This window comes from Parasteatoda tepidariorum, chromosome 6, assembly GCF_982258835.1.
Source record: "Parasteatoda tepidariorum strain Cologne lab strain chromosome 6, Ptep-v5.0, whole genome shotgun sequence".
Classification (NCBI taxonomy): domain Eukaryota; kingdom Metazoa; phylum Arthropoda; class Arachnida; order Araneae; family Theridiidae; genus Parasteatoda; species Parasteatoda tepidariorum.
This window is the reverse complement of record NC_141760.1, coordinates 71,335,155-71,407,243: the sequence shown is the minus strand read 5'-3', so window position 1 is coordinate 71,407,243 and position 72,089 is coordinate 71,335,155. Positions and strand designations below refer to the sequence as shown.

At 28.6% G+C, this 72,089-nt stretch overlaps 1 protein-coding gene across 1 annotated transcript; it reads right to left on the bottom strand.

Annotated features, from left to right (window-relative positions):
* Positions 1–26,102: 26,102 nt before the first annotated feature.
* On the bottom strand, positions 26,103–71,832 carry LOC107454113 (doublesex- and mab-3-related transcription factor A2). The gene is made up of 2 exons (XM_016071184.4): positions 71,215–71,832; positions 26,103–27,388 (listed from the first exon to the last, which is right to left on the bottom strand). Exons 1-2 carry the CDS (start codon positions 71,714–71,716, stop codon positions 26,517–26,519), a joined length of 1,374 nt encoding a protein of 457 aa, XP_015926670.2. The 5' UTR covers positions 71,717–71,832; the 3' UTR covers positions 26,103–26,516.
* Between the last annotated feature and the right edge of the window lie 257 nt (positions 71,833–72,089).

Below are 72,089 nucleotides of genomic sequence, written 5' to 3'. Positions count from 1 at the left end.
TTGGCTGGCACGATTGAACAAAAAAAAAAATTTATAATATACTCATCTTGAATCATTCCCTCACTTCCGTGTCATTCCCTCACTTTATACACTAGTGAGGGAATGACGAATCCAATAAAATTTAAAAATAACAGTTAGGCCTAATTAATTTCTGAAGTCAATCACATACAATTATATTCATACAAGAAAGCAACATATAATTATCCACTTTCTCGATGAAGTTGTACTTTATTTTACTCTAAAAAATGACATGAGGGAATGACAAATGCAAAAAATTTTACCTGGTTTGATTCATTCAAATTTGTTCCACAGCAAAGCTTCTTTAAGTTGAAGATGGAAACATACTGCAATTTTGTTCTATGATGCCAGTTGTTAACTTCTGAAGTTTTTATTAAAATATTTTTATTCTAAGAAGATTGCAGGTGATAAGAACATTGTTGTGAGGGAATGACGCGAAACACTGGGGACAAAGTTTAAAATAGTGCTGTGTTAATATTTTTATCAGAAATTAAATATAAAATTGATTTTCTGAATTCTATATTTCAGTATTCTGAAATAAAAAACACGAATTTGTAAAAAAAAAGAAAAATTATTTCTGAAACAATTTTTTTCTTTTTTTAAATCAGCAGTGGGGACAAGTGAGGGAATGACATATTGGTATATTTTAATTACCTAAAATAAATAAAAAATAAAAATTGATAATTTTATTTTTATTCTTTTGTTAGCTTGCATTCCGAAGGACACTTTCCCTGAATTTTTTTTTGTTTTTTCGTAAGTTGTAAAACAAACATAAAATATACTGGGGACATGGAAATGACTGTTTTTGTGAGAATGACCCATATATAGTTTAAAATCATCGTATCGATTCAACTGTAATGCATTTAAATAATGCATTTTTTTTCTCTGGTGGCAGAGCTTCAAAAAAAAGCGTTAAAACTCAAATGTATCCAGATCTGAAAGGGAAATAATTGCTCACATTTGATACTGGTGAAAAACTATATAGAAATAGGAAGCAATCTAAATCATCACTTGGTTGATGTTACCACACATTATTTATCATTATTTACAATGGAATTTTCTAAATGTATCCTTATTGATAAAAAAATGTATTCTTGGGGTTGTGAAATGTATCCTTAAAGTTCATTATTTTCTAAATACATGGTGGTTGAAGGTTTTTTTGTGAAACAATGATAAATGACAAGCTACAATAATAAAAAGAGCCGCACATAAAGTAAAAAAAATTGTTGGAGATTGTACACAAAAGTTGTACAGTGCGTTGAGCCATAACTGCGAGGGTTGTCCATAAAATAAGGTTCCCAAGGAGCTGCGGACGCTAGGAACGCTGTTAAGCGGGATTTGTTGAGACTGGCGTGTAACTTGGCTCCCTTTTCTCCAGTTCCCGCCCCGGCGAGGTATCTACAACGTTAATTCTTGTCTTGGTATCCGTGAAAGATGGAGCTTCCATTTGTTTCTAACGCCAGGTGCGAATTACGCTCTGTGATTTGTTTTTGAGTGCAAAAAAACGTTCCTCCGGTGGACATTCATTCCCAACTGTGTGAGGCGTACGGGGAAGAGTGTATGAGTGTGCAGCATGTGCGCAAATGGTGCAGAGAATTCAAAGACGGACTTACAGACGTCCATGACGAACAACGTTCTGGCCGGCCATCGTTTTCGGACGAAGCGATTGCAAAAGTGGAAGAAGCAATGCTGAAAGATCGAAGGGTGACGGCTCGGGACCTCAGCGAGATGATCCCTGTTGCCAGTAAGTTCTGCATTCACAGCATTTTGAGAGACCGCTTAGGATATGCCAAGGTTTGGGCAAGGTGGGTCCCGAAAATGAGGACGGATGACTATGACAACAAACGGCAACGTGTGGAAGCCGCCTGCGAATTTCTTCAAGCCTACGAAACCGATGGCGAGGAATTTTTGGACTCTGTTGTCACTGGGGACGAGACCTGGGTCCACTACATGACACCGGAAACAAAAGAACAATCCCGTTAGTGGAAGCATCCAGGCTCGCCAAAGCCGAAGAAGTTTAAGCAAATTCTGTCTGTTTTAAGCTAGCTTCGTGGAGCGGCGGCAGAGTTCTACGACTCAGGCATAAAGAAGATGGTACACCGCATGTAAAAATGCATTGATCTAAACGGAGATTATGCCGAAAAAAAGAGGGAAGTCTAAGCTTTTCAAACATGTATTATTCAATGCCAATAAACATGTTTTTCAATGTGAAAATTCGTTGGGAACCTTATTTTATGGACAACCCTCGTATATAAGAAAATAGATTAATGAATCGTAGTTTTTAAATTTTTTTTTTTTAAATGAATATATCCATATCTAGAAAGAAAATCATTGTTCATATTTGATACTGATGAAAAACTATATAGAGAAATAGAAAACAATCCAAATTATCACTTAGTTATTATTACCATGCATTCCTCATCATTATTAACAATGGCATTTTTAAAAATGTATTCCTATTGATGAAAATTTTATTCCGGTTTATGTAAAATGTATCCTTAAAGTTCATTATCCCCTAAATACATGGTGGTTGAAGGTTTTTTTTTTGTAAAACAATGACAAATGATAAGCTATAATAATAAAAAAAAGCCACACATAAAGTAGGAAAATTGTTGCAGATTGTGCACAGAAGTTTTTTCGAGTTGAACCATAATTATATTAGTTGAACTATAATTATGTAAAAAGATTGATTCATGCATTGTAGTCTCTAAAATTTCTGTTTAAAAAGAGAATATATCCATATCTGGAAAGGAAATCATTGTTCATATCTGATATTAATGAAAAACTATATAGAAATAGGAAACAATCCAAATCATCATTTGGTTGATGTTACCTTGTATTCCTTATCATTATTAACAATGGCGTTTTAAAATGTGTTTTTATTGATAAAAAATTTTCAGCAACAATTTTTCTACTTTATTTGCGGCTTCTTTTTATCATAATTGCTGCTTGTCATTGTTTCACAAAACAAGAAAAAAAAAACTTTTCAGCTACGACATATTTAATATTTAGTAAATAATGAACAAAAAAGTGTCAAAAAAAAAATTGCTTCAAAGTACAGTCTCACGAGTTACATAATAAAAAAACTTTTCATGCGGGTGCTATAAAAAATATCAATAAAAAAAACACTAACCGTCAGAAAAAGGAAAATGTTTTTGAAAGGCTGCCTAGAGTTAATATTAATAGAGGCGTGGGGTCCGCCAGTTACAAGTCTCCTAGTCAGCTGGCCCCGCTACTTTTGCTGGCTCAGAGCTGACCTCGTAACAGCCAATATTGCTGCAACTGACAAGTCTCGCTTTCACCGTTGATATTTTCTTTTTTTATTTTATTCATCACCCATCCCGATATCATCAAGTGGTTGATGAAAGAAGAAACCTGATCACCAGATGACAATATTCTTCAATAACACTAATCACCGTCTCATTTTTACCATACATGTTAACAGCTTTCGGCGACATACTTTTTATTTTTGTACCCCTCTCTTCAACACTGTTTAGTTCGTTATTGTTTTTTTACTCCCTGACTGGCTGGGGGGTGAATTTTTTCCTCCCCCTTATGTCTTCTCCCTCGGTTATTATTGAGTGGCTCTTCCCTTAAAACTAGATACGCCTTATTTTTACTCGATATCGTTCCACTCCAATTCTAGTTCGGCAAGAAAAAATCGTCTGATCGAAGAAGAAAAAAAATGGCTTGAATGAGATTGAGGATGAAGGACGTTGAACAAGAACAATAGAGAAGGGGGACCATCCTTTCGCTGCGGTTTGCAGTTACACAAGAAAGATGAGATGCATCTATTGTTGTCTGTTTGCCATTACGTTTGCTTAGGTGGTGCCAGGCAGATGCAGCAACTGTATTATCAATCGATATTTTTTTTTTTTTTAACTCGCCTCTTCGGCGTTCTAAACACTAACGTTCTTAATTGGAATATTTTAGAAGAGTATCGCATTACGTTCGTTCGATTATTAAAAGGGAAGCTCAAGCAACAAGTCGGGGGAGGCTGGATAATAAAGCACTTGGTCACACTGGCAAATTCCACCCTCCGCATTCTTGGCGTGCTTGGCGAAGAGGATTTAATTAAATTTGACCGATGCCAAGTGATCTTCACTTCATTAAAGATACGGTATTCTCACTTGTCGATATACTCGCCGTCCTTTTTATTTGCTTAGAGCCAATGTTTACCACTGAAAATATTACTCTGCGAAGATTATCTGATATTAAGAGCCGCCTCGCGTTTTCTCTTTTTTCTTTTTTTTTTTTATTCTTTTATGTATTTTCTATCAATATAAAAGCGAAAAGGGGGATAAAAAAGGGGCGTGATAGAGAAAAAAATATTTTTTCATAAGTGCAGATCCCCGTTCGTTTTTGTATCTCGCGGAACGTTTTGGATAAAAATGAATCGTTGAAAATACATTTCCGAAACGAGAGAATAAGACAGACGGGTTTATGAAAGAAATGCATTTTCGCATATCAGTTTGGGGAGGGGGTTATGAAATCGGAGAGGGGGTCTATTGTGCTGCAGGGAAGTGGAGGGCCAATTATCGGGATAAAATTAGCCTTTCTCACGCCTTGCAGTCCACTATCGCCACATCTTCTTTGGAAAGTGGCGCAACCAAAAACTACTGGCCACTGGCAGAAAAGAATGGAGGGATTCAGCGAGGCGCAGGAAGCCGACGCTACCTCAGGGATTTGCCGCTACTGCCGATTACTTCCGAAAATTGAAAGTTTTTCACGGGCCGCCGCTTTTTCTGACGTGCCGTATATGGCAACTCCGATACACTCGCGGAATATGGATGGAAAAAAATTGTATCAGAGATCAGGAGGGGTGTTTGGCCCCGGGTTTTGGGTACTAATGGCTTTTACCTTTTTTCAACAGCTGGAATCGACGACTTCATTAATTCAACGTTACTGTTCTCTATCTATGTACACACATTTTTTGCGTAAAAAAATATTATGTTTTCGCTTTTTTTTTTCCTTCCATTTCTTCCGCTATTCCTTTCGTTTCTGTTTATCTTTGAAGACGAATATTACAAGTCGGGGGGGGGGGGGGGTGAGGCTATGGGTTGAGAGAAAATAACCAGGTGTAGTGTTTGCGAGCTATAAATTCAATTGTGGTTTGGTGCAAATTGCTTCTTCATATTACCTAGGGCTTTTTCCGATAATGCATCAGTTGGAATATTTGGTTATTTTTTATTTATTTTTATTCGGATATGAATATTAAAGAAAAATCAGTTTTCTTTCGATATTTCTGTAAATTAAAAATTAAAAATACGGTTGAAATTTTTTTGTTTGTTATTATTTAGTTTTGTGTTCAATAAATAAATGATATTTATTTCCATAATTCAATTATAGAAATTAACTATTTCCTGATTAATAAATTTTAAATTTGCAATGAATTAAAAATAAAGAAATTAATTTGACTACCTTTTTAAAAATGGTTGTTTTCAGCTGATTGAAAATGTGCTGTGTTTTTTTTTTGTTGTTGTTTTGTTGCTTGGTTTTTTTCTTTTTTGTTTTTTTTTTTTTGTGAATTTAAAAAAATTTATACACGGTAAAAAAAATTAGATAGCTCGTGGCACACAGATAACTCCTGGTGTTTCACTAAGGATAGTTCCAAGTGTATTGAAGCACCAAGCATGTTCTTTTATGCTACTTGGTTAAAATTAACTGTCACCATTTTTGGTATTCACTACATTCATAGACCGGGATTGCCTGGTTGGCAGGGCGTTGGGCCCATGTCCAAGAGGTCGTGAGTTCGATCCCTGCCGAAGACTCCCCGTGTAGTAAATGGTGACTGGCCGATGAATCTGTCGGGTCACAAAGTCCTCCAAGTTCCTATAACAAATCAATACCTCTGGGGGTACTGAATCGGAGATTGATCGTTCTCCGGTTCAGGTCAAAAACTACGATCTGTGGACGAATGAATGGATGAATGGGTCCGCTGTAAAACAAGAACAAGAGCACCCACTCTACCTTAATGGCCAACGGCAACAACCGCAACAACAACATTCATAATTACAGTAAGATAGGATACATATAAGAGTCAGTAAAGTTATTATTAAGCTACAATATCAACTAAGAATTATTAATTTAGGGCGCGTTTATACCTTAATTCTTAAATTAAAATTAATTTGTAAATCGAACATAGGTGAATTACAGAGAGAATATTAAGATAAATTAGAATTAGGTTAATCAGAAAACCAGCGAATAGAAATTATAATTTATAAAATTATTTAATGCAGTTCGCAGAGATTTAAAAATTGAAATATAATTAACCTTATTACAAGACTAAAAACTTACAGTCATATTATTTTTTCTATAGCGATATAGCAATAAGGCGGATAAACTCATGCCAATTCTTTTCCGATTGGAATCAATTTTCTGGTGATAATCAAAGAGCGCCAACATTGGAAGGTGAGTTTGGTATATGGTTTTCCTACTTTAAGTGCTTGTATTTAACAACATCTTTTAAATTGTAATATGAGAGTCGATTGGGTGTTAACTTGAACCAAAGTGTTCCTTCACAGAATTCTTTGGGTTGTTCACCATCGAATTCGGATAGATATTACATTTTTTACAATGTAAAACACAATTTATCTATGCGGAAGGAATAAAGAAATAAAAAGCATAAAATTAATAAACTGAAAAGAAATTAAGATGCATTTAGTTAAAAAAAAAAAAAAAAGTAGATTATGTATTTCCTATTTCATTTACCCATTTTTTTATATTTATTGATTTATTTTATTTATATTCAAGAAAAAAGAATCACTACAATAAAATTTTTCCAAGTTATATTTTTTCATGCATCAATTAAAGTTATAGATCATGTTTTCTAATAATTCAGAAAATCAAATGAATAAAGTTTCAACTATCTCTAATTTCGTCCCACTTACAACTTTTTCTTAAACTTTTGGTAAAATGGAATATTTTTGAATTATTAAAGCTTTATTACTTTCATTCAGTCGAATATTTTACGATTTTTCTGAGTACACATCCCACCCTCTGCTTGCTCCACTTACCAACCCCGTAATTATTTTCCATTTAATATTGTTTCTATTTTCATAAATGTTAATATTTTGCCCTAAGGTACAGAATCTTTTGCTTTTAAAAATACTAAATAATTATTGTAGCTTTATGTAAGAACATTTTCTAAAATATTCTTGCATAAATGAATAAGGAATCGCATACGTAAAAGTCCAATCTCAACTAAATAGACGATTACCTGAATTTTAGCAATTTACAATAGAAAACAAATTTTTTGTTGCAAGCGGCTTTTTTAACAGATCTTAGATACTTTCATATCACTGATTTAAAATCTACAATTGGTTTTGTCATGCAAAAATATGCATAACATATATTCTAACATTTTAAAACTAAATGATTATTATATTTAATCCTTTTCTCAATAAACAAAATTCATTAATATAATCGGTAATCTTCTTATACCACAACCTTGAATTGGGTGCAGAATGAAATCTATTTTCAGAAATTCTTTCTACATGAGCTTAACACATTAACATAGAATCCGAAACCGTTACATAGTAGCTAAATATTTTGATTTTATTAAAATTCGTTATTTTTTCTCACACTTTTCAACAATTTTCACTTTCAACAATTTTCACTTTCTCACACTTTTCAACAGCACTTTTCAATGTAAGGCTTAGAAAAGAAACCTTGGAGTAATTCACATGTACATTAAAAATTAAAAATAATTTTTAGCTTGATGGAGCTACATATTCTCAGAAATATTTTTTTTTGATTATTTATCATTTTCGATTCTTCATTAAAGTAGTTAATGATGTTTGTATTTAATTGCATGCCTGTATCAATCCTGAATAAAAATAATGATTAATTGTAAATGAATCAATCAACATCTTCAATCAACAAATCTTCTTCATTTGTTTCTCTCTCCAGGCTACAGTTTTTTCTTTTCTTTATGAAATAGAAATTTTTTCTATTTTTTATTTAAATGTGCAAGTTTAAAAACCATTATGTAACAATGTGTTGAATAAATGTTTCGACATACTTCGAGGGAACTTAGAGAGCTTACTATCAGAATTAAAATTGCATAAGAGCTCATACCTGGAGATGTAGTCATACGCCTCTGGCGGCACTTCCCTATTATGAATTATCACCTGTGCTTCTTAAAATATGCTTAATAACTATGAAACACTTTTTGAGTTTTATGTTATGTTTTACGCTGTCAGTCACCGATGACTGACGTCGCTTATTCCGTTGACTGGCGTGGCAACCAACACGTTTAAGACGTTTGCCCAGACTCAATGAAATAAACATGTACTTATAACTTAAGTAAGAGATTTGCATTTGACTTATTATCGGTAAAAATTTTGAAAAAGTATCGAATTTTTCCCAGATAATCTTTTTGTGTAAATTTTTTTTTTTTTTTTTTTTTGAATAGCACTGTGCGATTACACAATCGCTTACCTTGTAGTACTAGTATTTTTAAAAAAATTGACGCTTTTGATTTTCTTTCTTGCACTTAGTACAAAATATTTTTAAAAAAAATTCAGAGAAAAGATGCTCGTACATTTTTTGTAACTTCTTCAATGATACAATTATTAAGAATACTGATCTTACATTTAAAATGCAAGTATTATTTTGAGAAAAATAAATATTTTATTGAGAATTTTGCTTATGTGTGCGCTACAAGATAAAATAGTCCCCCTTCTGTTCTAAAAAAAAGTTGGTACGTCCCTGATAATCATATATATTTTTTAAAAGAATAAAAAAAAAAAATCGAGGAATTGTCGTTTTTTAGTTTTGCTGTAGCATTAGGAAAAAAAAAAAAAGTTCTCCCTCAAAACTACCAACTTCTTATTTAAAATAAAAAAGTAGATGGAAAGTAAAATACAAATCAACACTCATGTAAGATACTATTTTTCAGCATATATTATAAAATATAAAATGATTATTTCGTATTTTGTTGCATTTAGTAAATATTACAGAATATTTAAGCACACAATTACTTTTAAAAACTTACTTTCAAGAAATATCTGAAGAGGAAAAGATATGAAAATTCTTTCAAGTTTAAGAAATAATATAGGCTAAGTGGTTTGAAATATTTTATTGCAATAAAATTTAATATGAATCTCTTTTTTTTTTTTAATTTTTAAAAATATCTCTGTAATCGAGAAGTCCTATTGGATTATAATTTTTTTCACATCGTAAAAAGGCGAAATGAAAGTAATTAAATAATTTTTTTTAGGAAGTTATTTTTACGAAAGTTATTTTTACGAAGTTATATTACAAAATAATTTTTTTTTCTTTTTTACTTTAAGAACATTAAGAGTTAAACACAAAGAAAAAATTTATATAATTTTTTACTTGCTTATTTTAAATTGAATTAGTAAATACTAAAAAAATGTTCGTTAATAGAAGCAGTTAAATTGGAAAGAAGAACAAATAAATGTTCCTAAAAAAAATAATGTCAGCTGCGGCGCATAATTAAGCGAAAGAAGTTTATTGATACACATTCTCCATACAGAATCATTTTTCAATCCAGAACATTTCCAAAATAATTACAATATTTAAAAACAAAAAAATAAATCATTTACAGAAAATAAAAATTTAACAAAAAGTCTTCCCTTTTACTTCTTCTTTCAACAATTCTGTGTGACAAGTTATAACAAAAGAACAGTAACAAAACAAACGAAATAACACAACTGAAACTGATTGAATTTATTCCGCAATGACGTCTCGATCGTTTTCTTTCTTTACAATTCTTTTACTTCTCATCTTTATTCTTCTTTTTTTTTCTTCTCCTGATAAAAACAAAATCATAAAGGGAATAAAAATAAACTTCCGACAACATTTTTCCAGTTATATATTGTCGGAAGAAACTTTACGAGAGCTTGGAGGGCCAAAAACACGCCTTGAAAGTGTGGCGGCTCAAATTAATTAAAAGGTTGCCAATGAGCCGCACTTCCGAAATGGTTTCTGTTCCTCGCGCGATCCTGGTAACCGGCAACAAGGCTTTTGTGTGACATCCAGCTGGGATTGACGGGAACAAGTGGCAAATACAATGCGCACAGGAAACGAAATGTAGAAAATTCAATTCGATTCTATAACAGTCGAAAATAAGACGCCAAACATCTCGCCAATATTTCCGATCGGAAAATGGTTACAACGTATCCCGAAAATTTGATTTTTTCTGTTCCTTTAATAATACATTTAATTAGAAATAGAATTATATATCTATAGAATAAGATGCATCTCCATGTTTCAAAAATAAATATTATTTAAAAGGTGAATTAATTTTTTTAATTTGTAAAACATGACTATAATGATGACTATTTGTAACTATGTAACTATTTGTAAGCATAACTATTCGTAAAGCATGACTTAATAAGTACATGTTTATTATTTTAAATTTACGTAATTATAAATTTTTAGAATATGTGTCTCTAGAATTCATTGCTCCGATTTTTTTTCCTTCTTCCTTAAATGTTATTTTATATTATAAACTTATAGAGCAAGCATGATTATATATACTCAATAATGCATATTATTTATAAGTGAAATTGCCTAGTATTTTTGCAGATTTTAAATGTCATTTTATAGTAAACTAGCACTTATTTTTTTTTTATTGGAAGTTAAAATACATTGAAAGATTTTAATAAATTAGTAGTTCATGGTTGTATCTTTATTATATTTTTTTTATAAGTGCATAGAAGCCTATAGTGCCTGATGTATCTATTTTATTTCATGAGGATGCATCTGAAAATCTACGTTTAGTTCTCCTATAATCAAACCCATCCCTTCTTTTAGGTTTCTCTTTGCCATTTCCAGTTTTGATTTGAATCAAGGTACGACCTGAGTACGGGTATTCTAGTATTGAGAACGGTGCATTGAGTATGGTGAGTATTGAGCAAGGTAATTGTACTTAAGTACAAGCCAAACTTTATTCTACAAATCTGATAAATTAAAAATAGAAGTCACAAGGAGACTTAATCAATTTGCCATTGTAAGTACGCAAAAAATTTATGCATTGAACTGCTCATTCAAAAAGTAAATCTTCAGCACAATGTTTCAAAATATTGTTAAACACATTCAGATACGAAAATATGACTCCTAGTATTTTATAGCTAAAATTTTTATTATGCGTTATGTTTTAATTTGCAAAGATTTCAAAAATACTTCTACATATCATATAAAATTTCGACATTGCAAAAAAGTCATTAGTAGCTAACATAAAGTCAATGAAACATTTATTTGTCTTAATATCAATGTTTTGTTTTGAGATTTAGCGTAAAGACTTAATGAGGAACTATGCACTTAGTACGATAGCTAATTTAATAAAAAAATTTTAATGGAATTAGACAAGACATAAATGGATTTGGAAGTGCACTATTATTCAATAATACTAATTTTTTTTCAAGGTTTGCATTTACTTTCATGATTATTGAAATATATTAGTTCTTATTTCATTCTAAGGCAACTAGCAAATTTAAAAAGCTGGAAAAGTGGAAGGGAGAAAAATAAAGATATAATAAACTACGTAAGGCTATCAACCAATCAACTAATTTTAAACATTTAAATTATAAACGCACTTGCCTATCAATTAACCACTCGTAATCTGAAGATTATGATTCACCCACTAACTTTATTCACTCATAATCTGATGATTATGATTTACCCACTCATAATCTGAAAATTATGATCCATCCACCAACTTTTCCCACTCATAATCTGACGATTATGATTCACCTACTAACTTTGCCTTCCCATAATCTGAAGATTATGATTCACCCACTATAATCTTTTAATTATGAGTGGGTAAGGCCTAAACCTCTACCTGAGAATTTTGAGGAAAGCATCTTAAAATTTCCTTATCCAGAGCTTAAAAATTCTATTTTGTTAAAGACAAAATTGCATTTTAAAAATGTTTTTTGTGGTTATCTCACTCTCAGCAATGTGCTTTTAAAATCACGAGATTAACTTAGCTGAAAATTCAACATCCACGGAACTGAAAATTATTTGAAAAGAGTTCTTTTTTGAACACTTTATTTCAGGCCTTTAAAAAAACTTTCAATTGGTTAATCTATGTTTTTTTTAATCAACCCATATGAGCAACTTATGCGCGAAATTAGCTACTGACATCAGTAATTTTAAACGTTTGTTTAGTTGCTAATTTACTTATTTTATTTATTTTTATTTATTTATTTATTCCATTTATTCTTAATTATTTATTATTCTTTTCTTCTCATTATTTATTTATTCTTGTTTATTTATTCTTGTTTATTTATTCTTATTTGTTTATTTATTTTTATTTGTTTGTTCATTTTTATTTGTTGATATATTTTTATCTATTCTGTTGTAATAAATTAAGAAAGTTTGCGGACTTGATCGATTATCTCTAGAGCTACTAAATCGATTTTAATGATATTTCATATGTACCTACATTGATACAATACAAAACAAATAAGTGTTCAACAATCTATATTATATAAAACGCTAATACGTACGCATGTATGTATGTATCAATAAAACCGATGATATTTCTTTTCTCGCGCTGGCAACAGTTTTCATTTTTAATTGATTGGATTCGGCGCGCAAGAGCACGTAGTGAGCAACCAGATAACAATAACCAGAGTGAGCATTATCAGGTTGTTCAATTCAGATTCATGCACTAAAAACATGACAATATTTAATTTAAACTCAATTAGGAATTAATTAATTAATTGAAGTGAGAATGCTTTAAAAGGCCGCTGTTGAATTGATATTTTTCTACTGGGAGCTACCTAAACGTCTAAAAAACGTTTAAGTGTTTGTATTGAATGCATTGAATTTTTTTTATATTACGCGTTTATTTACGCATTGAATTTTCACGCTTTAAAATGCAGAATATTAGTGAAGCAATATTTGATAATTTATTTTGCCAATATGTTTCTTATTTAGCTAATGTTTTGATTTTTTCACCATGTACAATCTAAATAGCTAATATACTTTTTTTAAAAGCCAATAAGAACATTGATAGAATTCTTCTACATAAGTACAATACTATGTCTTTGATGATAAAATACTATGTCCTTGATGATAATATATTATGTCTTTGTGCTAGAACATTGTGTTCATTGGCGAGCGAGCGCAGCGAGCCATGGTTCACGGCGTGAACCACATAGGATTGCGTAGCAATTCTCGGGGGTTGGCGAGCGTTAGCGAGCAGGGGGCGGAGCCTCCTAGTTGTAATAAACACTCATGATCGTGCGTAACACTCATTGGAGTCGGAAAGTATGAAACAGCTGTTGCAGAATTAAAAAAACGGGTTAATAGGGAGTATGGTCTCCTCTTACAGATATACAGGTCTTGCAGCCCGATTTCATACTTGAAATAAGGCAGTTTATCATTTCCTGTGGCAATTGGTCCGAATTGTTCTGTGGCAATTTCATACCTTTCGACGAGTGTTACGCGTGATCATGAGTGTGTATAACACTTGTTGAATGGTTATTTTTGTATTGTATCAGTGTATGTTGGTAGGAAATTTCCTTAAAATCGGTCCAGTAGTTAGCTAGCGATAAGAGACCAAGTCTGCAAATTTCTCTTATTTTCTTACGCCAGTTTATTTATTCATTTTTAGACGTTTGAAAAATAAGAAAAAAAAATACTTTCTTGTTTTACATTCGGTTGCTTTCACAAAGTCATTTTCAAAAAAAAAAAGAAAATTGAAAAATTCTCAGAAGTTTTCTCTATCTACTCTCAATTCTTACGCATGCTCCATCTATAGAAGGTGTTTTGTAATGATCACTCTCAATCAATATAGATATTTAGCATTTTTGACAAAATGAAATAAAAAATATATATACTGATTAGGATTTCTAAAGTAATATTCAAGGACGAAAAAAAAAGATTATATGATAATAATGAATAATAATATGATTATATGATAAATGATAATAAATATGACTGAACTATAGATTATATTTAAAGTTTCATCAAAATCTAACAAATACTGCAGAGGAAAACAAACTTGAAAGCATTAAAATCTGCTTAACTTAGGGGGTAACACATAAAAATTAAAAGGGAATTATTAAAAGCATTTTCAAATTTAAAATAGAAACTATTAAGCAAACTGATATTTAAAATTTTACGTTTCACCTTTCTATACTAGTGTTTCGAAATATTCCTATATTTTGCCTTCTTTCTTGAGTATTAATTTGTGGCATTTAGCGCCTATTATTTTTTTGATTTATTTTTTACTAGAATTGAAAAAATATATAAAAAGGTTGGCGATTAGAAAACACCATGTATATCACTCACTTGTAAATCAGATGCGGAAAAATATGTAAACAATGGAAGCAGCTATTGGAGACATCGAAATTTAAACTTATCGAAGTCACATATTTGAATGCAAAAATTTGCAGTTTTAAAAACGTTAACATTTCATTAAATGTACTTCGAAGTAAAATATATGTTCGAAAATTTATAAACAATCCAAAATAACAACCACTCTTTTTTCATAAAATTTGATCCCCAATGGGTAACTTAAAAGTTCTCGTCAACACCATTTATCTAAGCTGTAGGCTTATATTTATTTATTTATTTATTCACACAGAACCAGACACAGTATCTGCGGGTGAATAATAAATGAATTTGATGCATTTGATGAGTTTGATGCGAAGTGGAAGGATGTGGACGTAAGTAAGAGGGCCTCATTTTTTAACATTTGCATTTACATTTAAACAGTCATTTGTTGATAATATCATCATTTTTGTTTATTAATAAATAGTTGTTTGATTAAATGCTTCCAGTAGATAATTCTATACAATTACCACACCCCAAAATTGTGTCTTTATATCGAGCATACAACATCGGGACAATACGTGTAATAAATGCTTTTGAACAATATTTTACCTATTTTTAGTTTAACTGCCTCTTTTTTCAGATACTGAAAACTAACTTAAATAAAAACTAGGAGAAAATTGAAAGAACATTTTTGGTTTGAAATTAGAATTCCTAAAGAGATACCGAAATGCCTTTGCACTTAGAAATTGTCTTTTTTAATGACTTAATCTTTTTTTTCTTCGTTTTTTGTAGCAGCTATAAACATTACGCATTTGCTTAATTTAGTTTTTTTTTTCCAAATTATGCACAGTTTATAAATCTCAATGGTCAATACAAATATACATGCAACAAATTAAAAAAGGAAAAATTTTTCGCAATTTTCAAGAATGCATGCACAGGTTTTTAAATGTTAAACATTCGGTTTAGAAAAATGCATAGACCAAGAACGTTTTGTCAATCCGTTTTAAACAATTACACTGCTCGACAATTGCTAAAGAACAGTATTATTTTTCGGAATAATTAATAATTGACATTGATTGATAGAATAAAGCTAACTTCATATTTAAGAGAGACAATGTGCATTTATTATTATGTTAAATAGTTCAGATAATGACAAATTGAAAAATAATAAAATTAAAAGTTAAAAAAATGCTTCTTGGATTATTTCCGAACAGCCATGAAAAATCTTTCGTCTTGCCAAAATCAAACAGCTACGAGTTCCTCAGTCACATGTGTGATTACTTCAGACACTAATGCATATTTTGCATCTGTTATTCATGTTGTACACTAAACTATCGAAGAGTTTTTGATATTGTCCCACTCCTCTCTCATTGCGGTTTTCAGCTCTTGCAAGTTATTATTACTATTTTTTCTTTTTACTTTATAACCGTTGTTGAACAGCCGTCCCAATTTTGAGTTTACGACTCTGATGGTTCAACTCCATAACATTGTAATTTGGAACCCATTCCAGAAGACAAGAGAACTCCTGGATTAAGTATTGGGAAAAATTTTGCGTTCATGGAGGACTTTTTGATGGAACTAATCCGCATTTGTACTGCATGGAGAGAAAAATCTACAAAAACCTCCCACTGTTAGTCTGACGGCAGGGGGACTCTCACCCATGAGACATCAACCACTGAGGATATTTTACGCCAGCACTATGGTCGGTGCGAGCTGGGTGCGGAATTTGCATTGATCAGCCATCACTGGTATTTGAATCTGGTTTACTCTTGCATAGTTTGAAAATGGCGTATTCTTTGTGAAACAAGTCTGCCAAGGGCATCCTAGGCATACTCTATAGGATTTAGATCAGAGCAGAACCGAGCAGAATAGTTACACGGTTTTGTAACTATTTACGACTAGAATGCTTCTAAAACCCTAAAAACAATGTTCAACTAGACATTGGAATTTGGTTGTGGTTGAGCTGAGTTTTGTCAAATGAACCATGGAATGTGGTTTAGTTAGTTTTTCTGGAGGTGTCATCGATTGCGGGAAATGGAAAATACTAGATTTTTTTTGTGTGAAGCAGTTCCGTGGTATTCCGTGGTTTCAATTAGCCTATGACAGATTTATATAATTTTAAAGAGGAAACAAATTAACTCTAAAACTTTCCTTATCTTATTTATTCTTACTTACGTGTTATTAAAAAGAGAAAAGATTAATGGAACACTGAAATTAAATTTGAGCTTCCCACCTGATCAAATGTAGTATTGAGGGAGAATATCGGTCGCCAAATTTAGCTAAGTCGTCTCATGTGGCATCATCTAATGGCGGTCGACCTGGTAAAATTTCTGCTGTTGACAGTTTCAATTGCGCCAGGGCTGCGGTCGCATAGGAGAGATAACACCTTTCTTTGACAGGCGCCATTGAGAGGCGCCTCGATTGGAAATTACATTAGGCCACTTGTGATCGAGCGCCGCTCGAATTTAGATGAACCTGCCGTTCGGATTAATAAAAAGCCTGCTCTATTAATGTCATCCTTTTTGAACCCGATCTCTCTATGAACGCAATGAAAGAGCATTCGTAACAAATCTCTTCCTTCCTCAATGGGGGTTGAGTTTGAGGGGTGAGGGGAGAAAAGAGGCCCTGGCGTACTAGAAGTGTGCTCTAGCTCTGTACTACAATACTTACGTTTTAGAAGGGAAACACAGAACAATGCTATCAATCCTTTTCATTTAAATAATGCTTTCCAATTTTTAAGCTTGCTTTGTGTGCTATCTCCAGTTCAAATTTTACTTTTCCCTCCTAGTAGATATCTTATTAACTCAGTTGTATAGGAAAGTGCGGTGGTATTTAAAAATGAAATATTTTGTAAAAATTTCAAACTTCACATCTATTTTTACTGAATTTAATTTAATTTTCGTTTAAAATATTTCAAAGAATGGGGTTTAAATGTTTGAAATGAAATTGTTATGTAAGTGTGTCCTGTTTCTTGAAAAAAAATATTCAATCAAAAAATCTTTACTTTTTTTTTCTTCAAAAATGTGAAGTTTTTTGCTGCAATATTCTTAAAAAAAATTTCCATTAAAAGTGAGAAAAGTATTTAAAATGTGCTTGAAAAATTAGAAAAATTTATTCGTACAAGTAAATGTAATTTCAAATTCATTTTGGAATTGTATGTAGGTTCTTTAAAAATTACGAATTATATTCAAAGCATTTTAAATGCAAAATAAAATTGATTTAATCTCCTTTTTTCCCTTTCCATTGCAATAGAAAGTGTATAAAAAATATCAAAATTGTAAAGGGCTCTTAGATTTAATTTGCAATTAAAGAGTTTGTTTTTCAAAATTAACTATTCTTTGAATATATATATAAAGCAAGACTTCATAAAATATTTTTTAAATGCAGGAAAAGCATTTTCTCCTGTACCAAATCCAACTATTTCCAAATATCGTATTTAACTAGATTCTTTGAAAATTTGGAAGCACAAGTAATCGATCTATTAATACCAAGTCGTAATTCATCAATAATATTTTGTATCAGCAAGAAGAACTATTAACACTAGAACAGCCGTATTTTGGACATACCTAAAACAATCATTAAGAGTCAATTTGATCCTTATAAGAAATTGATGTTTTTTCTTTCCTGAATGATGAATATTGTTATAAATACAATATGTAAGTACTTTTAGAGATTTAATTTTTTTCTCTTTTTTTATTTAACGCATTGAGAATATTACGTTATAATGTAATCATGTGTCTTGCAGATTATTCTTTAGCTGGAGCGCAAGCAAAACAAAAATAAACAAACGACATGAATATAAATAATATACATAAGCAAGCAACATGTTTTAAAATGTTAAGAATTATCACTATTTAGGCATTAGAGAAGGCGTAAAACAGACAGTAAATCTGCGTGACGTAAAAAGTGACAACTAAACATCGAAAAATTATTTTCTAGCATTTCTCATGGCCAGTATTCGCTTCATTCTGTTCCTTGCTGCATTAAAAGGCACGCCTCTTATATTTTAGGGATTGAATTTTGTCAATTCTGATCTATCTGATGTGTAAATCACTAGTTTGTAGTTTTCCAACAAACGCAAGAATGAATAAGCAGTGAGTAAGTGGAGCGGCAAGGATTCAAGCATTGAGGGCAGCAAAATAACAAACGTTGTAAAGAAATGCAAGACATCTGCAAGTTTCACCACTGGAAGAATAATTCCTTAGAGTCTAGTCTGCTAAGCCTACGTAAACACAAATAAAAATAGCCATTCAACAAAAAATTATTTTAACATTGAATTGATAATATCAATGTCAATAAATTTATTTAATTATTGACTTATAAACAGTTGAAATCAAAGTTCTGTTGTGTTGCTTGAACGTCATACAATACATTTTTATTACTATTTACATGACAATAACTCTTCCTCAACAATACTATCTTGTACAGTATTAAGACAAATACATATAACAGCTTATAATCAGCTTGTACATGGTTTCTCTTAGACGCAGTAACGAAAAAATAATTAGAAGCAGCTTAGTAAACTTAGCTACTTCGGTAATCGAATCTAAGATACAATATAATTTCACGAAAAATATTCTGCGTGACATTTTTTAGCATAGTGGATCCTAATTACTGTTCTATAACTCCAAATTAAAAAATAAACATAAACCTTCAAAAATTAAAATTTTTCTTATAGGGGCTAAAATGGTCCCCTTTAGTTGTTTTAGGTATTTCCATAATTATTTATTTTACTTATTAAGGCATGAAATTTTGATATAGTAAACTTAGAACTAATTTAGGAAACGTAAGAAAAATAAAGAAATAAAAATATAAAAAAATATTAGCTTCGAAACTCACGTGTATCTTCAAAAATAGCGTAAGAGATGGCAAAGAATTATCAAAATTACCCTAATGATGCTTCCATCGTTCTATCTGTTATCGACTTAGAAAAACCGACTTTTTGTTATTTGTAAAAAATTGAAAATCCTTAAAAGTTTGAAACTCGTAAAAAAATGCAAAATGAGAAAAAAAAATTAAAATTGTAAATTTATGTAAGAGAACGAAAGAAAATAAACAATTACAATGTGAATTAATGCGAGCTTTAAAAAATACGTCTTTGCAATTGTGTTTGCTAAATTATTTGCTAAATTAGAATAAATAAATTTGAAAATAATTAAACAAGTGAATATTTTTGTTGCACTTGTGCAGCTGTTTTGAACAAAATGAACTAGGCAAAAAAAAAAAATTTCCTAAGAATTTATGTTGCATTTTTTGCGCATTTGTGTGGTGCATTTTTTAAATGATAATATCGAACAAGTTAATGTACAAAGTAATCATTTCAAAAATTTATTAAGTGATACTTTGATTTAATCAAACGGAAATATGGTTCTATATAACATCGTATTCAAGCCGCTACAAATTGTGGTTCAAGATTGATAGATGTGATTAAATGCTGAACCAATATTTTCGAGAGAAAAGTCTGAGAAAAATAGGAAAAAAAGATAAAATTGATTTTAATGACTTTCTAAAGCTTAGATAAAAGACGACAGCATTTTTAATTACGAAAATAACATTAAACGAAGATTTTTTTTTTCAAAATTATTTATTTTAAAATTTCATTATCGATTGATTATAATTTATTCAGAAAAATAAAATTTTCCCCAAGTTATAAATTTTTAATAATTTTAATATTAGATGAAATTTTCATAACGAAACTCTAGTACACAGTACCATTTCCTTTAAAACCTGAAAACAAAGCTTTTTGTAAGAAAAAAAATGAGAAAAAAATTATAAGTTTAAGTTCTGTATTAATATTAATTTTGGTCTTTAAACAAACATATTTATTCAAATACAAATAGTTTTGCACTGAAATTATTTTACGATAAAAGTTTATCAAACAAAATAACTGTTTAATGCAATATAGAAATGTTTAATGATATTTTTAATGTGCTATTAAAAGCAATTGTTCATCTGTAACATCTGTTCTGCTATTTACTTAGTACAAAGAGTTCTATATCAGTCCTCTTACAAAGGAGTTTTCTTGTTTTCCCCTTAGAAGTATGGTAAAAAATACAAGAATATATTAAAATTTATCATGCTCCTTGGGAACACCAAAAAGCAAGGTTAAATTTAACATCGTATTAAGATTGCAGAATTGTTACCCCTTATTATGGCCCAATATGGAATAATTATGGTTTAATGTTGAACCAATTTTTGTGAGAGCATATTGTCCTATAGACACAGTAATGTCGAATAGTATTCCTTGACCGATATCTGAACATGGTATTTTTTCAAACATTCATCGCTGCGAAAAAGGTGTCTTTTTTAAAGCGATTTAGGTGTATTAAAAATCTATTAATTCTTTTTTCTAGATACGATATAGTTGAACGGCAGAATCGAATTAGAAACGTCAAACAAGGGAAATCGTCATCACCGATGCGGAAAAGTTTTTGTCATCTCCCTGTATCTCTTTGTTGTCTTCCTCAGTTGCAGGCCTGGTAATCCGTTTATCCACAAAGACTCTTCTTATTTGGTGATCGAAACCTGGACGTTTGGCAACGTTCAATTGTCAATCTTTCATTTTGAGAGATAACCATTGAGAAGAGGAAGCCATCGACCCTTGATCCGTGGATCAATAAAAACCCTCCGCATTCATTCATCGGATTAAATGATTCGTGTCCGTAAATTCTGAACCAAATCTGAGTTATCAACTTTCAACCAACTGTTTGATATTTTGCGAGGAATATCCTTTCGGGTTTTATACACAGTCTCGGTTTATTTTGTGAAAGAGATCCACCAGTTGCTTCAGAAGAGTTGTTGAAAAGCATTGTGCATGTTGAAAAGAAGCTAAGATGGCCCATTGCGCACGTTAGGCTGTATTTCAGGAAGCGGATTACACAGCCAATGAGCTTTTTAAAATTGAAAGGAAATAGATATTGTATTATTTATCAAATTTATATTATATCAATACTGAAAATAACCAGAAAAAGAAGTTTTTCCTTCTTTTCCTTTGCCTTTTTTTTCCTTCTTTTTTTTCTATCTATTTGAGAAAATATTCCTTATCATTTTTCTTCTATTCTGAAGACCATTTTCATAGAGTAAGGGGAAAATGGTGGTAGTAGTATTTTTGCACTCGAACAAACAACATCAATAAAAATAAGTTATTTTAAAAATAATTTATTCTTATTTTATTATTTATTATTTATCTATTATTTTACTATTTTATTATTTATTTATAATTTTATTATTTATTTATAATTTTATTATTTATTTATTATTTTAGTATTTATTATTTATTTATTATTTTAGTATTTATTATTTATTTATTATTTTATTATTTATTTATTCTTATTTTAGCATTTATTATTTATTTATTATTTTAGTATTTATTATTTATTTATTATTTTATTATTTATTTATTCTTATTTTAGCATTTATTATTTATTTATTATTTTAGTATTTATTATTTATTTATTATTTTAGTATTTATTATTTATTTATTATTTTATTATTTATTTATTCTTATTTTAGTATTTTGATTTTAATATCCCGTTTCATTTTGAATTAAATATTACAGCGTTCTTTTAAAATGATTTTCTGCCTTTCCTAAAGATAACTGAATAAAGTGTGTAATGAATACACATTATTAGTAGGTAAAGACCAGTGTTTTTTCCTACTCACAAACCCCCATGAATGCTTTAAAATAAATTTTTCTCTTGACAAAAAATGCCTTTTTTCCCTCTAAAAGCTTATAATATTCACTTAAAATGAATTTCTTAAAAATATGCTTAAATTTCGCATTTTAAATTCCTGTTACATACATACTAAATCGAAGAGAGAAGAGCTAATGTGGCAATGGGTCTACAGTAAACAAATGAAATAATTCGGTCAAAGTTTCTCTTAAAATTTTGTCATATTCTCCAAACTATTTAACCTTTTCATATGCTGTTGTGTGAGAACTGACTAAATTGTGAAGTAGGAAACTATAAATAAAGGTAGTAAATTCTTAATTTGATTTTTAAGTGCTATTTTTAATTACTTTTTTTCCTTGCTTTAAAAAGAAAGGAGATATTGAACTTAATGCATACTTTAGTATATTTGTAAATGAAAAACTTAATTTGAAAGTATGAATTTTACAATATTTTTTAATTTTATGAATTGAAGTGGAAAAACAGAGCTTTCTTTGTAAGATTAAAATTATAGTGCGCAATAAAACACACATTAAAACTCGCTTAAACACACATCTTGCAGAATTTTTAGATTGATTTTAAACGTTGTAGAGATTAATCATTCGTCATGTTTTTCCAAAAAATTTTCGTTTCCCAAATTAAAACAATTTGCTACTAGAAAAAAGTTTAAAATGTCGTAGAAATTAATAGCGTCAGATTTGAAGAGCATTGCAAAAAAAAGTTTATGTTATTAAAGTTATTATTAAAGTTATTTACTGATAAAAGTGGTTTACATTAGGTGACGGACAATTGAAAAAAAAATTAAATGGGAATATAATTTGCATAATATTTTTAGGATTTTAGTTCAGTAAGTAAATTGACACAACTTGCTTTTTATATTCGCAATTCTATGGAAAAAGGAGAAAATGTTCTCATTTCTTAAACAAAAATTAAATTAGTAGAATTTTTTATTTATTGGAATCAAAGCCGGCATGTACAAAAGTGATCATGTTCTTGCATCATTCTCCAAAACAAATTTGGCGCGTTCATGAACGTTAACCAGATAAGTTTAATGCAGCAAATAAATACGCTTAAGAAAGATTACACTAAAGAAAATTTAAAACCATTATTTCTTCATGTAAATAAAGTCATAAAGTTCATTAAGTCTGTAAGTCCTAAAAAATTTATTTGATATTTTAATTTATCCAACTTTTTAACCTCAGAATTTAAGCAAATTCGAATGTAAAAATTTTGTTGTAATAAAAAAATGCAGTTTTTTCATTAAGAATAAGAAAGAATATATTAGAGATCAGCATGCAAAATTAATTATTTATAATCCAAAGCGAGAGAATTTACAAAAATGTTTCACAAAAATACTTACTTTCCATGCATTCTAAGTTTTAATTTTTTTACTGAAAAGAGCTTAATCTTTTGTTTTAATTTTTTATTTGTTTCACATTTGTTTTCATACTCCTGTTTTCAAACGTCTTGAATGAAAATCTCTGATTTTTCTTTTTTTTTTTTTTTTTTTTTTTTGTTTAAGTTTAATACATGGTTTTCGATTCAGAATCACACATCTCTATTTTTATTTTTTAATAAAGTTCGGGTTCTGACAAAAATTGAGATGATTTTCCATCTTAGTCTTATGATTGATCAGAAACTCTTTCAGCAGTTTATTACTTCTGGTGGACGATTAGTTACTTCATAACTTCAAACTTTAACACAAAATTAACATTTTCTCTACTCTGTAAAAACTGTGGTGTAATACGTATCTGAATTCAAGGGGAGTAGAATAATTGCTAAAGATTATAATTGATAAAGCTGGATGATTAAATAACAAATGGTTTCGGACTATTATTAGAAGTTTAAAGGCGAATAATTGTGCAATTTCAAGATGGTGACGATATACCGGCCGAAATGGAGGTTTGTTTACATGAAGTGTGCTGGTGAAATGCGATTTCTTCTTGTCGGATTGAATTGACAAACTGGCCATATCATATTTTATATCAAGAAGGTTTCAACCATCTTTTCCGATTGCTTGAGAATATTGATTGTAGTCAATTATTTACTAAGTAATTTCAGTTTTCTTTTCGGATTAATTTGTCGGACAACTCATATAAACGGTTAGGAAATGCCTGACTGTTTCTAGTCGTATTATAAAAATATTTATGTTCTCGTAGAATTTACATAAATTGTCGATTATATTAAATCATTTTAAAATATTTATGTCCTATTCACGTCGGTTTTGTTTTAATTCATAATTATATACTGTCTTCGATGTGTGTATGTTTAATTAACAAACCAATTTTATTTTAAGAAATATTATAAATATATATGTATCCTAAATTTATAATTCTTGCCTTAAATTGCATTTTAAAATGAACTTTATTAATTTTTATGTGCATCATATCTTACAATATTTATGCATTTTAGTGTTACTGAATAAGAAACTTAGGGGGGAGGGTTACTTAACAAAGTAGTATCAAGGAGCATTCAAGGAGTTTCACTACACCAAGAATTACTCTCGGGTTTGGTGTCGTAGTACACTTAATGAAACGCTACATACTTAGGCATGAAGTAGTTGCCCTCGTTCTTGGTGCTTAGATACACGAAACTTTTTACAGTGTAAAACTACTACTATAATAAACCTAAATTTTAACATGTGATATTCTTATATAACTTGGATTTATGCAATGAGTTTTTAGTTAAATATTTATTTTCAAAAGTTTCACAATCCGTAAATTGAATTTGAATAAATATTTTTTGATGAGCATGATTTACTGCTATTCCGTTGTTAATCCATGATGTTTTCTTATTGTTTTCTCAGCAGATATTTTAGTTATTTTTCGTTTTTGCGGTATTTTTACATGATCATTATATTTCCAATATTTTAAAAGCAAATGCTATTATAACACATGAATTTCATGCTTGAGAAATTATTTTTTGGTGTAATCAATTCGCCTCGTAAATCCACCTTATTTTTTGAAAGCTATTTATCGATTTTTCAGCCGCTTCAAGATGGTTTGATAAATTTCAATTTTTTACCATCCAATATTTTGTTTCGCAATAAGTTGAAAGCAATGATTATATTGAATTTTCTGCATCACAAAATGCATTGCGATACTACTTTTTAAAAAATGCTTGTGTGAACCATGACTTTGCTTGTAAAAGTTTTCATCAGCACTAGCAAACTTTGCTACTTGATATTGCAGAAATTAAATCATGCCGTGTTGGAGGTTAGATGAATTCAATTGCGTGAAATGAGTTCCTTAAATCCTTCTGTTCTATGAAATTTTTGCTCAGAGGATATAGCAGGAAACGGTTTTGTCAAAAACGAAGAAAATTTCGCGTTATTTGAGTATCCATTTTTTTACAGTGAAAATGTATTCAGTTTACTTTAACACCAAAACTTGTGGCAACTATATACTAGAAATTTTTACAGTATAGAATAGAAAAATTTATGCAAACCCCAAACGGAGATCTAATTGGATACTATTGCTTTCATTAGTAAACATCAGCTGTTTGTTTATTATCAGCTTTTGTATATTCTCAGTCAATTAAATATTTTTACTTAATTTTCCTTTCATATCATAAGTCTAACATGTAAGCATATTTTTCCTACTTTCTTATGCATTATAAGATCAGCCTTGCTTGCATTTATAAATTTGAACATCAATATCCAAGAAAGTTTAATATGTTATCTGTTTATCTCTTACACACACTCTCACTCATAATTATTTGAAAGAAAACCTTTCATTGATTTTTAAGAGTATTATTAACTTAAAAACGTATCAAAAATAATATTCAACATTAGATTTTAATAGTTATTAATAATTTTATTTGTATATTTAATAGTTTTTTAAATAATGCTAAGAAACTGCTAAATTCATTATTTTTGAAACAGCTATCATGCATAATATATAGCATTGTTTTGCATATAGATCTAAGATTTAAACTCCTTATAATAATACTGTTTTAAACTTGAGGTGTTTAGTTCAAGTTTTAGCATAGAAAACAGAAAATTGATAGCAATAAAAATTTTATATTCAACATATCTTTCTTTAACAACTGTAAAGGATATAACGTTAAAAGAATTTTTTTTTAAGTACTACAATGCTTCCGGATTATTTTTATATGTGAAGTTTCAAAGAATTATGAATGAAATAACAACAAGAATTAATTTTAATCAATTTTAATAACATTCAAAAAATATTTGCATCTTTCTTTAATAAGAAACAAAAAAAAACATCAAGTATTTTCATTATTATACAGATGAAATAAATAAACCATTCAGAAAGACAATTAATGAAGATATATTACAAATAAAGTTTAAAATTCTATACACATGAAAATAAATGTTTCGATTTTCAATATAAATGAAATGAAATAATGTACAAATGAAACATTTGAGTAAGAATATTTAAATAAAATTTTTAAAATGCACATGATTTTGATATGATTAGAAATTGAACAAAAATAATTTAATAAAATAAGAAATTATTTTATTTTTCTGGTAAGGAGAACAGAGCCATACCATATATATACATTGAAAACATAATGTTTCATATTTTTGAGTTCACGAAAAAACAATTAATCTGCGAAACCATTCGGACTTTTTGTATCGGGCGATGACAAATCTTGGGGAGAAGGATTACCACAAGTAGGCCAACAGTCACTAGATTTCTTTTTATTTTCATCTGGGACTGGTGATGCATTGGTCGTTATCGTTGTTCCAAAAAAATTCGGATATCCGGGATTAAATGCCGGGGTTATTCCTGGAAAAAACCCTGAGTAAGTTGGCACTGCCAACAGCCCTCTTGCTCCAGGAGCCGAAGAATATGGCCTCCTGAATGGTAAACCACTGGTATTCATTCCTAAAGTAGATGAATGTCCTGACTGAAAAAAGTTATGAGGACTGGAAAAACCAGACATTGGCGCTGGTTCCCCCATATGATTTGGTTGTCGTGGACTAGGTACTCGTGGTACAGGTGAAGCACTAGGACTAGCAGTCTCTGATGAGGTTTCGTTAATCGTTTTTTCTGGTTCAGGTTCCTTAGTACTCAAAAGATCATCAATGGCTTGGAGAACATCCCCACCATTCCTTTGCAAGACCACATTTAGAATACTTCTGTTCTCTCGAGGAAAAACTCTGACTAATATGTCTATAGGAGATTTCTTTTTGTGCACATCGAAGACTCGGATGTCACTATTTGGTGTCGGACTTCGTTCGGGAGAGGGAACACCATTTCGGTGATGCAAATCCAAGGGTTCTTGAGGTGTCCATTCAGATTTTCTAATTTCTGGAGGAGGAGATGAAGGTTCTGGTTCTTTGGGGGTACGATCCTCGTCTTCATATGCTTCTGAATCGGTGGTTGTCTCTTCCGTGTCTGGTCTTCGTCGGTTGGTATCACTTTTTGGACTGGCTGCAGATTCTGATGGGGAGAGTCGAGCCCGTTTCCAATCTGCTTAAAAAGAAAAGATATTAATAAATCAAAGCTTTGTATGTTTTACCACGTCTACCTTTGTTACTATTTACTTCCAACCAGTATCTGTAACAAAAATATATACATTAATAGAAGAGTAAGTATATAGTAAGAGTAAGTACATAGTAAGAGTAGGTATATAATAAGAGTAAGTATATAGTAAGAGTAAGTATATAGTAAGAGTAAGTATATAGAATATTAATAGAAGAGTAAGAAAGTAGTGAAAAATAAATCAATAAATAATGAAGTATCTAAAAATAAGCAACATTCTGTATTGTAATCGCAATTGTCAAACGCGCTATGCAATCACATTACTGCAATCGATATACTATCACATTTTTTAATTATAGATCTTCCACACTATAAAAAATTCGAGATCAAATTATTATATGAAGCACAGGCACTTTGGCTGCATCATCCATAAAATCCATTTTACCGTAAAATTCGTATTAAAAAATAGACTTTATGGTTCGAAGTACAACACTCTGAGTGCCAGTACTTTTTATCGTGATTTGATCTGAACTGTTTACAGTGTAGATAAATCTCAAAGAGGAAGAAATAAGCTATAAAATGCTTTTATTTATTCCTTTTTGCCCATTTACCTAGGAGGAAAAATTGACTTCAGGGGTAAAATTCGCTTATTTGACAGTTGTTTGGTAATTTGTGCTGGAATTTTTTACAGTGTAATAAATAAAAAAAATTTTGCTTACTTGGATTACAAAAGGGCACATTGAACAAAAAAATTTTACAGATATATATATTGTAAATTTTATAGTGATTATACATCTTTTAACAGTTATAAATTTTAATGCAGGATAAAATGTAAAAAAAAAGAACTATCTAAATATGTTTTAATCCAGATGTGGAGTTTTAGACTTCATAATACTTCTTTAAGAATTACTGTACAGAAATATTAAAATGCTGCAGTATTTTTGAATTTTAATTAACTTTAGATATTTGAGATTATTAGCTTATAATATTAAAACTGCTTTTAAGAAAAAAATACCATTGAAAGTATCCGTTAAAGAATTTTATCAAATGGAAAACTCAAGTTTATAGCAGAAACCGAAATTTTCAGTACCCGCCACTTAGTTTAAAAAAGAAAAAACATCTGTTTTAGAAAAGAAAAAAAATATTATACGTCAGTGCTTGGTTTTAAAACAGCGTTTCTGTTATATAATTAGCCTTTTGAAATAATGTTCTACATTGTTAATCAGTTTTAAAAAATTTAATTAATTTGATCGAAAGGCTTTAACATGACCTTTTTTATAATTAATCCATTTGAATGAATGACGCGATAAGTGATTTAATTGATTGTCATTTTAATTGCCATTTCATAAATTGCATTTAATGAAATTTGGTTAAATAATTTCATGATTAATTTTTTTCAGAATATTTGTATAATAATATATATAAAATCTTTCATTACTGGAGGAATTCTAAAGTTGGTTATCAGAAGTATCATTTAAAATTATTAAAAAAAGGGTACAAAAAATGACCAATAAATATTAATATTAAAAAAAAGAAGAAAAAACGTCACATACTCTTTAAAAATACCATATTGGTCACATAAATCTTTTTAATTTGAATTTTTAGAAATTCTCTTTAATAAACAACGTGTGCATAATTGAGATATTTTTAAAACAATAAACAAATAAGTAAATTTTAAGAATTATTGCAGACTTATATAGTCATTATGGTCAGATCAATAGAATTCAGCTTTATTTTATTTTTAAATTGCTCAGCTGTCTAAAATTTTAAATGACGCTTTACATTTTTTGATAACATGTAAGATAAAAAATAAAAAAAAATGAAAAATAAAAAAAAATTATGTTTCATTGATTATTTTTGAAATTATTTTTTTATGTTTAATGTATAATTTTAAGCATTTTAAATGTTACTATAACAGATTTTATGGAAATATTCCTGCTCGTTATAGTTTTCTGCTTTATAACACAGAGAAAAATTAAATTTCTTTGTATATAAGGAAACATATTTTTCCACATAGTAAGTAGGCAAAGAAAATGTCAGAAAGAAAATTCTACTTAAAAGTACTTGCAAATTCCAATAAAAATGTTATATTCATCTAGTGATGTTCATATTATAAAATACATTTGAGAATACTAATACAATGATAATGCTTATAAATGCATTTGAAAATGCTTCAATAGACTTTATAAGGTAGGGATAGTCCTGCAGTCTCCTATAAGCTGTTGCAAATCTTAAAAAATAGCTGATGAAGTAAATAAATGAAAAAATATCAGGTCTTCATGAGATGCATAGTATATTATAGTTTATATAGTCATATAGGTAATTTTGTCAGAGTCTTAAAAGAAATAAATGACATTCATGTTTATGTTATCACTAAACCTCGAAAGCAGTTCATGTTACTTGGCTACTCTAAAGGTTAACTGATTTGTTACATTAAAGTGTGAAATCAAGTGTCTTCCACATTTTGGCTACACTATAAAAAATTCCGGATCTAAATTGAGGTAAAAATTACTGACACCCTGAGTGCAATAATCGTAAAATCCGTTTTTAACGCAATTTTTACAACAATAATTATTTAATTACGGTAATTCAGTAATTTTACAGTAAATATTAATGCAAAAATTACATTGTATTTAATTTTTGCGCTGAAAATTTTATGGTAAAAGTGGATTTTACAATAAAAAAAATACTCGCAACCAGATTGCCGATACTTTTCACAGTAATTCGAACCGGAATTTTTACAGTGTAGGTAATTTCCACATGAAGAAAAAAATTCTCAAAATTCCAGAATTCCGGTTAATAAAACCAGATATATAGAATTCAATTGGTAATTCATATGATTTCGAATTTCAAATTCTGGATTTTCAAAATCTTAGGTCTCATTCTACTATTTCTCTGATTTGCTGACCGTTTTGACTTGATTTCTTAGGTATCAAAAAATCAGAAAATAAATACATTAATTCTTTAAGTGTAATAATATTTTAAGTAATTTAATTCTTTGTATGTTTTTAAATTTATTAATTATAGGTTCTATCAAGTGATTTGTTGATTGTAGTAACTTTATTTTTTTCGTTAGTAAAATATAAGTAACATTAACTTAATTTGTATGTTCCCGTTTTCCCTTCACAGATCTTATTTTAACTTGTTAAAATGTTTAGAAGAAAATATGCAGATTATCTAGGTAACTTTCAGATTACTTAGGTAGTTTAAGAAATGAAATAATTTTCGGTACTTTAACGGATCACCCTAGTCAATCTGCACATTATCTAGAAAAAATAAGTAATTTGTAGTGTAATTTATTTTTTCACTTTAGCGGCAACATTTGTAAAATTATACTTCACATTCTGCAGCAATTCAATTGCTTTTGTCTATCTGAGAATGTATATATTGTATGCACCTATTTTTTCAGCACAGATTTTATTTCAACTTTAACGAGTGTTTAGTCAATAATGAGTAGATTATCTAGGTAATTTGCAGATTACGAAGGCAGTTTGAGAAATAAATTACTTTTGGCACTATCCAAATAACGGATCATACAGCTGGATCACCCTATTAATTAACCGATTAAATAACGGATCGCATTAGTTAATTTGCAGATTTGATAAAATAAGTTATCTGTATAATATATTTCATTTCTGCAGATTTCTGCACTGAAGCATTGCAGATTTCTGCACTGAGGGCAATGTTTGAAAAATTATATTTCCCCTTCTGTAGAAATGAAACTACGCTTGTTTTTCCTAGAATATGTCGATTGTATGCTCCTATATTTCCAGAACAGATCTTATTTTAGTTTTAATTAATGTTTAGTAGGCAATTTGCAGATTATCTAGGTAATTATCAAATTACGTAGGCAGTTTTAGTAATCAAATTAATTTTTGGTAGTTAAACGGATCATCCTAGTTAATTTGCACATTAGCTAGATAAAATAAATAATCTGTATAATAACTGAATTCTACACTCAAGCGGCAACATTTGTAAAATTATATTTCAATGAAACGAAATTATTCTTGCTTATTCGAGAATGAAGACAAGCTGGAAAACCCGACTTCATATGGAAATAGAATAATAGAATATGAACAAAGGACATGGGAACCTCAAATAAAAGAATGAATTTATTAATAATTTATCAAGGGGCATTTGAACTCGCAGATTACGATTTCCAATTGAAAACTAGATATTTAGAAATGGCGCTAACATACATTACGAACATTCTGAAATCTGTCATTTACATTGATATCACCACAAAAGCACCGGTGTTAGAAATCATTGATCCATTATCTCTCCCATCTGTTCATCAGTGCCTTATAATCATAAGTCTAATGATGACAGACGAGCTTTCAATAATTCGAGTCTGTTGTTTAGAAAGCGCTGAATTTGCATATGAAAATAATTAATTTCGATTATGTTGACAAATAGGAATATTCTTCTCTAGTTTAAGCGTGTCATCTGTGGTAAAAGACGTGATAATTAAATTAAAAATTCCATCATGGAATTCATTGCTTCGAAATTCTGCCGTTTATTTAATAAATATTTCCTGTTTGCACTTCCGTCTTTAAGAATGTGTGAGAACTACAATTTGAAAAAATAAACGCAAAGCATTTAAATGAAACCTTTTTTCTGAATTATGTAACTATTTTTTTAAATAATGAATTGATATCAAAATGTTAAATCTGTGATCAATTTCAAAATGTTTAAATATTTTCAAGATTGAATTTCTTGAAAATCATTTATGTGCTATAGATAAAACTTTATCATAATAATAAAACAGATAAAATTAGCATTATCCACCTGTACTGTAAAAAATTTCGAATCAAAGTACGGTTAAAAGTACTGGTACTCAGTGTGCCAGAACTTTTTCTGTAAAATTCATTTTTACCGTACAATTTTACAGATCAACAAAATCTGAAATACCGTAAATTTTACAGTAATATTTACTGTAAAATCACTGAATCATTTCAATAAGATGAGTATTAATGTAGAAGCTTCGGTATGAAAATTTATATTCAAAATGAATTTTATGGCAAAATGGATATTGCGCATGATGCACTTTAGAAGCTGTTTTCCGTAATTTGGTTTGGCAAACAGTGTAGTCTAAAATTAAAAAAAAAATTGTTTTTTTACTTTTTTGTTATAAAATTCTAAATAATAAATTTTATTATTTGTCTCCTTTTCTTTGTTAACAAGCCTTAAAATCAATATAAAAGAGGTTTATTGTGCTTTGGTAAATATCATTTGAATTCAGCTTATTTTTCTTTAGTTTTGAGAAAAAAACTAATAATTTAAAAAGAATTCAAATGGAATTTAAACTAAGTTAAAACGAATAGCCATCTTTCTTAAAAATTTAAGGACTTGTAAATTTTTTATTTGTCTGATAACAGTAGAAATAAACTTTTGAGATTCTCTTTAAACTTATTTTTGAAACAAATCTTTCATCCTCTTTTTACTACTACTATTATTTCTTTCGAAATGATTTTATCTAATTTCTTTAAAGGAACTTTTCTATCAACATAAAAAATTTAAGATAGATTCTAATAAGAAATCTATCAAGTCAACATATATCGAATATTTAATAAACACTTTCATGAATATTTCAAGTATAGTTAATGAAATTGAATATGATACGACACATTTTTTGCATACATAAAAATTTGTGAAAAGTTTTACTGTTTTCTGATAAAAGAAGAAATTTTTTTAATTAAAATAAAAAATTGCAATACTAGATAATTCTCTTTAATCACTATTCATATTCCTCAAATACAAGGGGATTCTTAGCCAAAAATAATAAATTTCAAGTCATTGTTATTCTTTCAAATAAGGGAACTTTCTTCAGTTGGAACGCAAGATTAAACTTAGTTTTTTTTTTCTCCCAATATAACCTCGAATAATAGTAAAGATTGATTTTTTTCCTCTTATGGTCATTTTTTCATATTTTGATTTCGAATTTAAAGTGACCAATATAATCAATTATACAAATTTAAAGTTATTGCATGACATTTGGAATATATTTAGAAGCTTTAGATAAACATAAATTTCTTTTCTGATAACTAAAAACTTTCGATTCTTGTGAATATTTTTTTAAGAAAAAAGTAATAAAAAAGGAAACTATGCAATTAAATATAGAAACTTTTTTTAATTATCTGAGTTAATATTAATAGAAATGAATTTGTCTCCTGATATTTTTATTTAAAATTACTTAATAATTGCTAAAACTACTAAGCATTATAGTGAAGTTAATCCATCACAAAAAAAGTTTCAATTTTTTTACAATGTTTAAACCTTAACTCAATTTCAAACGTTTAATAGCTTTTTAACATGTTTGTGCATCCATTAAACATTACAAGGTCGCAAAACTTATAAAACAATGCATTTAAAAAAAAAATTACCCTGAACACCATAATATGGTATGAAGAAAGGATTCAAAACTTATTTGCATACTATAATATGCTCCTTCAATGTATTTTAATCAAAAGTTACATAAGCACTTTTTTTTCGTATTTAATTTAACTGAAATTAATTACTGCACAAATGCCTCATTACTAACTAAGGAAAAATGTATTTTCAAATTTTACAAGCAAATGTTTAAATTAACTTAAATAAAACTAACATAACTCAACATAAACTGATATTTTTAATCAAAGTTTTTTCACTATTTGTATTTTTGTAAAGAATAATACTTTCAGGAAAGAGAATTGGAAGCAGTGCGCTATACTAGAAAGTTGTCTTTTAGATGTACATTTTCTGAACAACTTTTTTTTAAAACAAATTTTAAATTTCCTGTTTAAAGTAATTGTAATTTACTAACAGCTTTTCTAAAGAAAAGAATTATTCAAATTGAGTTGAATTGTAGAATAAATATTGCAGTTCTTACTCATAAAATTTGACAATTTTTTTATCTTCTACTACATTCATTTTTACCAACCGTTTAAAAAAAAATAATAAATATCCTCCATCTCAATATTCTTTTTTTCCCCAATCAAACATAAAATAACAGATCTCTTTAACTTCTCCAAAATATTTTTTGCAGGCTGAAAATTAAGTAGCATTCCCCAATAAAGGTAAATAATATTGCCCACTAAACATATAAAAGTAAGTAATATTTCCCAATAAAAATGAACAATCAATATTAATCATTATTAATCACTCTCAAAAATCAGAATGTATTATAGTTATAATGAAAATAATGGAACCTAGTAAGTAATAAAAATAATGGAATAATCAATTTTTTTTTATTAAATTGAGTATCAAACCAAATTTAACAGAAGATTGAAGAAAATTATTTAAGTAGAAGAACTTGTTATAACTATTTAAGATACCGTTGATACAAACTGTACTATCTGAAATACCTATCTATAGATGAAATACTTATCAGGCAGCCAGATATTTTCAAAAGTTACAAAGAACAATAAAAAAGAAAAGAAATACTTGATAAACAAAATAAAGATTAACAAAATGCAACAAAGTTTGAGTGGTAAATTTCGAGAGCAAGTTAATACAAGTTCTGCCATTCCAATGTAGTTCGGCAGTTTCTCCAAGTCTTTGAGACTTTGACCTAAATTTTGGCACTTAAGCATTCATGACGCTCAATTTACAGAACTGGCATTAGTTTATTTGAAAATTTTTTGTTTCACATTAATCATTAATTGTATTCTAATAAACCTAGTTATTATTATTTTTTCATATTTCATTACACGATTTTTAAAACTTTTTAAAAATTAAGTTACTACTGTTATTTAATAAGTAGGGAATATCCTACTGCAGGTTAACATAAAGGAAGAGACAAATTAAACCAAGAAGTTTATTCTGTTCTTTTTTACTAAATAGGCACGACCGGGAAAAGCAATTGTGTAAATTTATATTTAACTCCATCATCAATTTTATTTTATTTTTTAACTGGCGTCGAACGGCCAACCAAATTCTGAGTTACAGACTATTAATGTTCAACTCCGTAGCCTTATAATTTTGTACCCAACCCTGAAAACAAGGGGGCTCCGGGAACAAACATAGAGACAAACTCGTCTTCGTGGATGACTTTTTGATGGAGCTAACTCGTATCTGCATTACATCTAGCGGAAGACCACGAAAAAACCTATGGTTAGCACGTCTTTAAGAAGATTCAAACCCATGATCCGTCTACAACTGAGGATATTTTATATCACAACGCCATAGTCGATGCTAGCCGGGAGCAGAATTCATTTCAACTAACCGCCAGTGGGATTTAAACCTGGGTTACCTCATTCGGAGTCGAATGCTCACTCCCCTGAGCCACTACGGCTTTCCTCCATTAATTTAAATTATTTTTTTATTTGTCATTTGAAGACAATAAAAAAAATCTAAAAATTTTATTTCTAAAAAAAAGAGAAAAAAACTAACACTAGATAGCTCAAATAAAAGAGTATGATACGAATGCCTTTAAATGCAATTATTATAAAAAATAATAATAACAATAAACACTGCCTGCTTTGTTCGGATTATCTTATATTAGGAAATTAAGTCGAGTTTTTTTCCTTTATTAAAGCAAGAACAGAAAAGGTAAAAAAAATATTCCTAAGAATGAAAAGGTAGGAACAATCTCTATTATCTATCCGGAGGGAATGGAACATGGTGCATTATCCTTTGATATATCGTTTTGGACAGAGGGAGGGAGGAGGTAACCGATGCATTCTTTCTGTAAAAGCGTTTCGTTTGGGGAGAAGCCGAGAAAATAGGGCGGCGCAGGTATTAGGCTGCGCTTCATAAGGGAGTATGCATTGTCGTTGATTTGACATATGACTTTCCAAGTCATAAAATGCGATATTAATGGGGAAAGGCTTGTTTCCGGCAGCGCTTCTGATAAATGGCGCCTCCTCATATCCCGGTGCGGACAAAAATTTAATAATAATCGATATAGTTATATGGTGGCGAGGAATTTCGCTGCGAGTACAAAGACCGGTTCGAATAAACTGACACGGAGCTAGCCGAAGATAATGAAAGTTTCTTCCTGATGGACGCCTATAGGTTCCGATTGCCGGGCCGCGGATTCCTGGAATTCCGCCATCTATGCGGATAAGCATCCCAGTCTTTAATGAACTGTCGCTCCGCTCTTTTGACTCCCACGTTACACACTCCCCCTTCTGACCAATTTATTGCTTCGACACTTTATGATACTCTGCGGCGGCGAGCGTTTATTAAAAACTCTATCACTTTGTAGCTTCCCACGCGCGACAAGTCACCAACAAGGAGGGATTTCATATCGCTTTTGGAATTCCAATAAAATATTCTTCCATCATGGACTGTAAAAAAAAGTGTTTGCCTGAGAGGGATAACTCCCCCCCGTCCCCTTACCCTTTTCAGAGCCGATATTATTGCTTCTCATTTTTATTGAAAGAGGTTGGAATAAATATTGAGGCAGGAAAGCATTTGTATTGCTTTTTCTGGAATAATCTATTGACAGGCTTAGTGACTGTAATCGAATATAATTAAGGATTTTATTGCTCGATGTTTGTGGAAGAGAATGATAAAAGGGTGAATTAGCGAGGTTTAATTTGTAATTGTGTTTCCCTCTTTAGAATTCTTGATCCCATTTTTTTTTGTCCTTTATTAATGTCTTTTCGGGAAAATTCCGGAACATTTTTTTAATTTAATTATGCTTGTGAATAAATGAATGGAAATTAATTAATGAGTTGTATAGAAATGTTATTCGAAGCCTATGTTATAGCCGTAGTTCTTGTAGTTATAAAAGCTTTAACAATGCTATGAGCACTGATAAAGAAAAGTTTTCATTAATTAAAAAAAAAATTTTATTGGAAGTCGCTGCAGGTAATGTAATAATAATAATAATTAAAAATAAAGCAATTAGGGGGGGGAAAAAACTTAACTGTCTAATTGTTCAGAATTTTAAAATGTTAAATTTAACTTTTATGCATACATACACATCTATCAAAATTTGATTTAGTTACAGATGCGCTTGGATTATGAGTTTAATAATTAGTAATGAAAATCAGTTTAATAGGATGTTATAAAATTCAATAAATGCGGTGAAATTGGGGAGTTTTATCATGATATTTCAGAATATGGCATAAAAACTATTTATCGGTTAAATTTTATTTTCAGTTTTGCATTTTTTGCTGAATATATGGTAAAAGAAACTATAATTTTGAAAAACAGAATTTTTGGTAAACCGTTACCATATGAACGAAACAAATTAACAAAAGAATAGCTTACTATATTTCGTGTATTTCAGTTTTTATTACCAGAATTTTTTTTTTATTTTTTTTTCTCCAAAAATGTTCTTACTGCACAGTACGGTGATTTAACAGAATTTTTTTTATCCATATTTAAATTACATTAAAAAAGAGCCACATATTTCGAAAAGATTTATTTGTTTCGAATAGTTTTTCCATGAATTATTACGTCTTTTGAACTAAATTTAATCTTCACCTTCACTTTATAAAAAGAAGAAAAAAAATCACAATTTACGGCTACACTATTAAATCGGTTAAATGCAGTGCAGTTTCTTTAAATCTGAGACTGGGAAGGCAGCTTGTAAATTTGTTTTTGAAACAAATATTTTTAAACTGCCTATGGTTTAAAAATATATGTATTACACAGTTGAAAAATATATGTGTGGAGCATCTATTTCTAAACTGCATAGAATGTACTCGACTGCTTCGTATTCTCAAAATATATTAAAGACTCATTTTAAAAATTTGAGATTAAATATTTCTGACGTGATATTTTTATATTTCTTATATTTTATATCGTTTTTTTTCTTCGTCAAAAAAATATATATATATATACTTTCTCTTTTTTACAAAAAAGAGAAATTAAAATAAAATACCAATTGATTGAATGTTTATGCCTAAAAGAATAAAAGGGTTAAATAAAGAGGCAAAAACAAAATTCACTGAGCGATAAAATTAAATTTATTTGTCCTGCAAATCATCAGTGATATTTTCATTCTTTACAAGGTTCAAAATTCGTATTCAAGAAAAAAGATATATCTCTAAATGCGTATTTGAAAAATGGACACAACTCAAAATTCATTATTAGGAATATGACATTGCAAAAAATGCGTACTTAAAAGATACAGTTCAAAGCGCGTACCTATGGAAATGGACATAGCTTAAAATGCGCATTTAAGAAATTACACACGGCTTAAAATGTGTATATAAGGAAATACACATTGCTCGAAATGCGTATTTAAGAAATTTTACACAGCTTAAAATGTGTATTTAAGGAAACTCACATAGTTCAAAATGCGTATTTATGAAATTGCACATGACTTAAAATGTGTCTTTAAGAAAATGGACATAGTTTAAAATGCAGCATTTAAAAAAATTGTTCGCATCTTAGAATGTTTATTTAAAGAAATACTCATAACTCAAAATACGTATTAAGAAAAGAAAATGTCTATGGATCAAAAAGCATATTTAAGAAAATGGATGCAGCAAGAAATACGAATTTTGAATGTTCAACCCAATTTTAGCAACTTATATTTCATTGGTTATTTAAACACTAAGCATTGTGTGACAAACGACTGACTATTGGTCAAAGCGCTTGAATTCGGGATCAGGTTGATTCGGTATTTTACAGACGTAACTTTCCAGGTGATCTCTTTGTTTCAGAACTCCAAATTATAATGTAGTTCTAATTAATCAAAATTCTACAACGTAAATTTACTACTCAAATTATGAATGCATAAATCCCATGACAACCTTATAACAACATCTGGTGTTTTTTAAAGTCTTTAAAAAAACTAATATTAAAATGAAATGTACTAAATAATTTATGCAAATGTATGATATCATATTACGAATTTATTTGGATTATCTAGATTATTCTTGAAAGTAAGAAAAAAATTCACATAAGAGAAGTTTGAAAAATGGAAGCAATTGTTATGTTCATTTTCTTAAATAGGTATTTTGAGCTATATTCACTTTGTTTTTAACTACGTATTTTGATCTATGCCCAGAAAAGGCTCACAGTCGAAATATTATTTTTGGTTCAAAAAGTGCTAGAAAAGGTACAGAAAAAAGATTTTAGCTTTAATTAAAATCGTTCCTTATATTTTTGAAATATAACAATTATTGAAATACTATACCAATTTCCGGTATATTTCAATATTTCCCTTTTGTCAGTCTGTGATAATTTTAAACTGTCTATACTTAAAAGGATTTAATAAAATGGAAATTAAATAAAAAGCGATTGAGTGATAAAATTTATTTTTACAGCAAATGTTACTTTCGCTTCAAGCTGTATGGAAAAAGCACAGAAAAAGAGAAAAATTAGCTAGTTAAAATCATTTACTTTTGTCAATTAGCATTCTGTTTTGCATGATTTTCTCCAATTTCATACACATCTGTTAAATTCACTTAAAAATCATAGATACATGTTTGGTTCAATGTTTGAATTATGACTGTTTGTTTAATTTAATATGTTTCAATCATAAAGATAAAATACACAGTAAAAAATAAATAATACCAAAAGTAACAATCCCAATCTTCGGCTCTAATGTCACCAAATAATTCGAAACAATAAAGATGATTAAAAACGAGTAATAAAATATTTGAAAAAATTAGTTAATTCTTAGAAAAAGGGCTATTGAAATTCAAATACGTATTAAACTTTTACCCTTTAGCATTCATGAAAAATTTAAAAAACTAAGTAATTTGAGAATGAAAATTTAAAATCGTTAAATTAATTCTAAATATGTGCCAGCTATCCTTATACAAAAAACAAATGACAAAAGCGATTTCTCATAACATCTAGGAAACTAAAAAGTTCTGGAATACCAGGAAAAGAGAAAGGGCACTTTTAATTTTAAATTGCACTTTCCTGGTCTTTAATGCCATTTTTCTTTCTGTTCTTCCAGAAAATATAAAAATAAAGTGAAAAGGGGATTGAAAGTGATCGATTCTTAGGACATTTTAAGTTCAAGAAGAATTAATAAAAGATGTTTTTGAAGAAGGTTTTGAGTAAGGTGAAGCTTCGCCTTTCAGCGAATGTGATTTTTGGCGCATGGAATGTCGAAGGGCGCATCGTATAAAAAATAATAATTGCACAAAGGAAATTCCATCCTCACGATATTTGATGTATTGTCCTCAATTTGCATTCGTTTAAAAGGGCACTCGTCTGCACAAAGGTATTTAGACCTTTCTTTGTGCCCGATCTTTTCAAAAATCTCGTAATTACTTTGGCAAGACACCGAAAAATATTTCTCAACTACAGAATTCCTGGGTTTCTCCTGTTTGCCACATTTTTCCACAAACTTCGACTATTGTTCCAAAAAGCGATAAAAAGGTTCCAGAAAGAGTTGTTCGTTTATTTCCTTCTTCTTTTCAAACTTACCTGTTGCGCCAGCATTCATCACATGAAAAACAAAATATAGAGTTATCTAAAGAAAAAATGTATGAGAATATATACAGAAAAAAAATCAAGTTTCCTGAATTCCATTCAATGTAAAACACTTCGAATATGGAAATTCCTGGAAGTCAACTTTTATTTTTTAATTTTTATTGATAAATTTAGTTTGCGAAAAAATGCTTCTTATATTTCGAACTTTCCAGAATTGTTTAGTAAAAAAAAATAATAATAATAATCCAGAATAATTATATTTGCGAATTCATACTGCTTATTTACACTGTTAAAATTTTCAACTTAAAATTACAATAAAATAACCGGCAACAATTTGTCCCTTCAATGAACAGCAAAGTTCACTGCAACTAAGATTTTATACCTCTACTGTTTTGAAACCGTTTACTACTAGTATGGTTAAGGAACCATGAATACAAAATCTATAGAGTTTTGTTTAACCACTTATAACTAACATGCTTTCAAAACCATACAAAAGAAATTTAACTGGACATTGAAGCTAGGCTTTTCGTTAGGTGATAGGCATTCGAAATAGGTTGTGGTTGGGTTGGGTTTTGTCAAACAATCCATGGAATGAGGTTTAGTTATTTTATCTGAATATTTTACCTGTTGTAAGTGATGGAAAATATTAGACTTTTTATGTTAAGCAGCCTTATGGTGCTCCAATCTATGCTTGAATGAGAGTTTCGTATTCTAATTGACTAGGATCAGAAATAAGGGAGTGTCATGCGTTGAAGCGTTGATGCGTTGACTCTTCATGCGTTGAAGGGAATGGAAGAAAAAGTGTGGTGTCAACGCTGGGACTTGAACAAACCCCCGTTCTATTGGTCATGAGATTAACAGACCCCTTTCAGCTATAATATGTACCCAACTGCAAGAACTAAGTAGGTTCATTAGGAATTGATTTTAGTTGGTTCGATAAAATTCTGGTTGCTTAACTACATTAGATGATTCTCACAATTAATAATTTGAATACCATATTATTTATGGTTATTTGACTGTTTTGTTAAAATATGGTGAAATAACAATTAAATAAATTGTTATTAAACCATTTCTTTCGAGAAATTTTTAACAGAGTATAGATAAGGAAAACCTTATATGATAATATTATAATTTCAAGTTACTAAATTAGTATAAATATTGACATAAGTTAACCTCAAAATGCGTTCGACCAAATCGCATAAGTAATTTAATGAAATAAAAGTTAAACTTAAAATTAAAAATTAAGGGAACTTGGTAAACTTCTCATTTCCATTAAAAAAGGTGGAAAGTAATTGATGAATAAATAATTAAAAAATCATTTCTTTCTAAAATATCACAATGATCAAAATAATAATAATAATAATAATTGTCTGGTATTGAACTTATCTGACTATGATCACCATAGTCTAAAAATGAGAATAAAACGTACTGTATCCTTCCGTTTTTAAAGATTAACCAAATATAAACCATATATAAATAAAAATATATTACATGTTTGTCATTATTTTCTTGTCATTAAAAAATTTATAAGAACTATAAGAGCGTGTTTTGCAAACATTTATAAGCGTAGGCCAAAAGAAATTAATTTTCAATATGGTTCAAGCATTTTACGAGATATTTTTTTTCTTTTTCCTGTCCAAGTTGAAACTCTTATTTGAAGAAAAGAGTTAAACAAACTCAGTAGACGCTTGTAATGAAAAAAGGTAGAATGAAATGACATTTTGCAGTAATTGTGATAAAATTAACCTCAAATTTATTGTTCATAATTTATACTTCACTTTATCTTGTTACAAATGCAAAAATTTTAAGAAATCGCACTTATATAATTCGTTATTAACTTTTTTTTTTTTTGAATTATCCATAACTTACAGCCCTCATAAGTTGAAAAAAATCATCCAAATTCGCTTCTGTTTTGATTTTTTTTTAAAGTAAATGAATATAGTTTTTAATGCTCGTGAAGTATTAAAAAAAATTATTTTTTTCAAAATGAAGTCATCCCCTAAAAATCGTGTAGTAACTGTGAAACTTTGTTATATAGCCTACAATGGGATTTCACATTGATTGCTCTATATATCTTAAGAATCACTTTTATTTTATTTTATAACCACCCGACCCAATTCTAAGTTTAGGACTATCGTTGTTTAACTCCATACCCTTGTAACTTTTAGCACAATCCAGAAGACAAGAGAACTCCTGGATCAAGTATTAAGAGAAATTTACCTTCGTGGAAAACTTTTTGATGGAACTAACCCTGTTTTCGTAACATGAAAAACCACGGAAACCTCCCTCGGTAAGTCATGGCAAAGGAACTCTAACCCATGATCTCTTTACCACTGAGGATGTCTAATATCAGCACTGTGGTCGATTCGAGTCTGGGGGGGGGGTATTCATATCGCTGGAATTCGAACTCGGTTCACTTCAACGGGAAACGAGCGTTCTATCTCCTGAGCCTTAAGAATCTTCATCAAAAATAAAATCAACAAAATATGCACATTTCACTATCCTTTTCAAAAATGATGGAAGAAATTTGAGTGCACTTTGAAAATCACAAACTAGTATTTTAGCAGAGAATAGTCAAAAAATCTGATCTTAATGAGAAAACGGATCTGAAAACCAGTCTGATTGCCTGTTTGTTTCGAATAATCGCCTTTAGAATTCTCTCGGTGTCTTTCGAGAATAAAACTAATTTGAATTTTTTTTCTTCCTTTTTGTCTCGACAACGTTTTCTATTTGTTAAATATTAATTTGTGATATCTTAATGAACCTATTTTTGTAGTTCGTTCTTGCTAGTAATTCTATAAATAAATATATTTTAAGGAAGGTTATTACGAAATACCCTGTTTGTAAGGAAATCTTGAACTTGAGTAGTTGGGTCTTGGATTGCCCGAAAAAAAATCTGTATCTTATCTCTGCTACAATTTTGCTGCTACGCACTAATTCTTTTTCACTCTGCTTGAAAAAAAAAGAGTAAAATATTTTAGAAGTTTTTTCGATCTAGTTCTTTTTATTGATTTTTGATACTGTTTAATTATATTTTATTGATTGTGATTTATGGAATAAATTTGATTACCTAAAAGAATTTATTTTCGTTGGATAATTAAATACAGTTTTATGATATGTTAAAGGAGTCACTGTGTAGCAGAGATTTACCAAGCCCTAACACCATGTCCGAGCTCTAATATACAAGATGTTTCCTAATTACTACTCGTAATATATATTTATGGAATCCTCACAGGAAATGTGGCCAAAATATTCATTCACCTGTATTTATTTTTTTAGATTTATTGAATTGAAGTATTATTTTTATAAATCTTTTTTTCATAAATGATTAAAATAATACTTCATTCCTTAATATATGAAAAATGGTAATTACAGCAGTCTTTTAAATAAATTATGCCTACTTGATTTATTAATTTTTTTTAAATTTAAAGTAAACATTTTATTGCAGAAAGGAAAAAAATTCTGAATTAAAATAAAATATCTGTCAATCCACTGCAACAGACGTACTCGATTTTATAATAAAATGGCAGGAAAGAATACTCCCACTCTTCAGTTTTTAAGGGAACAAACAATTTGTCCCAAAATAAAATAAACAGTTTTTCCCAACAACAACAAAAAAAAACTTCCTAAAATGTTCGGGGAGAAATTGAACTTTATGTAGTACTATTTTTATTTTGACCCGCTTCGGGTGCTCTGTTTGCTTCAATGCCCAACTGAGAAAAATATTTGTTTTTGAAGACGTTTTACGAAAAAGATTGTGGATAATGCATCCGTGAAATTTACCGTTCCTTGTTCCCCTTTCGGATCGCTTCAGAAATGGAATCGAAACCAAAACATACCTCCTAGAAACACTGTCTCTTTAACAAAAACAAGAAAAGAAAACTTTTGAAGAAGAAAAAGGCCTGTAGTCACTTCATATGGGGCTTTTTTTTCTCTGTCGCCCTCGAACATTTGATCGATAGTCATGTTTTCAGAAATCAATAAGCATGTGAGTATAAGCAACAAATACTTTTTTTCTAACCTTTAAATAAGAATTAAAGAAAAATAGATTATTGTAGATTTCAATGTTTAATTACATTTTAGTAAAAATTTAGTTTGATAAATTCTCACAATCATTTTTATTTTATAGCCAGCATTGAAGAACCAGCCTAATTCTGAGTTTACGACTGTCAGTGTTCATCTCCGTATCCTTGTAGTTTCGAACCCAACCCATAAGACAAGGGAACTCCTGGATAAAGCGTTAGGACAAACTAGCCTACGTGGAGAGCTTTTTGATTGGAATTATCCGCATTTGCGTTACATGGAGAGGAAAACCTCGAAAACCACTCAGGGTTAGCTCGACGGCAAGGAGATTCTAGCCCATAATTCGTCTGCGACTGAGAATATTTCACGTCAGCACTACGGTCGGTGCCTGCAGGGAGCAGAATCGCCTGAGTCAAAATTCTTATTGGAACCAGGGCTACCTCATTGAGAGGTGAAAGCTCAATCCCCTGAGCCACCACTGCTCTCATAAACATGCTTAGCTGCATTAAAAAAAATTGTATTTGAAAAAAACGTTCTGACTTTGAAATTTATAAATATTTTAAAGAGCCCGATATTATTAACAGATTTAAAATGAACTACCATTATATTAAAATAAATTGAACTTTTCATATTACTAAATGTGATGAAAAAATCCAGCAAAAAAGATTTATGATCCAAAGCCTTTCAATAAACGGAAAAGCAGAAAGGTCAAAACTGCGGTTGTGGTAATACTTTATTTACATCTCACTAGACCTGCATGAAATTCTTAATGACAGATTTCATAAAAAGATCAACTGAATTACTAATATTTGTTTAATCATATATATTTTAACATATGCAGCCGAAACATGGACAATGGCAGAAAAAGATAAAGAACTACCCGCAATTTTTAAGAGGAAATGCCTAAAATGTGTTTTTTGCTGGATTTCAAAGTGAAGAAGTCTTTAGAAAAAGAATCAGCAATGAACTTTGCAATGTCTACCAGATATAATAAATTTCATCAACATCGGAAAATGGAAATGGACTTGTCACCTTATCAGAACGCTCGGCGCCAGCACCAACTCAAGACTCACATGGATATACCATTTCTGAAAAGACTTGAGCTTCCTCAAAATAACAGCAAGAGTCGTGGTGGTTCAGAGGATAGAGCGTTCGCCTTTCAATGAGGTGAACTGAGTTTGAATCCCAGCGATGTTTGGACAATCTAGAACTCCGCAACCGGCTTACACTGACTACAGTGCTAATGTAAAATATCCTCCGTGGTAGACATATCATGGGTAAGAGTTCCCTTGCCATCAAGCTAACCGTGGGAGGTTCTCTTGGTCTCCCTTTCCATGTAACACAAATGCTGGCTTCTTCCATCGAAATGTCCTCCACGAAGGCAAATTTCTCCGAATTCTTGAACCAGGAATTCCCTTGTCTTCTGGATTGGGTTCAAAATTACAAGGCTACGTAGTTAAAATTAGTAGTAGTTAACCCGAAAATTGGTTCGGCTGTTTAAAAAGAAAAAATAATAACCTGATACAAATTCAAGGCTAATAATAGGGCAATTCGAAATTGGAAAGCCAAAACCCACACCGGGCTGTCCCCCCATTTCGTAAGGAAGCCAAGCTGTTCAACTGCACTTTCCCTGGGATATCACAACAAATAGGATGATACTTAATAACAAGATCAAAGAAATGAATTTTTATCCTTACTTTTCCATTAAAAAATAATTTTGAAAGCATCTAATAATATATACTATAAGTATTCAATAATTGAAATACGATAAAATGACTTGATTATATTTTTATCATATTAGCTTTAAAAATGTATAGAAGTTAAGGTTTAGTAAAGATTTCAATATAACTTCACTAATCAAAAATATTATTTTAATTCTATATATCATAAATAAATTTTTAAAGTAAATTATTTCCATCAATATATTAATTCTGGAAAATAAAAATAGCACAGATTAATCGAAATTTTGGAAATCAGTAATTTTCTAATGGGTGCGAATCATTAAGAGCCAAATGTGAGGCTTTAATAAATTATAAAAACATCATATTTAAAATTATGCATTATATACGTATACAAGTCTAAAGAATAGTTTTCAATATTGTGTTCATAAATTTGTTTTAATTTACCCATTATTAAATGTTATACTAATTGTCAAAAATATACTAGATACGTACCATGCGCGATTGTTATAAATATACTTGTCATACAAATAAATCTTTGTATAAATAGCGACTCATGAATTGGTGACTTTAATTTTATGGAGTTATATACTATGCTGAGTTACATTATATTGCAGAGTTACAAAATATTAAAAATAAGCTATTGCAAAAGTAATATAAGTACTTTCCCAATAGAAATTTTTAAACCCCCGGTAAAAAATTTTTATTGGAAAAATATTTATACAGTTACTTATCAACCTTTAAAAAGCTATAATGTACATATATATATTTAGATAAATAGTAATAAATTAATTGAAGTTTTTCACTTTGAACTGATTGTAAAGTGTAGCCATTAAAAGCGTTATTTTCTATTAAAATTGGTGTTGAGTACCTAAAAATATGTCCGGAATGTTTATGTAAGCTTTTTTTGGAAATTTCTTTGCTTTTTAAAAAAAATTTATTCTTTTGGGGAGAAGGGAAAATTAACAATTATAAACGCAAGCTATGCTTAATTAAATTTGGTTATAGGTTCAAATTTAGAAATAATAGTCCTTTACTAAAATTTAAAACAATGGATTATTTAATGGAAAGTTAATTAATGGTTCGTTAGGTGTACATTTAAAAATTGCCATACTTTTATTGAAACCAATGATGCTTATTTAATTTAAAGAGAGATATTTGATAAAAAGCAAAATTAATGGAAAAAGATACGGTTTCGCTTAGGTAAACCGTAAAACCAATATGAAGCGCCACATGAAGCCAATGATAACGTAACAATGACATAAACCAATGATGAGTAATTGATGAATTTAGGTAACAGATAATTTAGATATTATGGTAATTGTTACTGTTTCAATAGGTACCAAAATGACTAATATACCAAGATACCTAGTATAGGTACTATGAAAATATGTTTTAACTGCCCTTAAAAAAATAAGTACCAGACAAAAATGCCTGATAGTGCGACATTTTCGCAACCATGAGTTGGCAATTATGAGCTTAATGCTTAATGAACTTATTATGCTTAATGATATAAAATACATTTCATCTTTCTTTTTATGATGAACATGTTTTGCTTATTCTAATAGGGTATAGCCACCGGAAAAGGCAACAAACAGCATTATTTTTTTTAATTGTTAGTAAACAATTATTTAAGCTTAATGCTGTTTCTATAGGAGTTTCAGTTTTGTTCACCCAATTGTGGTGTTAATTATTGACTATTTACTTTTTATTTTTTCATCCTGTGCGAAAACGAGCATTTAAGTTTATTATTCAGCTAAAAATTTGTATGGAACTGTGTTTTTAAAATCGCAACCCGTAAACACCACATGCAGCACAAGGTGTTTTATATATATATATATATATATATATATATATATATATATATATATATATATATATATATATATATGGAAGAGATATATATACACAGAGAGAGAGAGAGGCGTGAAGAAGATTAGAAAATCCAGAAATTTTTCACATATTTTTGTCGCGAGATGAGCAAATTTGGTTTTTCACAGATGGAAATTAGTGCTTTGACTTGTATACTATTTCATTTCTTAACCCTACCCAAAGTAAGGAAGTTTCAGTGATTTTTTTTTTGACCAGCAAAAAAAATTGTGAATTTGTGAGATTTTAATTGCAAATTTACTTCAACGTTTGGGACTACGTATTTACTCTAAAGTTTGTGATTTTTCTGTTTTGAAATTTATGAAGAAGCACGATGAAAGTCGCCTTGCCAATTTCTCTTTAATCTATCTTCTTAGATAACAAAACTCATGGCGCACATCCATTCTTGAGCAATTTGTTTCTTTGGCGGACCTCCGTTCTTTAAGTTTCTCACTGAACTTTCGTAAGCCTTTATGTAAATTCCCTTTTCTTACATATGTATTTTTTTTCTTATATATTTCACTCAAATTTTAAATATTTGAGTAATCTTTAATAATTTAATGTAATATTTTAATATTTGCAAATTTTAAATATTTGAACGCCTAGTATCAAAATAAGATAATTTTTTCCTGTACTATTTTTAATATACAATTAATAGAACTAAAGTTCATAATTCTAATTTAATTTGTAATTCATTGCTTTTTTTGTTTTGTTCCTCTACCACTCCCCTAAAAGTGTTCTAGATATGAAGTTGATTATGTTTCGCCTGCTACTTTGCCTGATGCTGTTTTCGAATCTAATCCTAGGGCATTTATGAATTTGCACCCTACTCCCCCTTCTCTCAGATATATTGTACTCGTTTCTCATCTGCATTACGCTTAATACAAATTCAATTGTTTTCTAAATAATGGTGCAAGCAAAAGATATTTTCCTCCAATAGACGAAAATTTTCAATTACGGTACTCGGACACTTGAAAATTAGAGACCCCAGTTATAGATTTGCCAAATTAAATATGAAGAGAAAAAAATTACTTTTGAAATTTTTCTTATGGATGTTATAGAAATGTTGTTTATATAACATTTAAAGTCCATACTACATTAATGTGTTTTAAATTAGAATAATATTAATACAGGTTTTCATTTTAATTGCATTCAAATTCTAGATCGTATAGCTTACACGAGAATGTAAAATTTTATTATTTCAAAATATGCAGTTATGTAATAAAAAAATTAAATGCAGAAACAAGTCACATGTATACATTGTACATTGGGTAAAATAGTGATTTATAAAATATAATCAGTAGAACTTATAGCTATTTTATAGAAATGCTCTCATGCTAATGCACTGAATAATAAGTAACTTGGAAGATGTTTTATAAGTTTTAAAGCTAGATAATAACAAATTTAATAAAATTGAACTCTACAGTTTTTCTCCAAAAAGAAAACAAAATTGAAATATTAATAGATTCAAAATAGTTTTTTTCTTTAAAAGTTTTAAGCCTCATTAATGTCACTTTATAAATTTTAGAAATCATAAAATAATATTTATGTGGCTAACAAACGATTCAAGTATTTAAAAAAAAACCATACTTTGCTTAAAGCCAATGAATTTAAATTTCATTTAATTCCTTAAGTGCTACCATCTTCATCTGAAATTTTTTACGTTAAAAAAAGTTTGACTAACTCAGTAGAGTTTGAAGAAAGACAATCGAAGCTTGCGAAAAGTCTTTTAAATATCTGTAGTAAATAGGGAGTCACTGATGTATTGTAACCCTTAGAATTTTCTACAGTTAAAATTGTTCTAAAAATTTAAGTTTCATTACTAAAATTAATTATTTAATTAGTAGAACGGAATAAGAAAAAAAATAAGTACATATAGCTATTTTAATGGGGATAGGTATTATCATTGGTGTCAAGCTCTAATAGGATCCAAATAACTTTTTAAAAAAATATCAAAAAAAAAATACTGCAAATATGCTAAATCTGCAACCAGAGAGTGTTTAACACGTAATTTTGATGTCACACGACGTAACCCCATTGTTATATAATAATCATATAAAAAACATTTTTTTTTCTAATAGTGATTTTCAAATAAAAATTATCTTAAAATTAAACCCTTCATCATTTTAGTTAATGTTAACAAAATTGATGAAGTTATTTAAAAATACTTTACAGCAAGATTTATCTCATAGACTATTGATTCAATAACTATGATAATGCTGCTATTCACTGTAAAAAATTCCAGCTGAAGTTAACCGTAAAAATCCATTTTTGCCAGAACACATTGCGGAACCAAAAAATCTAATGTACCATAATTTTTACAATAATAATTACTGTGAAATCAATGAATAACTCTGATCACTAAATAAACATTACTGTAAAATTACAATTCAATATTTTGCGGTAAATTTTACAGATGATACACCCAAAGTGCAAGTACTTTATACCATAATTTAATCCGGAAGTTTTCACAGTGTAGGAAATCTATGATTAAAAAATATAATGTTTAAAAGTTCCTTTTCGTAAACTTAAAAATAATTCCTAAATATTAATTTACTTTATAAAAAAATATCCTATCAAATTCTAGTAGATATTTTATTGTATTGAAATAAGGGAGGGGTATAGAATTGACAGTGAAATTCACATAATTTTTAAAGTGAGCACATTTCAGCTGTCGACTATTTCGTATGTTAATTTTTAATGTATTCTTAAAAGATTTCTTTGGACAACTGTTTTTTACACAGTGTCATTTTTGGGGTTATATCTTCACAATGTTAATTTAATAATTTAAAAATTATGCCTTAAAATATTGCTGCAAATTAAGTAATCGTGTGATCAGCAATGTATTCAAATAAAATTAACATTGTTAAAGTTAAAATAGAAAACTATTTGTATATTTTCTGTTCTCTAAAAGGTGGAATTCTCTTAATTTCAGTGGAGGATGTTGCCATCAACGTTGAGGAGATGTGCACCACTGCCCAGTAATTTGTAATAATTTGTAATAAAAATTCTAAATTTATTGAAAACTACATGTTAATTACTAACTATATAAAATGCTATTTTTAATAAAAAATATCTTATCTCCAATTAAAAATAAACATTTAAAAAAAGTCAAATTCCGAAGCACATTTTGCTCTTAAACACTTATTTAAAAAAGTGACCATTTTATTGGTGCATAGGTAACAGAAGCAATACAAATAAAAAATATAATATATATATATATATATATATATATATATATATATATATATATATATATATATATATATATATATATATATATATATATATATATATATATATATATATATATATATATATATATATATATATATATATATATATATATATATATATATATATATATATATATATGTATGTTTTTTGTTTTTTTTGAGAGAGAGAGAGAGACACCCAGATTGGCCCCAGAAATGCAGCTGTTATTATTTCCCTATTGCCAAAAATATATTCCTTCATAATGATTAAATATTTAATTGGATGCTCTCAGCTAATATTAGCAAATATTATATTCGACTATACTGAATACTTAGTTATAAATATTTTATATCAGTTGCAAATATTTTAGCAAATTTAAAATTTGGTAGTTCAATAATATTTTAGTGATACTATTTCAAAAAAAATTAATTTATGAAAAATCCAAAAAGGAATGTATTTTATATTTTATCGTAGCATTTGAGGTAAAACTCTTTTATTTTATCTAATTGTAAATTTATTGTTTCCATTTAAGTTTTCTCTCTAGAAAATAAGAATTTTGTAAGGTTTGCGAACAATATTTTTCTGGATTTTTCAACAGTTTGGTTACTTATCTAAAATTATGTCGTGAAGATTTCCCAATATTAATTAAAATAAAAATTAATACTTTTCTCAAAATTTACGTACTTAAGTAAAGTTTTAGTTTATAATCACTCTAAAGAATTTCTAAAAACATCTACATTCACTTTTGGTGCCAATTTATGAAAACCTTATATAAAAAGTTCTGGGATACATAGGGAATAGTTCTAGATTATTAGAATTATTTGTGCAACGAAAAATTTGAAAAATAAACATTTAAGCATTTTTTGAATTGTGTTACATATCTCTTTTTATTTAACATGTTACTAAGGATGTATTAACTACTACTTAATTTCGAACAAGCAGTATGTTTATTTTAAATAATAATAATAATAATGAGAGTAATAATGTGGGGAAAGATTTTTAAATTTAGAGTGAATCTTCTGCTATATCTTAGTGACCAGCTGTCCAAATAAATTTTTGTATTGGCTTAAAAAAGAAATAATAATCTGTATCTCGTCCTTTAGAAAAAAAACTTTTTGTTACATTATGTAAATTTATAGGTTCATTTATTGCTATGAAAGAATTTTAAGATATTTGAGATTTAAAATCATATATTCAAAAAACCGAGACAATTTATAATTATTAACTCATAATGCCCAGTGAGAGTGAATTTAATTTGTGTCTTTTACATATTCGTACTTTCAACATTTTGGGATATTTTTGAGGTTTTTCCGAAATTTGTATCACGGTGAGATTGAGCTGGGAAAAAAATATTGTTAAAATTGCAGCACTTTACGGTAATGATATTTCTGGGGGGGGGGAGCAAAATTCTGGTTAATCAATCCAATATACATGGTATTTAAACTATTCATTTGGTAATTTCTCATAACATGTTGACGGTTTCCCGGAAATTATGGGTTTTCTAACTTTTAGTTCTCATTACCACACATTTGGTAAAAAGTACAAAACTGAAAAGTAAATTTAATCGAGTAAATGTTACATATTCGTACTTTCAACATTTCGGGATATTTTTCAGGTTTTTCCAAAATCGGTATCACGGTGAGATTGAACGGGAGAAAAAAATTTTGGTAAAATTACCGCACTTTACGGTAATGATATTTCTGGGGGGGGGGACAAAATTCTGGTTAATCAATCCAATATACATGGTATTTAAACTATTCATTTGGTAATTTCTCATAATATGTTAACGGTATCCCGGATTAAGGGTTTCTTAAATTTTAGTTCTTATTACCACACATTTTGTAAAAAGTACATAACTGAAAAATAAATTTAATCAAGTAAATGGTTTTTATGCCAGGCTCTAATATATCGATAAAACTACCAAACAGTTGTTGGGGGAAGTTTTATGCATTTATGAAAATTATTTTTTATCAACTTTTCTCTAGAAAAAAACTTTTTACTGAAGTCGTTAAATACATTTTATGATTTTTTAAGTCTATAATTTGGGTAACCACGAAAGATTTGTGAAAATTACTTTCAAAAAAACACATTTTTAAACTTTGTTTTAATCTTAGCATTTATAGAAGTTAAATTTTTTACATAATTATTTTAATTGCAATTTGAATTAAAGTAGAAATTGAGTTGCTTAAGAACTAAAATAGTAAAATATATTAGAAAAAAATTGTTTTTAATTACAATTCTAATGTACGAGTGAAATGACCATGGTGCAAAAGTAGGCGAAATAACCATTACATCACCACAACAATAATTTTCTTAACAAACCTAAAAATATTCTTAATAAACCTTAAAAAAAACCTTATGATATTCTTAATGATTTTCTTGAAACCTTAACCTTATGATGTTCTTAATGAACCTTAAAAAATAAAAATTCAAATAATAATTGACAAAATTACACTGAATTTATATAGACATCGAAATATAATGGCTTAAAAAAAGCTAGTATAAACGTTTGAAAAGCCTTTTTTTTTTATAAGTAACCTTGAGTTTTGAAAAAGAAAAAATATTTTTCTTTCCTATCTTCTTAGAAAACGCAACTGGAGTATAACCACTCTATGCTTTTTTCTTACTTTTTCATAATATGCAACATGCAGTCAATGGATCTCATAAGAAATTTTGTCACTTCAATTTTTTGCTTCGAATTATATTGTAGAATAACACATTATGAAACACTTTTCACAATCTTTCAAATATGTAAGAAAATTGCCTCCAGTTTAAGAAGAAAAAAAATGTCGCACCTGATTGAAGACAAGAAAAACGGTCCATAGGGGGAGGGGATAGTAGTACGAGCTCAACGAGGCGACAAGTTGTTGTTGATTCCACTCTACCTATAAAAGTATTTGTACCATACAATGTAACGTTACAATGGACCTAAGCACTTCTTGTCATACAGTTACATGGAGAACTTGTCACCATGCTTCGAAATACGATATCTTTGTAGATTATTTTTCCTGGTCCTCCTACAGTGATACAAAGGGAAACCTACAGAGCAGCATTCAACTGGACTATCAGGAAAGTTTTTTTTTTCTTTCTATCCTCAACTTTTTTTGAGGGACACTGCCCTTGTACAATTGAGTGGCAAAAGAAAGACGCCCCACGTACATGGGGCTCCACTGAAGTGCCCCCTGGGAGCACCCAAATTAATCCACTTTAAAGCTCCCTTAATCGCTACACTTGCTAAAGCTTCTCCAGTTTCTGTATTGAATGACAGCTGCTGAAAAGAATAGTGAAGTAGGAATCCGTAAATTTAGCTCAAATGTTGAATTTTTTTTCCTTTCTTTTTTTTTCAGTCTTCTTCAGGGAAAGTTTAATAAAAGAGATAATCCGATACATTGAAATAGACAGAATTGTATCTTTGCAATATTTTTCTTTTTCAATTGTGTAGATTATCGTTTTCGCAATAACGGGGTTTGGTATTATCCTTATTTTGGTTTTATTGATGCCTGGTTAAAGGGACTCATAACAGACACGACTTTTCAATTTGCATCCAGTTTCTATGTGTCTTTTTTATGAAATACTGTTTGTTATGCATTAAAAAATAAAAGAGTTAATCCGGTACATGGAAGTAGACAGATTTATATTATTTATGTTGATATTTTAAGGAATTTATATCCAATTTCAATGTATATTTTTTGTACATATTAACTTACTTTTAAAGGTATAAAGAGGTAATGCTATACGTTGAAATAGTCGAATTACATCTTTTTAGAGCTTTTTTTTCAATTGTGTTGATTTTTATTCACGGAACAGCGGGTTAGGATTTAGCCTTATTTTATCTATCTATCCACCTATCTATCTATCTATCTATATCTATCTATCTATCTATCTATATATATATATATATATATATATATATATATATATATATATATATATATATATATATATATATATATATATATATATATATATATATATATATATATATATATATATATATATATATATATATATATATATATATATATATATATATATATAGATAGATAGATAGATAGATAGATAGATAGATAGATATAGATATATAGATATAGATAGATAGATAGAGAGAGAGAGTGGGGGGGCAGAGAATATGCTGATTTTCATTTTCGCAATAACTAATTAGAACCTAGCCTTATTTTAGTTTTATACATTGCAGGTTAAAGGAACTCATAGCCAAGACAGCTTTTTTAATTTACATTCAATTTTAATGAATTTTTTTATATAATAATTTTTATATTTATTAAAATTAACATTAAAATAATATCATTCATTGAAAGAGACCAAGTTATATCCTACCTACAGTAATTTTTTGCGATTGTTTTTTTTTTCTTCTTGAAATAATGAATTAGACATAAGCTTAATTTAGTTATGTTCCTTACAGATTTAAGGAACTCAAATCGTGATTATTTTTTTTATGCAATTTTAATCTAATTTTATTTTTTATACAAAATATCGACATTCTTTTATACATATTAAGATTATTTTTTATGCTGTACAACGAAAACGAGGAGTCTTAAAAAAAAAATCTTAGGGAGTTAAATAACATTTATTTATAAGGAAAAGTGATCCAAGTGAAAAAATCCCTTTAAATTTTTGCTCAAAATTAAAATTTTGTGGTATTCTGCTGCTATTTTTACCCTGTTACCAGTAATACTCAATCCATTTTATATTTTGTAAAATTAAAATTATTGGATTTTTTCCTACTCCAACTAGTTTAAGGTTTTTTCAATGCTTTATGTGATTAAAAAATTGCAACATATATTTATTTTTCGTCTTTAAAGTGCTGCAAAGGCTTGTTGTTTTTAACCTTTTTAAAATAATGGTATAAATATTTTCACTTTACTGATCAGATTTTCAAGCATTGCTCACACATTGTCTCAATAATAGTAAATCCTATGTTTCAATAAATTCTTTAAAGCAATTAAGTGTTAAATAAATGTTTGGAGAAATTATGAGCAAAATTTTAACTAATTTGACATATTTTAATGATAATAATTATACATATGAATCAAGTTTTGAAAAATTTTATTCAAGTTTTGAACCTAGTCATTACGTATCAAAAACTTTTTAATATGTAATACGAAGAATATTCTAAAAAATTTGTAAATAGAATTAAATTATTTTTTTCAGATTTACTTTTATTTAAAAAAAACATACACAATGAGTTTTTTTTCCTGAAAAGAGTTTTACTTTAAAGTAAATCATTCAAAATCACAGATGAACCAAATTTAAAGTTAGTAAATAAATTCAGTATTCAAATTCCAGTTTAATATTTAATTTAGAGAGATTTTGATAAATAAATATATTTAAGCTTGTATAATGATATGTATATGCATAAATACGAGAATTTGCAGAATAACTATTGTAGAGTATTGACATCATTAAAATTTAAAATAATTAATTTTTTACACTTATTCTTATTTCAAAAAATTTATCAAACTGTTTCTAGTTTAAGTAGCATAATATAATAATGAAGTCCAGCACTTTATGTCAATTTACATAAATAATTTAATTACATTTAACAGTCAGAAAAAAAACGCTTAAACTATTTGCTATTAAAGAAATTTTATACTAAGAAATAAGATTTTATCCTGTATTGCATATTAATTACACGATATAAACCTGAAGTTTTTTAATCAACTGAGGTAATTATATCCATTTTTTAATCTAAATTTCAAACCTTAATTTTATGAACATTATTGTTTTGGATTTTATGTTCTGGATTAAATATTTTTATGCTGTGCGCGCAGTTAAAGGTAAGTTTAAAAACCTTTACTTGTGTTTAAGGTTTAAGATAATTCTTTAATACATTTGTACGCTTCATAACTTGTTATAAAAAATATTTTTATGGTTGATTTATTTTATTAGTTATCTTGCCAGTTTGGAAATTTTAGACTCATTAGTGAATTATATGAATGCAATGACAAAGGCCACAAAACTTTTTTACATAACAAACAGAATATTTCAGACTTCGTCGCTTCTGCACCGTAAAAAATTCCGGATAAACTGTAAAAAGTACTGTCATTCAGGGTGCTGATACATTTTACCGTAAAATCCACTTTTGCCGTCAAATTTTGCGGAACTAAAAATATGATATATATGAATTTTTGCATTAGTATTTACTCCATTAATCACTGTAATTAAGTAAATATTACTGTAAAAATCACAGTATTACATTTTACAGTAAAATTAAATTTTGCAGTAAAATGGATTTTACGGATTAAGCACCCAGAGTGTCGCTACTTTTTCTCCATAAATCCGGATGGTCCATTACCCGAATTTTTTACAGTGTGTGCAGCTAATTATAATCAATAGAGTTCTCTAAAATTTCAACTTGTTAATTGAACTTCAATCATCAAACTATTCTTTTTTAATCTAAATTCAGTGTTTAAAACATTAAACTGCTAAAAAAAAGTTTTTCTCTTTCAGTTCACTACTAAATCTTTTAAGTTGTATCTCATATGCACAGTGAGTTAAAAGGAAAAAAAATAGGAAAAAAAGAGGACCACCCTGAAACATATTTGTTCTAATAATCGGATATTCGCGTTCTAGAACTCATTCTTAATGGATCGAGAGGGTGATCTCATGTATGCTGATTAATTAGGGCAGACGATATTTTAAGTTACGAAATCAGATACAAAACGTACTTTTTCTGAATAAGCATGGCTTTTTTCAAAAGATTCGAATTTCCGACCCATGAAATATTGGGGTGTCCGCAAGCTGGGAAATATGGTCCCCAAAGTTTCGTTTGGAGAGCGATCCAAAGTTTGGACCTCTTAGTGAGTTAATTTTAATTTTTATGTATTTCACCACATCTCAAGAATTTTAAACAATTTAAAAAATGTTTGCACCCAGCTATAAAATTTGTTCATCCAAAGATAATTCCATGCAAAAATTTATTTTAGTAAATATTTATTAGTTTTAATTATTTTATTTAATAACAGTCGAAAATATTTTTAATTGCAAGTTATACACTTTTTACATCATTTTAACAAAGGTAATATTGCATGATAAAATACAAATTTTGTGCGAAATCTGTTGAAAATATTTTTGGAACCCCCTATATTTTGGGGGTCAGAAATCAGAATCCATTGAACAAAAGGTATGCTTTTTCAGAAAACGCAAGTGTTTGCGACTGATTTCGTAACTAAAAATATCGTCTACACTAATTAATTTGAGGTCACCCCCTCGAAACATGAGTACTAGATCACTGAAATCCAATCATTAGATCAACCCATGAAATTGGGTCGGCTGTTCAACGACGGTTATAAAATAAAATTAAATCATTAGATCAAAAGTTATTCAGAGAGGTCGGTTTTGGCTCAATGGGGATTTATTTCTTCCTTTTGTTTCAACATCACCAATTTACATAAATTAAAGATTAAACTCTTTCTTATGGAGTTAGTATAGAAGGTTAACTTCACCGTCATTTTTTAATATGTCTCTTATAGCAGTGGAACTAAATACCTAAGTTTTACAATTGTAGCGCGTAGACAATTGTAGCACGTATAACACAATACATATCAATCATTACCCATAGCGCATATCAATTGTTACAATTATCTCCAATTTTATGTTCTTGCATTGGCGAATGTCTTAAAATGAAAAGTGGTGGCAGTAATCCCGAATGACGATGCATGTCTTAACATTACTAGATAGTATTAGATCTATACATATGTAATGCCCTAGGCATACATATATTGGCTTACATTTTTATGACCATCAATGGTCCGATGCTTCCCTTACACCCTATTTAAACAGACTGAATAATTATAATTAGCTATGTTTGTTAATAAGAGATTACTTAATTAGTGTTGAGACGTTGGTAAACTGATTATTTAACCTTACAACACCGGATTTTTTGAAAAGCAATGATGTGAAAAATGCTATTATAAAGAGTAGTAGTTCATTAAAATTTTAAATTAAGTGTTTATTTTTATGTTAACTTCATAAGATTTTTTTAATGAAATCAGAAATTTGCAGCAGATCAAGGATTTTTGATCAGCAGATCAAAATTTGAAGCTTCTTATTTGAACAAGTCTTAAAAGATGGGAACAATAATGTTAACCACAACTTATTTTACAAAGTTTCAAATTCAACATCAATTTTTTATTGTATAGTAAGTGCTATATAATATAAAACATTAACCTATACTAAGTGTTTGAAAACATTATTAATGGAATAGTTAAATCTTCAGGCACATGAGTTACAAATTTTGGACATCATTTATCTGCACGTTACAGACTTTGGACTAATCTAACATGTAGGTTTCACAATTTGGGACATTTCTGTGCTGAAGGTTTTGCAATATTAGAGACTGTAATCCAATTTTTAAATTTTTCACTAAGCCTCGTTGATAAATATAAATATTGCACAATTGTTATTTTTGTATAAGACATGTCGTGATGCATTTTAAATATTATTGCAAAAATTAAGTAGTATTTAATTCAGTCTGTGTCTATAATTTAATAAAAAGCTTTAAACATAATAGATTATAAATACGTAAAATTTTAATTGATATGTAACATGTAATAATTTATATAATGTGTTAATTTAAATAAAATTTTAAAAAACGATAAGAATTTGAAATTAATAGCTTAATTAAGTTTTAAAATCAAGAATTAATTAAGTTTTAAAATTGCGTTTACAAAAAAAAATAATATAAATCTGAATATTAATTTTTTTAATAATTTTTTTGCTTAACTAGTTTTTTCAAAGGAAAAAAAGAAAAAGATGTTTTTTCAGTCAAATGAAAAATAATAAGCTTTGGACACATCACTTTCGAAAGACGTGGGGAGGGGAGAAGATTTTCGGTGGTTATACAAGTTTGTTACTACACCAATTTTCCCTAAGATCTTCGTTTTATCTGTGACAAAAATAAACTTGATAAACTTTATTTTTAAAATTTCTGTTCTGTTTCGTTATTTCTTTTTCTATAATTTTTTTTTTGTTTCGATCAATGTTAGGAAGTAATCCAAATTTTAACTGGCAAAAATACATTGATAAATTTTGCTTGTAAAATTTAAGGAACAATTGTAACTTGTATTTTCATCAAGCACGGAGCTTCCACTTTAAATATGAATGCCCTTACTAAGTATTTGTTATTTTGATTGTCAAATAATGCTTTCTGGAGATAAAGCGATGACGAAGAGATTTATTAATAAAATGGTTGATGTTCATTCGACTGAGAGTTCGAATTAAAATGTGTGAAGATAATATCGCAATAACTTCTACTTGTAGTGGTCAGGGACAGTTTGAAACTTAATTCAGAGAAACTTAAACCCGTTTGAAACTTAACTCAGCCAACTCAGAGTTCCAATTACATTTTAAATGTTGAAAGCTAGTCTAAAAGTAGATGGGTTATTATTTATTTTTTCGGCGGGATTTTTCCTTTGGATGAAATATCGCAATAAGTTCTGGTTGCAACGGTATTGAAGTGATTGGGACTTAAATTGACATCATACACAAAGCTGAAATTCACAATTTGACATTTCTAGATAGTCAGAAATAGTTAAAAAAAACTGCTTGTAGAAGTTTACCAAAACACAATAAAACAAATAAATGCTTTTTTGAAAAAAAGTTTGAAAAAAATAAACTTTTTGGAACCATTTTTAACCTTTACTACATAATTTATGCTAAATTGTGTAACAGTGTTGTCCAAAATGTAGTTACTGGTTACAAATGCCAATGCCAAAAAAATTGTAATGAACACAGATGCATCGATTTTATTCAATCGTTGGTTTTCATTTTTTAATATCTGTTATATAATGCGCAAAATAAGCTCTACTTTGACAAAAAATTCCTTTTTACTTTAAAAAAGTTAAGATTATAAGTCTTTTTATTATTATCTTATTTTTAATTATTGTGAATTTATTTTGGCTGCATTTAATTTCTGTTATCCTTACGATTTCTGTTATCTTTAATGAATTTATTGGCATTCTCTATGAGCAAATTGCGTAATGTAGAAGGAATAAGAATCGTGTGACATTTTTTTTTTTTTTTGTAGAAAAAGTGCTAATATTTCTATAAATGCCTTTTCATATAAAAAAAATAAAATTACAATAATTTTTATTTTTAAGGCATCAAATCCTTTTTAACATTACATTTATTCTTCTTTAATTGCAAAAATGGTTCATAAAACCCAACACTGAAGGAAAAAAGGTTAAGTCAAAACTGCCAGAATATGGTAAACTTTACCATGTTTCTGGCTCAATAGGAACACCAAAAAGGACGGTAATTTTTATCCAAACACTTTGGTTATGATTTTATTAAAACTAACAATAAAATATAGTTTTATAATGTTTGATACAATTTGGCAAAGATGTAAAAATTCGGTAATTTTATTATGATACTTTAGAGAATGATGTAAGTTTAGTTAAATTTGCTTTTCAGCTTTGTTTTCTTTTTATTAAATGTGTTATCATAAATACTTTAATTTTCAAAACCATATTTTTGTGTAAACCGTAACAACGTGATTTCAAAAACGGCCAAATGTATGGCTTGAGTACCATGTTTTGGTTTTATTAACCAGAAATACGGGGATTTCTCAGCAATTTTGCTTGCAGTTCAGGTCAACATCGATCGACATATATATAATAATAATAATAATAAATAAATAAATACAAGAAAACACGAAGAAAGTTAAGAAAAACAATAAGAATCATTTAATCCGCTTAAGCTGCAAGTAGACAGAACTCATTAGATATGTTCAAAATGAAGAATAAGACAAAGAAAAATAATAGACAAATGAAAAAATAATAGACAAATGAAAAAAAAGGGGGAAATAATAAGTAAAAAAATAACAAACAACAGTTTAGAAAGGAAAAAAAAAGGTGAAATTTTATTTAAAAAAACCGGGGAAAAAAAGATATAATCTTTTCTTCAGCCCACACGATTATATCCGCAAAACAGAGTGCTTTCTGATATTGTATCAATAAAGCCGAAGCAAAATATATTAATACAATAGTGTGAGGAGCACTCAAAAATTATTTTTAAAAAATAACAACAAATAAAATAGATCACAAAAAGTAAAAATAAGTAACATGTAAAAACAGAAAATAAAATAAAAGAAAAAAACATTAAGAAAGGGACTATAAAGCGAGTAGCAAAATCAGATCAACTTACAAGGACAGAAAATTTTTTAAGAATGATTTAAAAATGTTTTCGCAGAAGGATTGCCAGATTAAAAAATATGAAAACAAAAGATGAAAACAAAAGCGCAAATTGAGTGTAACAAGAGGGTTTTAAAGTGTCGTTCTTACTGCACTGCTGAAGTGATTTGTTATTCTGAGCTTTGATTTGTTAGTTACCAAGGATGGGCCCGAAATGGATGTGCGCAAGGTAATATTATACTGGATAATTTTAGAAATTGATCATAAATAGTATTGGAAGATAGATATTTATTTAAGAAAACATATAAAATGTATGTCCCCAAATTAAAAATTTAATGACTATTGCGTGTGGGTTATATAAATCAGTATTAAAATCAACAAAGTTGGAAGTATGCAAGCGTAAAATAACAAACAAAATTAAGAAAAACTGTGAAACACCAAACAAAAGAAGAATAAAGGTATGATATACAATTGAATTACTTAAGTTTTCATTGTACAATAGCTAAGCTAAGAATATGTTTACATTTTACTTAAAGCTTACCAAAGTATCTATGATTTTGAAAAAAGCCTACATCGTTAGAATTTTTTTTTATGTATTTCAAAAAATTAAGTAAAATATAAAAACAGAATTTCAACTTTTAATTGAATACGCAATTTTTATTTATTTATTTATTAATTTATTTATTATTATTTATTAATTTTTTTTGTAATAAAGGATTCATGCTCAATTATTATAATTCTGCATCGTTATTTCACATAGCTATGTTCTACAATCCTAACTTCGTTCAAAACAGCGTCTGGAAAAATTCTGATACCTGAAATAATTATGACCTCTTGAGTGATTTAACTACTTAATGAAAGAATGAATGTTCGAATATTATTTTTATGGCATTTGAATAAAATTCTTCTATTATTTTTTCCTTTAATCACTTGTGAAATATATCTTTATCCTAACTAAAAAAGCGTATTCGTACTATTTTTTCGACCAGATCTACAATTAACTGTTTTAAATTTTAAGCAACGGAAAACTAACACTCTCCTAAGCACGCGAAATATACTTTTGTTGTTGTTACCAAATCAGCACGAAGTATGCAAACCCCTTATGTCTTAATATCAATATTTATACGTTATGTCTTAATGTGAATATTTATATATTATGTCCCAATATAAATTACAGAATATGTCTTAATATGCTTTTTCATGCTTGTCTCATATTGAGACATGTATATGTCTTATTGAGCCATGCATATGTCTTAAGCATATTGAGACGTGCATACGTCTTAATATGCTTGTCTCAATATGCTTTCACCCATAAGAGTTTTAAATGTTATTTTTCAATAAAATGAAGAAAGAAGAAGCAATTTTTGGCTAATAAATCATTCTTCAATAAGTGCTAATATGTAAGTTTTTGAGTTTCGCACATTTGTGGTTTTTGCTTGCAACTTGTGTAATATTTTAAAGTTAATTTATTTTAACGTTTTTTTATAAAAAAAATTTATGATTTAGTTTTATTGTATGTTTATATTTCAGTCATTACATAAAATGCCGATGCCTTTGTCATAAAGTTTGAACTTCATTATACAGTATGAAGAAAAAGATTCGTTATCTCTTTTTTAAATTTTCACTGGTTTTATTTACAGTATACTATTGGACTTCATTGTCATATTTTGCTACGATACTGTGCATAGAATACATTATTGCCCACAAATAAATTAAGGATGCAATAGAGAATTTGCAATATAGTAGTTAGTTATATTTCAGTGCATTTTCCTTATCATATTTGTTTTTTAATCTGGTGCATTTAGCACTCGATATTCTGCATGATTTATAATATTAAGTCAACTAAAAAATAATATTTCTGTGCAACAAAAAAAATTTTTTGAAATTTCATGGGCTTTTTATTTTCATTTTTTTATTTTTTGTCAAATATTTTGGCATAAAATTCTATACATTACAAAACAATGTATAAAAATTAAATTTTGATTTATTTTCTACTGTTAGATTTTTTCCAACTGACTAATGATTATTTATTTATTTATTTATTTATTTATTGGGGAGCTGTAAAAAACTCAAAAATGTATATTTAGATTCTTAGTAAAAAATAAAAAACTTGCCCAAATACATTATATAGATTGTAAAAGTTGTGAAAAAATAATATTCTCCTAAAATTCTCCAGTAGGGAGAAACGTTTCTAAAACTTAATTCGTTTATGAAATACAACCACTATTGCTATAAATTGTTACATTTCTGGTAAGCAAAGGAATAACTAAAGTTTAGTATAATATAGAATTAAGAACATTTTTAAGAGCACTTGGCCTTATATAAAAATCTGAACGTGCTTTAAAATGCTTGCTTTATTTTTCTAACTATTATGCGAAATAATATTTTGCATAAGTTCAAAAGATAAATTACTTACTTCTGAATCTTTCATAAAAATAAAGATCTAACATTTTTTTATTGAGGAGCTGTAACAAAAAGCAAAAACGTATATTATTAGATTCTTAGTAGAAAAGGAAATAAAAAACTTGCCCAAAGACTTTATATAGATTGTAAAAGTTGTGAATCAGCAATATTCCTTAAATTCTCTAACACGAAGAAACGTTTCTAAAACCTAATTCATTTCTGAAATACAACCACTCTCAATTACTATATTTCTGGTATAAAATGAAGACAAAGATGTATATACATTTGAGAATCGAAAACTAATACTCAAACGAGAATGGTGAGGGAATTCTAACCCCATTTAGAAAATATCTATTGCTTGATTACGTAATGGAAAACAGGGGGAAGATTAAAACAATTATTAAATAAATTCTTCAGTTCCAAGAGGAAATCAAACATGTTTCGATGAGCATGTGCAGTCCTTTCCCCAATAATTATTTATCTGATTTTCATATCGTATTTGTTTTTTTCCCCGTTCAACTATTAATTTACGATCCCTGCGTGCCAAAATTTTTGTCTTCCTTTTTGACTAGAAGAATTTTAAAAATTTATAAAGGAATATTATAACGAAAAAATTTCTTTGTTTATAAAAGAAAAACAAAACCTTGTTTTGTAAATGATGAATTATTAAAATGTAGAATAAATAGTGACACAAAATCATACAAATTAAATATTCTCATGATTCTAAAGATATCAAAGAATGAATTTCTTTAAAGATGGTATTTGAACAAAATATTATGTAGGTAGACCCTTAATTAACCAATAGTCTTAGGTATGATATATTGCAGGCATAATATTGCATCAATAGGTTTTACTTTATTTTATTAAAAAATAATACTTCAAAGGGAAGAAAACCAATATTTCAGTAAAAGGTTGTAAAATGATATTTTGCTTCATTATTTGCTAATTTCAATTTTAAACTGTTTTTTCTTTTCTTTTTCTACCTTAGCCGTAGAAACTCTCTTTGGACAAACAAAAGCAAATTTATAGCTGTATATAATTCTGCTATATGTAGAAACTAAACTCTTGAACTAAACTTGGTTGAACTAAATCAGAAATGCATTATTGATGTTCTTTTAAACTTTCTTGCATGATAATGTAAGATTGAATTTGGTATTTGTTATTACCTCAGAAAAAGAAACTGTTTTTATTTATATAAGGGCACACAAATTTTTAAATAATTTAAATTTAAATTAAACAGGTTCAATCCAGCCTAGAATAATAAATTGGATGACACCTAAAATTTCCTTCTGAAACATTCTTATACTCAGAGTAAATAACATGATGATTAATATAAAATGTGTAACTTTGTTTTTGTCCTACATATCGCAATTATAGATATTGCACGATAAAATACATAGTCAACAAGTGTCAAACCGTGCTTGACTTGATGAAGTAACATAAAATAAATAATATTGAGTGCCTTAATTTAAATTTCTTTTTATCCGCTGACGGAATCACAATTACAGAATAAGTTTCTTTTAGTAATGTAAGAGCAATATAAATGTGAACTTGCAAACATATTTAAACAAGTAAAACATCTATAACATATAAATTTCCATTTGAATCTGGAAATTATACTTTATAGAATTCTCGTAACCAAAATTATAATAGCTAATTAATTAAGTTAGCTTTTGCCTTAGAAGATAGCTTGCTTTTCTACTTTGAACCATAATTGATTCTGATTTAAATAATTCAACAATTTATTATTTTACAATGGCAATATATATGCGAACAACAAATGAAAAAGAAACATTTTAACATTAAAATTATATATAATATAATATTTAGAATAAAATTGAAACATCCTTTTGGGTTCATTTAAACCAAATTATAAACCATTGATGATAAAAACTACTCAATCTTTGCCTTAAAATAACTTAAGTAGTTCAAAAATTAATTTTAAAGTCGGTTATTTTAATTCATTTTCGAAAAAGTTTCAATTAGTACTTTTTATGTTGTAAAGAGATTCTGAAATTGAGAAAAACATTTATAGTATTTGGGATCAATTTGATCTTGATACTGTCAAGAAATCCATTTTCTTGAAACATTTTCTTATTGTTTTTAATTTTAAAAGCATCCAAGCCTAACTTTAAAATCAGTAATTTTATCAAATCAATCAGTACCTTAAGTTCCGTGGTAATAACACGAAAATAAAATGATCATCTCCTTTTTCGTGAAAAAAAATACACTGGCAGCAATTTTATGGCAATTGATAGGAATAATTCAAAAATTCAATGATGATTTTGCACTCATTAATAGCGCCTACAAATATCTGAGGTGTGCAAAAAGAAACAAAAAAAAACAGTTTATATTAGTGAATGTACTCTCATTGGCAAATATTTTCAGATTTAATATTTTTTTAAATATTAAAGACATCATTTAGTCATTCAAATCCATAAAATATTAAAACATATGTGCATAATAATTTGTAGGAATATGTTGACCTAGTTTGCATTTATAACACAATTCACTAATATTTATATATATAAAATGTCGACTTCCAAACTGAATGCTTTTGTAGTTAAATCAAGAATATTATTCATGATTAATGAAAAATATGAAAAACAAGAAAATAGAAGATTCGATGACACTCAATTTATTGTAGTAAATATTTGTTTAAATTTATTATAATAAAGAAACACACTTTTTATAAAAATGGTGCAATTTAAAATTATTTTGGAAGTTTTTATATGCTTGTTACTAAACTTTTAGAATAATAAAATAACAGCAACGCTTTTAAAGCAAAGCGTAAATAGGTGATTTCTATTTTTCTAATATAAACTAGTCGGTCAACATTTTAATAAAATTGAAAAAAATCCCGAATTATTAAAGTATTAAATCGATTAAACATTATTTGATATCTCAAAAAAAATATTTCTAAAAATTCTAAAACTGTGTCTCATATTATTTTCAACTTAATGAATGGTACTTAATGCAAAGCACAGGCAGAACTAATGCATGGTATCATTTTTAAAGGATCATAATATCTAAAAAATATGATATAAGTTTCGAAAATGGTTTTACCGCTTCGTTTAAAGTTTACAATAAAGTCTCAAAGGCAATGAAAATATCACATCTTTCTATCTGCATCTTATAAAAAAGTATAAATAGAAATTTTTTAAATGATGTGTATAAGCAAACAAATGATTAGAACTTAATGATTAAAAAAAGTATTTGAAATCTGTAATAGGAAATATTTTTTTTTACATTTAGGAAGAATAGACAATAATTAAAAATAAGTTCTTCAATGCATATATTCAAAGCTTTTAAAAAATTACTTTCCATTTCTAAAAAAATGAGCAGCATGTACTGTGACTCCACTAATAGATTCACTAAAAAATAATAATAAAAAATATATTTCAAATGAACAATACATTTTTTCTTTCAGCTGGGTCTTTTTTAATATAAAGCTTATATTTGGAAATCTTTTATCATCCTCCAAAAGTATAAATTAAATCTCATTATAAACTGTAAATACACTTTCCCTGAAAAGGCTATTAAGGATAAACTAATGAGAATATTACTGCTAGATATAATTTCAAACTTTGAAAATTCGAAAATTTAATTTCGAAAAGAGTAATATTTATTATGAATAAATAACAAATCATAAATAAAGAAATATATTCTATTATAATCTCATTTACAAAACTATAAAAAAAAATTTGAAAAATTTATTTGTTTTCAAACACGATTCTGAAGAAAAAACAATTTTGGCCTTGCTTTCTATTTAAGTCAAAATTGATCAGTTTTTAATGAATTTAAATTACATATATCTGAAAATATATTTAAAGAAATCTTATTTCATTTAAAATAAAATTTAAATATAATTAAATTATTAAACGTTAGTACTAATGGTCAGTTTCAATTCGATAACTTTAAAAAATTATTTCAAAGTTATTAATATTACAGCAGTCTTTCACAATTTTTGTCAAGCGTCAAAATAATTTATTATTTATTTTAGAATATTTCCGGAAAAAAAATTTACAAAAGTAATATTTTAAAAGCGTTTTACATTGTAAAGGCACATCGTAAATCAAAATAAAACAAGGCTTTTTATCTTCTTTGAGAAATTAAATTAAAAAAGATAAAAAGCAAGTTTTTCACAGATTAAAAGTTTTTACAGCACATTCATTTATATTCATTTTGTTGCTTTGACTAATCCAAAACCAAGGCTTTTATCAACAGCAAAAAGATTTTTTTTTCCTTTTCTCCACCAGCGGAATATATTTAGAGTAAGTGCGCATGCTTTTTCTTTTAGTTTTGCAGGATTCACAAAAACGTCCATCACTTTAAGCGATTTCGTTAGAAATTTCAAAAATAAATCTATTTAATGAAACAATTTCAAATTAACAATTTCTTCTTAGAAAATGTGCTTTTTTTCATATTTTTATTTAGCAAGGACATAAAATAGATAAATATTTTTAAAATGAACAACTTATATTACTGAGTTCAATAAGAAAAAACGGTACTCTTTTTTCAGTACAGCAATTTATTTTAATGGTAAAATTGTAAAGTATAAACTATATTTTTAACTAATATTTTTAAAGCAAAGTATTTTTTAATACGTCTGGTCTTTGACATATTTTTTATTGAATATAACTCCTTCAAACCATCATAAAAAATATCAAAACATAAAATACTAAATTCATGCAAGGATTTATTTGTTTTACAAAAAATTTATAAAACACTATTTCTCCATTTTCTTATTAGCTTAGTCATTACATTCATAAATTTAAATTTCACAAGTTCATATTTAGCAGAAATTTTATAAGTACTAACTGCTATTTCGTAGCACAATAAAAACTTATTTTAGCTAGATATTTTTTTAAAAAAAAATCTATCCAAGCTATTTGTTTATAAATAACTAAGGGGAATTTTCCCGAACCATTCGAAAAATATGCATTTAATATTAATACAAAATAAGAGGTTTTAATGCATACAACTGAATAAAAATTAATTTGTGTAGTTAAAAATCTGTCTCATGTAAACTAATAGTTCAAATTTTTGAAAAATTCATGTTAAACGTATTCTTATTTGAAAAGGAAAGCAAGAAAAAGTAAGAGTAAGAATAAATTTTCTATTAAACATAAACAATTTGAAACAATATTTTATACTCTGAAAACATATAGCTTTGTTGGTTGTATAGTGAAAGAAATAAAATGGAAAAAAAAAGGTAATATATTCATACAACGGATTTATGTCTACACATCCTTTTGTTTACAGGATACCAATCAATCTATTTTAGGAAATACTTGAAAACAATGATTTAGCTTAAAATATTGAACTAGTTTATTTTACATTCTTTTTAATGAAAATATTTGAGAAGCTCAAAAAAGTAAACTTCAGATAGTTTTTTTTTTTTTTTTTTTTGTGGTTTAAAACTTTTTTTTTAAGTTTATTCATTGTACAAGCTGTGCACTGTAATCTATTTAACATATTAATCTATTTTAATCAGTAGCTTAAAACAATTGTTTAGCTTAGAACGCTTCACCAATTCATTGTACGCTCTTTTTTAAAGAAAATCTTTGAGAAGCTCTAAAAAGAAAATTGCTAATAGTTTATTTCTACGTGTTACAAAACTTTGCACGTGTTGTACAAACTCTACCCTATAACTTCTTTAGCATGTGTTACATATATTTTAATCAGTTCTTTTAAACAATGAAACCTGAAAACAATGATTTAGCTTAGGATGCTTCTCTAATTTATTTTTCATTACTTTCAAAGATAATCTTTGAGGAGCTCTAAAAATTAAATTGCTAATAGTTTATTTTTGCGTGTTTTAGTACCTTTGTTATACAAGCTGCTCACTATAACTTCTTTAGCATATTTATGTTGCTTAAAACAATGAAACTTGAAAACAATGATTTAGCGTAAAATTCTTCACTAATTTATTTTACATTCCTTATAACTAAAATCTTTGAGGATCTCTTAAAAGTGAATTTCTAAATGTTTGTGTGTTATGTATTTTAAAACTTTCCATTTATCGTACAAGCTAAACCTATAATTCTATAACACATTAATGTGTTAGATGTCTTAATCAGTTGTTTAAAACATCTTACACGTGTGTTAAATATGAATAGAATATAAAATAGCATCTGACCTGTTGGCGTCGTTGAGGAAGGCGCTGCTGATGTAGAATCACCAGATGACCTTCGTCCACTTAACATATGGGCCATTGCAGCCGAGAAAGTGAAACCGGCTCGATGCATAGCTAGGAGGCCCTCATGGCACCCGTACAACAGACTCAGTTCCCGCGCCTCGTTCTCCTCCTGGGCCTGTTGACGGCGCAGGGCCACTTGAGCTGCCATAACCCTTTGTCTCTCGGCGATCAGCGTGCACTTAGCGCAAACGCAGTCTCGCCATCGACAGTAGCGTTTGTGGCCCTTCAACGCCGACACCACCCCGTGGTTCCTGCAGCGGGCGCATTTGGGGGTTCTTTGGTAGCGCTCGGCTGACCGCAGGAGCAGCCCCGGGGTCGGCTGCCCGGCGGCGGCCAGAACACCGGTTGCTGGGACCGGTGGCCTGGCCAGTCCACCGGGACCCGGCCAAGCCTCGGAGGAGCGAGGTGCGGGCCTGCCGTCTGTGCGGCCTGGTACGCTCATGGCGGGCCTCGCACAGCCGATTTCACTTGATTCTCGAGCCAACTTGGCAAATTAAATTTAGATTGATACCTAAAAGCTCCTCTTTCTCGATCAACGGATGCAATAATGTAATCTTAACTCGAAGATCCCGCGGCATCTGATTCAGAATGTAATCCCTCCCCATCCCTGATTGCCATTGGTCGTAATAGCTGCTACGTCATAAGCGGAGGTGTTTCCTCATTGGACCAATCTTGGATACTCTTTCTACCTGCATTTGCGACTACGCCTATTTCTAACACCTTCCACATTCCACCCCGGATACAGATTCTATCTTTGGTACATGCATTTTCTCCACACCCCTCCCAATCCTTTTTACACCAAATCTTCACACATC

Bases quoted from the DNA above. Each gene is read 5' to 3' on its own strand.
- LOC107454113 (XM_016071184.4), bottom strand. From the start codon at position 71,716: ATGAGCGTACCAGGCCGCACAGACGGCAGGCCCGCACCTCGCTCCTCC. The intron at 27,389-71,214 runs GTCAGATGCTAT...CTTTTTAAGCAG, and splicing joins TTCCTCAACGACGCCAACAG to ATTGGAAACGGGCTCGACTC.